The following is a 71,447-nucleotide window of genomic DNA, read 5'->3' on the forward strand; positions in this document are numbered from 1 at the left end:
CAAAAACACATGGCAGAAGAGCAGTGATCAGTGCACGGAGTATTAACTACCTGCCACCATGTTGCCCATATGCTGGCAGCAGATCTATTATTTGATCAGTTTGTTAACATGCAGGAATAAAAGTGTCCCATCCTTGATAACTATCAGATAACACCACATAAATTGAAAAACACATATTTTAGTAATTTACTTTTTTTATATATAAAAATGGGCTGTTAGATTTAATGGACTACAACTCCCATGGCATTCAACAAGCATAAAGATAAGAATCACTGGAGTTGTAGTGCACAACAGTTGCCACTCCAGATGTGTGAAAAGGGTGCAATATATTCTTTATCACTAGATTTTTTTTATAAAGTATTTTGTAAAGTTACCTTCATGAGCTTCTATATGCAATCTATACACATGTACATCTAAATTTATCTGCTACCTTTTTAATTTGTTTTCATGTGCATGGAAATAATGTAAGCTGTTTATAGGGCTAAATATAATTACGGCAAAATTATGACAATTATCCTGGACTTTGGGTCCCCCTTGCTGACAATTGGCCCAGAAATGGAAGGGTTTAGAGAGACAGCTATAGCAAACTGCAGCAGACAGGTGAGGTGTGGGCAGCAGGTGTGTGCCTCCCATGTCAGTAATAAGACTTTCCTAGCAGGGACTTCACACTAAGTCACTTCTTCCTGCTTTAGATCCACTTTCACTTTCGGTGCCGAGGCCGAGCTTTTGCGCTATAGGCTGCTGCGAATTATTCCATCGAGTGGAGGAGGAGGAAGTGCAGTTGCTCGTTAACCGGGGGAGGAGGTATATGCCACGAGCAGCTGCTCTTTACTTATCCCATCGTTGGCTGGAGGATCGCTCCCGGGTGAGTACACCGAGATCCTGCTAGTCACTTGCGGGCAAAAAGACTGCGGCTTGGGTGAAGTTAACTATGTTCTTGGTGTCACAGGAGAATCTCCCGTGGAAAGCATTGCTTTCGTTGTCTTTTCGTTATAAAATGAGTGATGGTTTGAAATCCTATGGAAAGGGTTAATCGAGGGTGGGCACTCTAAGAAGTCATAAAACTAAGAATGATTCAAGATCACAAGGTACAGTGAGCTGGTGGTTGTGAATGTCACATTTAATTTAGTCCTTAAACGAAATCCGGGATAATGGGTGTGGAAATCACAGATGATGAATGGTCATCACACCAAGAAATCACTGGGAACAGCTACCCCAGTACAGCCCATAGTGATGCCCCTATGTCACTGTCATCTGCTACTACCACAACTTTCATAGGGTTATTATATTGTTTCATGTTGAATTAGGAATGAGTTATGAAATATGCAGAGTTTGTTCCCCCTTATGTCCTGTTAATTTGCTTACATTGTCTAGGCTAGATGACTACCGGTTTTCAAGATTCTTTTGCCCAGCAAGCAGTGCTTCCCTCTCACAATAATGATGTATCTTTCTATTTGATCATTAAGCCCATTGCTATATACAGTAACGTAGATAATCATTCACAAAAAAAGGGTTTTAGCTATTTTTTTGCCATGATATTTTGGGTGACTTTCTCTGCTCAAACCCCACACTGAGCTTCATGACAATGCCAATAAAGGACCTTCCTCCATAGACTTTCATTAGTGTGTGAGGTCAGCTGTGTGACTAACAATGAGCCACACAATCTTGTTGTTATTGTTTGTTTTCATCTAATACTAACAATTAAAAAAAATGGTGGGGGTTCACCTTTAAGATGCTGGCGTCAAAGGACAGATACTAGTCACATATGTGGAGGTTTTAGGTCTAGAGTGAAAAGAGGACCACTTTATAATAATAATAATACAGACCTAATGTGGGAAATCTCTCTAACGATGCATTATGTAGGCCGGTGTGCAACTCACCTCCAAGCATCCAGTTTAGTGAATAAATCCCTGTGTCTAAACTAAAAACAACGGGGCCAATCTAATTTTCTGGAGTAGCCACAGAAATGTAGCCTAAGTACGGTAATATAAACAGTGTTAACAACATAATCAAAATTGCTATTAAAACTATTCACAGGGATATCTTCTAGCTATTATGTTGTGCCCCAAAGGAGGACCTTTTTTTAATATCAGGGTATGTCTACGTAAAAGCCAAAATCTGAAGGTTTGCTTATTTTTCTTTTCTTCTTAATTTGTGGAACCAAAGTATAGTCAAAATATTTTGGAACCAATTTTTTGGTCTTTTACTTTAAAGTGCATTAAAGTAAAAAAAAATTGCAATTAGGACGACCACATTGGCTGTGTTTTCCAGGAAACCCAAATTGTTGACATATTTAGGACCAGCACAGGTGCTGCTCCTGCAGCATGAAGAATGTATAAACTCATGGATGGGAACCAATTACCCAGTCATGTATTTCACACAATAAGGTCAACCTTTTACCTGTGCTGGTCAGTAAGCTTTAAAAATGACTTGTGTCCTAAAAAATATGGCTGATGTGGTCACCATAAATGTAAATTAGTTTAGGAACTCCCATCACCTTCAGCTAGATCAAGGTGGTCAAAAGGGGCACAATAGATTTCTTCTATTTCTTCGCCAGGAAGAAAATATGCCATGTTCATTGCCCGACAAGCACTTGTGTCTGGTATTTTGGTAAAAGAATTCTGGCAAGCTACCACCAACTTGTAAATCACATAGACTGGCAAAACAATATGACTTGCTGGCAGCAAGTAACATAAATCTGGCAGGTTGCTTAGTTAATAACTGTATGACTAACTTGTTTGGTCTGGAAAATTGGAATCAAATTAGTATTTCAAACTCCACCCTCTGTTCAGGAAATAGAAATAAAAATATCGGAATGATACACAGCAGGAGATCTTTTACAATAACAGTTATTTTAACAGCTGCATGTAATGGGCTAGTTTAAAGCTGCTGTTCCACTTGGACAAAACAGTAATTGCACTCTTCAGTGTGTTAAGCTCTGAAGGTTTAACCAAGTAAGACACAGCAACTTTTAAGAAGCTTTTTCAGTAGTAATAGCAACAACCTATCAGCGCCTGCTTTTGTGTCACACTTTAATGTTCAAGTGTTCCTAGCAACAGATTACACGGGTAAAGGATTTATACATGAAACACTACTAATAGGAATGATGTTTCCAATCTTGTGTTTAGTATCTGAAACAACACACTTGCAAGCAAACTGGTGGACTGAACATTAGATTGTTTTCTGTATAGCTGATAGCTGGCTAAAAGAATTACCGGATCTAGCTTTTCCATTCGCCTATAGATCTAGAAACCCATAACTATTTCATAGGTGTACACTGCCCAAGCACTCTAAATGTATTACCGAACTCCCCGAACAATCCTCAGACAAATACTATTCTGGGGGTTTACTCGCTCCAACACTGTGTAAAGGAGTTTTTGTGTAACATCTATGGTGCAAATGTCAAACGCTTCAGTAGCGGTATATGAATAAATATGGTGATCACATATATTAAGGTGTGCCTAAGGCCTTGAACTCTCGTGTTACTATGTTTGTTATATATTTTCGCAGTAAAGATATGGTTACTACCTTTCTGATGTATGTTCTGATATCTGGGAGGCTTAATGTTTAAAACTCAAGTATAAGGGGAGGCTGCATGGAATAATGTTGTTAAAGGACGTTAGTGGCAATTTCAGCAGTGAAATTACCAGGAGCTAGTAGTTAGGGGCGTCCCTGCAAAGTTTTATTCTGCCGGGCACAAGGGGGCTGTGAGGACTACATTGTGTCCATATGTGGAACAGTTACTGTGTGTCATACAACTGTAGATTTGTACAGAGGGGAACTAGTATTATTGTGTTGTATTTCAAAGTCAGGTTGGAAGTAGTATATAGAAAGCACCCAGGAATGAATTACTACGTTGGTAGAGTCAAAATACACATTTAGTGAAGATATAACAGATATTACAAAAATGATAAAAAAAAAGCTTACTTATATTAAAAGTAAGGTTTGCCTTTTTCGACAGTGATGAACCGACTATATGGTACGATAACAGTTTTGAGGTGAACAGGTTGACTGCACAAGATTCCACATTTGTCTGGCTGGTGTTCTTTTCAGCATACTGCAGTGTTTACAGCAGGGGTTTTCTTAACCGGGAGTATCCATGCCCCTTGAGGGTATGGGACCGGATGTTGTATATTTGTGATTTGTCGATATATATATATATATATATGAATGAGAAGAAACTGATTTTATTTCACCAGTTCTGGTATGTAAAGTAAAACCAAGCTATTGACATCTTTTAAAGTCATTTAATAGGACTGGTGATTATGATTTCAACAGTCAGACAAAGGGGGTATGGCGACATATTGGGCAATCCATTGGGGGTAAAATGTTAAGAACCCCTGGTCTTTAGCCCTATACTACCCAACCCAAGCAAACACAAATTATGTGTGCTACTCTGCATTTGTAATTTATAATACCAAACATTATGGATTGGGTTTCATTTCCCATCCCGGTCCTGAGATTAATATTGTCCAAAACAATATTTTTTCGGAGGGAAAGCTGAAAATCCACTATTTACTGTCAGGATGGGGTATAACATCACAGCAGTGCTGTTACTGAAAAAAGTGAGCAAAATATATTTTTTTCCTTAAATTTCATGTTTCATTTATCTTACAACATAAAGGAAATCTTTCCCATTCCATACATACCTGATGGGCCAAGTTTATTAAATGGACATGTATGGCAGGAGGCAGCCACTAAATAAATCACTGAGCGGCCTGACTGCCCCTTTAAGTTTGTGCTTTTTAGAAGAGGTCCTTTGTCAGGCTCAGGAATGTCCAGCCAGGAAGTAGATTGCTATCTTTATTAGTTTCTGGGCCATTGACCTACAACATTTTAATGTAACTTGGAAAACACAAATCAAATATAAATATTTTAATCTCCCCACTCGTCCTTTTAATCCACATCACTCAGCAACTGACCAATTGCTTTGGTTACTTTGATAATCCTATGTGATGACCTTTCCTTTTATAAATGTCAGGTTGTTGATGAAGTTAATAAAAACAAATAATTTAAGTGCAGACAAGTATGCTTATGGTTTAATTTGTAGGAAACCCAAAATTATAAAGAGGATTTTTTTTGTTTGGCCATGAGCATGAAATGGGTTACTAGGAACCCTAGGTATATGCTCTTGTAGTTGTGAGTTCTTCGGTTCAGTGACAGAATGCTTTGTCAGTGTTATGTTCTGTGGGCATAATCAGTTTCATGTTGCCCAGCGTTTTATTTATTGTTGGCATGGAGCATCCTGTTTTTTATCTGCTATTGACCAGTGGGAACACCCGTGACTACAACCTGCAACCCAAAGTCCAAGAGGGGCTTACATTTTGGAATCCAAAGCAAGGTGGGAGCTGTTTTGTTTTTGTTGGTGGTAGGGTTGAAGCCGACTGGATGGTAGGAGTCTCCATGCCCTTACTGACTTATCTCTCCCCTCTTCCTCTAACTCTCTTGCTTCTTTCTCTTCTCACTACCTAACACTTTATATTTTAAGACACCCTTTGGGAAAATGGCAAATACCACAAAAATAATAAAAGGTGTTGCTGGAAACTGCAATTTCCCCCTACAGATCAAGGTATGCAAAATTTGTATACCACTACACTCCAGAATGATTCTCCACCTGACTTGGAAAATGATTGTTGTTGTATAACACTGGAGCCTCTTTACACCACTTGCTGTGTTTAGAAACACAATTTTACTAATGTCTTACAGGGGTCAGCCACAGTGTTCAAAGATAGACAATGATAATACCGGTTATGTTTTTTTGCGTACTAGTTTACATGACCTGCTGAAAAACATAGCTGCGTGAGTCTGTGGACTGTAAATAGGGATATATGAGCCTCTGGTGTTGATGGAGTCCATTCATACAGTGAGGGAATTTAATGCATGAGGCATATGACTATAAGACGAGACCAAGGACCAAAAATGGTTTGAGGTTTTTCCAGCAGTAACAAAACACACAGGCTAGATGGGCTGAATGGTTCTTTATTATATTTATTGATTTATAGAGCACCATGTGGAGACATAGTATCTACTTTGATCTACTGGATCACGCCAGTAGGGGGCACCACACTGTGGATCCCTTTATTACCCACTACTCCCCATTAAAGCATTCCAAATCCTATCCCTCCCAATCTCTCTGCTGTCAAAGCTATCCCAGTACCTCTACACTCAACCTGTATATGTGAAACCTACCTGCATTTGCTCTACCACTCCTGTCCTATTCCTATCATTCTCAACCAGCAAACTCAATCAACATGCGCAACCTAACCAATCTTATTCCTATCATCTCCAACCATAAACTCCCTCCCGTCTTTAACTGTGCCCTATGGAATGCCCGCTCGGTATGCAACAAACTCGCTTGTATACATGACCTTTTTCTGTCTCATGCTTTTAACCTCCTAGCTCTTACTGAAACCTGGATCCCCTCCCAAGACACTACTGCTTCTGCTGCACTCTCCTTCGGAGGACTACACTTCAGCCACACTCCTAGGCCTGATGGCAGAAAGGGTGGTGGTGTAGGCATCCTTCTCTCACCTCACTGCACCTTCCAGAATATACCAAGCCCTCCCTCCCTCTCATTCGGTTCCTTTGAAGCTCACACAATCCGTCTTTTCTCTCCACTCTCTCTTCAAATTGCTGTCATATATCGCCCTCCAGGCCCTACCTCGCGGTTCTTTGACCACCTTTCTGCCTGGCTCCCTTTCTTCCTCTCTCCTAATATCCCCTGTCTTATTCTGGGTGACTTTAACATCCCTTTAGATATATCTAACAACTCTGCAAGCTCCAAACTCCTCTCCCTGACATCTTCCTCTGGTCTCTCTCAATGGACTAATTCCCCTACGCACACTGAGGGACACTCACTCGATCTGGTTTTCTCCAGATCATGCTCCCTTTCAGATTTCTCCATTTACCCCTTCCCTCTGTCTGACCACCACCTCCTATCTTTTTCTCCAGTGCTAACCCCTAACAAGACATACTTACAACGCTCACCTCATACTTGTAGGCCATTACCAGAAAATACCATTACCCAACTGTCAGCCTCACTCGAACCTCTCTTACCTTCCATGTTAACCCTTTCCTGCCCAGACACAGCAGCCTCTTTTTACAACAACACACTTGCTTCATCCCTCGACACCATAGCTCCAATTACTACAAGTTACCCCCGACAATTTAAACGCCAACCATGGCATACCAAAACCACACGGTATCTTCAGAAGTGCTGCCGCACAGCTGAGCGCTACTTCAGAAAATCAAAATCCAGCGAAGACTTTACTCATTATAAATTCATGCTTCACACCTACAACTCTGCCCTCTCTCTCGCCAAACAGCTCTACTTCTCCACTCTCATATCCTCTCTTTCTTCCAACCCACGACGCCTTTTTTCTACTTTCAACTCCCTTTTCTGTCCCTCCACACCCACACCACAAACCTCTCTCACTGCCCAAGATCTTGCTACCTACTTCAAAGAGAAGATCGAGACTATTAGAAAAGACCTCTCTTCCTTACAACTCCCTCCTACACCACTCACCACCACCCTCTCTACTCCTACTATACTAACTGCCTTTTCCCCTACAACCAAAGAAGAGATAGCCACTCTTCTTTCTTCCTCTCACCCAACAACCTGTCCCCTTGACCCCATCCCTTCACACCTCACAAAGTCTCTATGTCCATCCCTTGGTCCATCACTTACCCACCTATTCAATCTTTCTCTATCATCTGGATCTGTACCATCTGCCTTCAAGCATGCGCTAATCACACCAATTCTAAAGAATCCTTCCTCAGACCCCGTCTGTTTGACTAACTACCGCCCTATCTCTCTGCTTCCTTTTACCTCTAAGCTGCTTGAACGGATTGTGTACAATCGCCTCACTAACTTCCTCTCCTCTAATTCCCTCCTTGACCCTCTACAGTCTGGTTTCAAACCTCTTCACTCTACTGAAACAGCTCTAACAAAAGTCTCCAATGACTTGCTCTCTGCCAAAGCTAAAGGTCACTACTCTATTCTAATTCTACTGGATCTCTCTGCTGCTTTCGATACTGTTGATCACCACCTTCTTCTTGACTCACTTGCTTCTATGGGCATTCGAGATACAGCTCTCTCCTGGATCTCCTCATATCTGTCTAACCGTTCCTTCTCTGTCAACTTCTCAGGCAACACATCTTCGCCCCTTCCACTTTCGGTTGGTGTCCCCCAAGGTTCAGTCCTTGGCCCTCTGCTGTTCTCTCTTTATACTTCCTCTCTTGGCAAACTAATCAACTCATTTGGCCTCCAGTATCATCTATATGCAGATGATACCCAAATCTACCTGTCTTCTCCTGATCTCTCTCCATCTCTCATGTCCCGGATCACCAGCTGCTTGTCTACTATTTCTTCATGGATGTCACAACACTACCTGAAACTTAATCTTTCTAAAACGGAACTCATTATCTTCCCTCCCTCCATCTCCACTCCACTACCTGAATTCTCTATCACCATTAACAACACAACAATCTCTCCTACTAACCAGGCCCGATGCCTTGGGGTCATCCTTGACTCAAACCTCTCCTTCATCCCTCACATTCAGTCCCTCGCCAGATCCTGCCGCCTGCACCTAAAAAACATCTCTCGTATCCGCCCATTCCTCACCCAAGAATCCACAAAAACTCTGGTTCATTCACTTATCATTTCCCGTCTTGACTACTGCAACACTCTTCTGGTTGGCATTCCACTGTCTCGACTCTCTCCACTACAGTCTATCCTTAATGCCGCTGCTAGGCTCATCTTCCTTGCACGTCGCTCCTCTTCTGCTTCCCCCCTCTGTGAAACCCTCCACTGGCTTCCGATTACCTTTAGAATTAAATTTAAGATCCTAGTACTGACATATAAGGCCATCCACAATACCGCTCCTCCGTACATTTCTGACCTCATTAGCAAATACTCTCCTACTCGATCCCTACGTTCCTCCCATGGGCTAAGGCTCTCCTCCTCACTCATCACCTCTTCCTTTTCCCGTCTACAAGATTTCACTCGAGCTGCCCCATATCTCTGGAATCTGCTCCCAAGGAACCTTCAGAATTCACCCTCCCTCCCGACATTCAAGAAACATCTAAAAACCCACTTCTTCAGAGAAGCATACCATCTTAGCTGCTAGAACATCCTTGTCATTGATACCCCCACAATACCTCTCACCCTTTCTCTATGCCTTATGTTTATCACCCCATTTTCCCTCTAGATTGTAAGCTTGCGAGCAGGGCTCTCTCCACCAAATGTATCGGTTTGTCTTAGTCTGTCAATTCTTGTCTTGTCATATCCCTTGAATTTATGTATTGTATTAAGCGCTGCGTAAACTGTTGGCGCTATATAAATAAAAGATAATAATAATAATAATAATAGTAAATTAGTGAGTAGATGATATCCGGTTTCTCCCTACCTACACTGAAGCTAATGTTACAAAAGCTCAGGTTGTATGAACGCTTACATCCTGATAAAATATAACATTATGAGGCATGGATACTTACAAGGGGCTGACACTGGTTAATTGTTCCGAATAGTGACCACTGACCAGCAAGAGGCCCTATAGATTTAACCATTTTTTCTTTTCCATTCATCTTCCAATACAATTATCCACATTCTGTACAGTTCAGGATTTTTTGCAACAGTAAGAATTTAGCTCTCATAACTCTTAATTACCAACACATTTTGTGATATTTTAAATAAAATATATTTCTATTTTAATTTTAGTGATGTCAAGGGAAAGCTTGGGCTTGGTGTTATCTGGTGTGTTTATTAGTCCTAGTCATGTAGCTGAGAACTATTTTCCAAAAAATGCACATTGGTCCTTCTAAGAGCAAGCTTGTTTAAGGTCCACTGTTCCAAAGCCCTGGCCAGAGTACTGTACAGAACTGTATAATCATTTCACTGACATGGAATAGTCATGAAAGTTTTTGATGGAAGAGACACAGTAGTGGACGGTTAATAATAGTAATAGCATTATCAGAGTCATTATCCTAGATAATTCAGTACTATCAAGTTGGCTCAATGTGTTATTTGCAAATTTTAAAATAGTAACAAAATGCATCTTCAAGCTGGGCATAGAAACCTGTTATTAACAAATTCAAAGTTATTATTGAATCATTTCTGGCACTTCTTTCTTAATAGAAACCAGGGAAAACACCAACAGATGTCTACTTCTGAGGCGTTATTGGCCTTCAGGGCCTGACACTGGTGTTATATAATCTCACAACTATGGCGCTAAATTAGTCCATAGAATAAAGCAAGTGTGCAACAGCATTGTCTGCTGCATTTCTAGGCCCCAGTATGTTGGCTCATGTGACATGACATCAGGTGGCCAAGTGTAATTTGTGTGTCGGCATTGATCCTGTGCGAGTTGAAGTGCTCACCAAACCAGGCACCTAAAAGACAAGATGACCGTGGGGAAGTGTGTGTGTGTTACAAGTATGTTTGTGCGCCTGTCATTTGGCTTAGACTTCTGTGTTTAGACCTGAACTGGGGAATGGGCTGACTTTATGTAAGTCATGCTTTCAAATCGCAGTTCAATAAACCCCACACTTGTGCTAGTTGATTTGAGTGACCATCCTTTAACATCACACACACAAATAACTTTTTAAAAGCACACCAACATGTAGTCATAACAAATGTCAGCAGGTGGAGAACTCATAAATGAAAGATTTTTAGGAATTTACTTAGTTTCTCCATTTGTTTTGGATGCTGTATTTTAATTTCGCATGAAGGGATTTATCACGGGACCAAGTTGTTACGTTTGGAAAGAGGAACTTCTGCTTGCAGAGGCTTTCATGCATGTCACGTCTTCACATTCACAACACGTGCCTGCACCAAAAGCCACTTCCTGATTTTGCTTTCTGATCTTGGTTGAATTTCATAGACACCACCCACCATCATTCAATTTGAAATAATTTCTACAAACTGGAACATCAATGAAACATTATTTATGCAAAACCTTCATTTACCTTTCATATGTAACTCCGGCAATATCGGTCAATTGATTGAGGCCATGCATTCATTTAGTATACTAGGTTTAAATAAGTATATACCGTATTTGCTCGATTATAAGAAAAGGTTTTTTTCAGAGCAAATGCTCTGAAAAATACCCCTCGTCTTATAATCGGGGTCGTCTTATAATCAGACCTCAAAGTCTGACTATGAGACGACTAAGATCCAGATCCCCCGCAGCTGCAGGGGATCTGGATCCTCCTGTCTCAGCCCCCCCGCCCCACTTACCGGTACTTCAGAGTCCCCGGTGTGCAGCTGTCATGTAGCTGGGGCAGCGTGTAGACTCACGCTGCAGCCGGAAGGAGGCGTGGCTAGCAGCGGGGGTTGTCTGCGTGCATCGTGCAGACATTCCCCGGCTGTCAAAGATCGGCACCGGCGCGGGGAACTCTGATCTCTGACAGCCGGGGAATGTCTGCGCGATGCACGCAGACAACCCCCGCTGCTAGCCACGCCTCCTTCCGGCTGCAGCGTGAGTCTACACGCTGCCCCAGCTACATGACAGGAGACTCAGAAGTACCGGTAAGTGGGGAGGGGGGGTGTTAAATGGGGGCATAAGGCATTTCTGCAGGCAGGGTGCTCTGTGAAATGCCTTTTAACCCCCTTAATGCCACTCTTCCCCATAATATGCCTTTTAACCCTCTAAGTGCCAGAGTGGCATATAGGGTTAAAAGGCATATTATGGGGCACAGTGGCATATAGGGTTAAAAGGCATATCATGGGGCACAGTGGCATATAGGGGGTATAAGGCGTTTCTGGGGCAGATGTGCATAACTGGGGGGCAGGTTGGAAAATAGAAGGAAATAAAACCAAAATATTTTTCTCAATCATAGCTTTTATTAAAAAAATTGTTTACATGAATTAACATTTACTGGTAAAACTTTTTTCCTATGGGGTCGTCGGCTTTTTCTTTTTTTCCTAAATTAATATTAAGATTTGGGGGGTCGTCTTATAATCAGGGTCGTCTTATAATCGAGCAAATACAGTATATATAATTTGGTTGGTGTATTGAAACTATTCACATGTTCTTTTCAATACAATAAATCCAATTGGTGATTTAAAACCCTATTTTTAACTTGCTATCAGAAAAACAAATATGAAAGGGACATTGACATCTAAAATGGAAACAGACCCTACATTTAATGGAACATTATTATATAATAGGTCTTGCTATTAAGTATTATTCTAATGATATGTAAGACAGTAAAACTGCCCTCCCTCACAGTTGTATCGGTTAGAAAAGAAAACTAGCCGTATCATTACCTTGTAAAATCTTTACTCTTGCATTTCACATTGTTAAAAAAAAATAAAAAAAATTATTTGGAGCCAAGCCTTACATTTCTGATAACCAAAGCATGGTTGGGTTATACACGCTTATAAATGTAAATGCAAAACTGTCCATTATTAAGAGATTAAAACCTTCCCCTTTATCTTCTTTTACTAGCTAATGTTTTAACGTACACTTAATATAAATGTCACTTTAATCTGTGTTTTAATGGTTGTGGTGGTACTTGTGGGTAAAAGCTAAATCATATCCAAATCCTAGTTCACCTACACCAAAGAGAGAGATTTTTTAATTTATTATTATTATTATCTTTTATTTATATAGCGCCAACAGTTTACGCAGCGCTTAATACAATACATAAATTCAAGGGATGTGACAAGGCAAGAATTGACAGACGTAAGACGTTTACATCACAGAAATGCGTGTGACCTGATCTATTTGCGGTGTCTCCCTTTGTGATTCAAAAGGAGAAGTCATTTCATCATGATTTGCTCACTAGAGCTTATATACAAAAAAGCTACAGAGTGGATTGTTTCTGTTAAAGGCACACTGCAACCCTAATGCTTAGCAAAATGCACATTCAAGTGCCTTTTGGCTTAGATCAAGTGAGTACCTGGAGACAGGTCCCTGAAAACTCAGGTTTTTGGTGGTGGGAGTGGGCTGTGCCTTTTGGTCATCAACCCTCCTTGAAAACTTCAGTAGGTCAACTTTTCATGTGTGCCAAAGACGATTTAGCCCACCCTTGACTTCTGTCAAGAAAGAGCTATATATGTCCCTGCGGGTTGTGCAGACCCCAGAAGATACCATTGTAGCCGTACCTCTTGGAGCACCTGTCTAGTTTCTCTCTGATGAATGGGAAGCACAAGTACCTCAAGTTTCAAGGAGGAAGAGAAAAAAACCCACAATTTAAGATAAATTTATCTTTTACATCCTACCCTTCCTGTTTCTATTGAAGCAGGTGCTGTCTATGAGTGTAGTCATGGAAGGAAAAAATGAGGCAGACGTTAAATTGTGAATTTATATAGTGCCAAATTCTGCTGTGCTGAGTACATTACGTCAAAGATGTAAAAAAGATTCAAAGGGGAATTCCCACCATTTTTTGGTACTACTTTCAGATAAAAATGGTTTTCAAAAATATTATGCAGTTTTCTTTTATAACCTCTACTCTATTGAGGGTAGTTTGTACCAGAAACCTAGATATGTAACTTTAGCTATGATTCCCCTTTTTCATTTTTACTGCACCTATAGAAATTACACATCATTTTTAGATTTTCAGATAGAGCTTTCTTGTGATACCACTTTTAGATGTATACTTCAACATTTAGTATAAATAATAATCATATGAACAAATCACCACATTTGTGTATGAAATACAAAAGTACAAAATACATTAATTTAAGTGTCTCGAGTTTGGAAATTCCTTATTTGTAAGAATTTCTATATCTATGTGGCAATTATAGGGCAAATATTATATTGATGTTTCAAAGTATTTTTTGAAATTATTTTTTTTACAGGTTTGTAACAGTAAACATAAACAAACAAAACAATAAATAAATAATCCACAAAGTGCATATTTCTGGAAAGTAGACAACCGAAGGGTCTTTCACTGAGAATGTTTAGGCTGTTGTTATACACAAAGTTAGCCATTATTATTTTTGCATTGGTTAGCATTATTTGCAGAGGTTATGTGCAAGTACAAAAAAAATCACGAAAACTGTATTTAGCTGCCCCTCCAGATTACAGAAATAATCCTTATGTCACAACCTGGGTGAGGGGGTGGAGAGGAGCTTCGCTTCAGGGGATATGGTGGACTTTGTCTCTACTCCACAATTCATGACAAATGACTGAAAGGACTGTGCACCAAGGCAGGCTGTGGTTATGACACAGACAGGCAGAACAGACTGGAAGCTCACGGAGTAGAAGCAGGATAGCCCCTGGACAGGGCGCTTGGCAGGATGGCCCTCAGACAGGAAACACCAGTTACTAGGAGGTAAAGAAGCAGCCAAACAGCGAGCCAGATCAAGCTGGTCACAACCCCAAGGCATAAATCCAAATGCAAAAGCCCCGTTTGCTATAAGTAGCAGGTATTTAAAGAGCTGGGCTGCACTAGATCAGAGTGAGGCAAGAATTTCAACACTATGTAGACTGGCCACTACAGACTGAAAATGGAAGTACAACCACAACCGGTGTTATCTATACAGGAGCCTGGCAAGCAGGGTGGAACCATTACAACATCGATAGGTTATTATATCATTTTGGAAATCTACAGGGCACAAGACATGACACGCTCATTTCCCTGCACAACAGCACGCAGCATAGGGCAGGGTAGGCACATGTTAGATGATATAATAAACTATAAAAACTAGGGCTGAAACAACTAATCGATAATAATCGATAATGAAAATCGTTGTCAAATGCTCTGAAAAACTCCTCTCCTTATATAATCCGACCTCAAACAGAGATCGGATTATAACACTAGAATCCAGATCCCCCGCAACGCTGCAGGGGACCTGGATTCCCCTCACTGTCGGCCGGTGGCTGTCCGTGCGATGCGCACAGACAACTTCCGCCTCTCCCCTCCACTTCATACACCCCTCTGACTCCTCCCCCTCCCATACATCACTCTGCCTCTCTCCCGACTCCCTGGTGCTTTGTGAACCTCCGTTGCTGACAGGCACTTTCACTGCAGCTTCATAGAAGCCTCCGCGTAAGTGAAGGTGAGTAATGGAGGCTGTCTGTGCGCATCGCATCTGATGTGGTGTATGGGAGGGGGGAGGAGGCAGAGTGGAGTATGGGAGGGGGGAGGAGGCAGAGTGGAGGCAGAGTGGAGTATGGGGGGGAAGGCAGAGTGGAGTATGGGAGGGGGGGGAGGAGGCAGAGTGGAGTATGGGAGGGGGGAGGAGGCAGAGTGGAGTATGGGAGGGGGGAGGAGGCAGAGTGGAGTATGGGAGGGGGAAGGAGGCAGAGTGGAGTATGGGAGGGGGGAGGAGGCAGAGTGGAGTATGGGAGGGGGAGGAGCCAAAGTGGTGTATGGGAGGCAGAGGAGCCAGAGTGGTGTATGGGAGGGGGGACGATAGTTAACATATGAATTAATATTTACTAATAACTTTGCATTAAAACCTAGTTTGAGAAACACTGTGTTTGGGTTCTTGTAGCTTTTATTATTATGTCAGTAAAATAAGAAGGTGAATAGAGAGAGAGAGGCCATTGCAATAAAGAGATGAAAGTGTAAATTGTACGTTTTTTATTACATTATTTTAAATTTTAAAAAATTGCATTTTTTATCCGATTAATCGATTAATCGAAAAAATAATCGGCCAACTAATCGATTATTAAAATAATCGTTAGTTGCAGCCCTAATAAAAACTGTTCAGATAGCCAGGGGACCAGTTGCAATTGTCTCCCAGGCCAATCCAAAGGTTTTCCCAAAGGGCCAGTCTAACCAGAACAGCTGTCCAGGGTGGACCAGCCCTTTGTGAATAATTTGGGACCACCCTGGGGAGGAAGGGATGCAGCAAGGTCATGTTACATAGTAAAAGTGTGGCAAAATCATGCAAGTGTTTGTATGAGCATGAATGTGTAAGTTTGTGTAAAGGTGAATGTGTGTGCCAGAGCACATGTGATTTTCCGGGGGAAGGGGTAGCATGAGGCTGATTGAGGTCACTTGGCTTCATCATCAGCATGACAGAGGGTGATGAGACTGTCATCAGCCCGAAAAAAGAATAAAAAAAAGAAAATGTTTAGAAAATGTGGATGTAGGGATCAGACTGCCAGCAGGCCAGGGTGCCAGCCAGCTGATCTAATGATAGATCAGATGGCAAGATGTTGGCACACTTTTTTATACTTTTGGAAGAACACAGTCATAGTAGACTATCTGCTCCATGCATTGAACTGAGAATGATAATCAGCCCTGGAAATATTTGGACACCTACCCCATATAGTTTATTTCATGGTTGAGCTCACGTGCCCACACTAGAGGCGTAACTAGAAACCATAGAGCCCCTGTGTGAAACATGGACAACGTTGGTAGCTGGCATCAGTGATATATGGAATCAAATACATTAGAAGAGATAAATTATAAAGGGGCCATTTCAACATGTTGGAAAAGAGAAAATGTATTTAAGCGGTGTAGAGAAACTAGTGGAATTAAATAAGCTGTAAAATAAAAATGTATTGAGATGAGGAAATTTGTAGGAGTACCATGTCTATGTCCATGTGGAGTATTTGGTCCTTCAGATATCTGCTCATCACGAAACAGTGGGATCTTGTGGGTGGGTGAGTGAATGTAAGGGGTGCAATCCTGACATGAGCTTTGAAGACATAAGGTAGAAAGATGGATACATTTTCACATTATTATTATTATTGTTTGTTAGATATGTAGATAGGATATTATCTGCCATTATTTCTATCTGCACAAGTGTTTCTTTTGGAAAATGTGTATTCCTGAAAACTGATGTAACAGAATACTTTATGTTTGTAGGTGGTTCTATTGATCAAATGGAGTCTGAATGCACGGTGGCCCATCTGTGATGTGTCCCCTCTGTGATGTGTCTTGCAGAGCCAGTGAATGCGTTGCCATGCTGACTGGTAGGAGCTGCAGCGTTCTATTCTACTGGGTGCAATGTAAAGGTCTTGTCTGTCAAACAGTCCAGGATAACCAATCTATTCACCTGCCAGGCCCAATGTAAAAGAAATAGATGATTAAACTTCATGCAAAAATTACATTTACACTGCGTGCATGTTCTCATTTCCTTATCTAAAGATCATTTGTTGTGTTTCATTAACATTAATCTAAGTAATATTTAACTTCCGCACACATGGACATTATAAAATATAGTTTAAAGGTCCCATTCATCCCAGCTCTATTTTTAGTTGAGATTGAATTCTTCGACAACTTTGCAGTGGAAATAACTTTTCCGTTTCCTTGTAGAAATTGTGATCACAGAACAGCCAGTGTGTGCCTGCATACCCACAAACTTCCCCCTCACCCTGCGATGCCGGGCTCAAAGTCCGTTGCCCCTACATTATCAGTGGTTCGAGCAGCAGGAGGTAAATTTGTCATCTATTAACGAGTATATGTATGGAACCCTGACCTTATGAATAAAATAAACATGTGTTTCCTTTAGTACCAGTGTATTGTAAGAGAGACAGAAGGATAGGAAAACCCCTTCTTAGAAAAAAGAAGTGGAGTTGACTCTGTTAACTTGCTTTACATATCGGGCTTTGTTACATAAGGATACTAAGGAACATTTCTGAATGCTGCAGAAGGAAATGTCTAGATTGTAGATATGCGTAAAAGGTCAGAATTAGGAGGTGGGTACTTTTCATGTAGTCATTTGAAAGTGGCAAGACAACCTTCTTCAAAGAGGTTTTATTTTAGCAACCCCTCTTTGATCCTAACCTCGGTCCAACCCCTCTTTGATCCTAATCTCTAGCCTCCCCTTGTCTTCAGTTGAATAGAGGGTAATAATATTTTGTAAATCTCCTTATGTTCACTAGGGGATACAACCAGAGGATTAATTTTCCATGAGCCTTCATCAATGCGTTCTGTAGTTTGCCAGGCCAGCCCCTCTCACTCTGGCAAATAATGTAGCATGCCTCCAACATACTGAGAGGGTGGTAGATAAGTGGAATGGCCTAGCAGCAGAAATGGTAGAGACTAATACATGTAGGGAAAACACGTATGGAATAGACAAATGGGTATCTAGAAACTAAGATGAGACCAAGGACTGATTAAGGTTAAAGTCCTTACTTCAGGGAAACAGGCAGATCACTATCTTAGATGGTGAATTCTAGTGCTAAATTAAAACACTTACAATGAAAGCCCTTTCTTGCCAAAAAATATAGTCATAAGATTTATCATAAGTCTTCTGCCCTACCCTACATTTCACAGATTTACTGCCCTCACTGCAAATAATTTAGCTGGAGACACCTATAATGGAGAGTCCTTCTGTCTACTCCTGGGCTGTTCGTTATCTTATATGGCCTTATATGAGTGCAGCTCAACCTCAGAACTCGTAGGCATCAAAAACTGTTCACAAATTTTGGATACCCCAGCTTGGGCACAGTCACCTCATTTTGTTTATGTGCTCAACCTGTAAAATTGTCGCCTGTTTGCTTCTCTCAAGTCCTGCAGTTGAGAACCACTGCCTTGTATGGATCTTGCTTTTCTTTGCAATATTTGATGGGATCAGCCTTGCGTGCCTCCCTTGTTGACTAATTATATGTTCATTTTATTGAAGGGTTACACCAGTTATGTCCCACTGGTTTATTTGACGCATTAAGAGGACATGCATATTCAAATAACAATAAGGAAAATATTGCCCCTAATGTATAATAATAAACAGATGATTACCTTCAATAATCTTGAAGATTCTATCCCATGAAAATTAATTTTTTAAATGTAATTATGGCTTCTCTTGTGAATGCATTCTCTGGAGTACCCACACGTGAATACATTACACCCATTGACAGATAATCATTTTCTCCCCAGTCTACCTGTAAGGAAATCCTTGGTGCCAACCAACCAAACCTACACATTGTGGCAAAACAGACCCAACTCTATATCTGCCGAGTAAATGATCAGCATCATCGTATCTTGTTCAGCCGTTGGGTGAAGGTGAAAGTTGTAAAGAGTTTTGCTAAAAGTAAGATATCTAGAGGCAAGCAACCATTGGGTGAAATACTTTTTTTTGTTTAATGATAATTTTCATTTATCATATTCTTAGATATGTGAATACTTATGGTTTTCTCATAGCAACTAATATATTTCATACTACAAGTGATTATATCAAAATAAGCATAAATTTATTTTACAGTTGCTATGTATTGTATAGGTGTTTGTGCCAGTTGAACACTTCACTAAGAAGGTGTTTTTGTACCTGGGAAGCTATCCACTTGCTTCTCACAAATTGCTGTAAAGATATGCAGGTATAAAAATGGTCATTATCGAGAAGCATAGCATGTTAGCCTTGCTATACCAAGGTTAAACACATCTCTCTACTGGGAGATGAAGTTCACTTGTCATGCTAAGGGCACTATACACAATGATCACACGTAAATAAATGTCCATGGGCCTTTTCCATTCTCACATTGACCATGTTTCTGTTTTTCATGATTAGTACCCCCTGGCTGGAAGGGTGACCCCATCATACTCACTGAACCTGTCTCTTCTCATGTGGCATCTCAGCATCCTGTGCAGTTCCAGTGCTGTGCCCTAGGGATTCCTGCTCCTCAATACCAGTGGTACCACAATGGGCAATGCTTGCCACATAGAAAGGGCAGGAAGTTGCTGGTGAGTAAAGTGTTTTATTTTTTCTCATACGTTGGTATTCTCAAGAAGAGTCTCCCAGATAACTAATTTGGATATTTCATGAAAACACTGAAAATATTACAGTACGCATCTAAAGCAATGTGTGTAACTTCTGACAGATCTAATAGTTTGCACGGTGAAATAAAGACCGGTGAATGTTGTGATAACAGATTTGTATACTGTTGCTTTTCCCTATAGTGATGGCTTTAGACGCATTTGTTTCATGTTTTTTCCCTAACGTATCCTGTTGTCACTAGGGTAATGCGTAGTTGTTGTTTTCATGACTGCTGTCCCTTGTGCCCAAAGCATATAATTCCTTAAATTCACATTATTTGCTATATGCAAAGCACTAATACCCAGTAGTTGCACCCTACATAATCACATTAATGCATTTCTACACTCTCAACCTGGCACATTTCCTCAGTTGTTTTATTTGAGTTTTGTATTGCTAAATGAATCTAGTGTAAAAAAAAAAAAAAAAAAAAAAAAGGTCTTGTCTCAGTCTCATACCAGCGGTATGTTCCTAGCAATTGAACCATTCTGTCGGGTTGTATTGAAACAAAAATCACCCTTTATGTATAACCTCCTTTGTTGTTTGCATATGAGCCATTTATTATGAATGGCAATAATAATAATAATAAAACATGTATTTATATTTATGCTTTTAGATAAAGGTGGTGAAGCCTGGACATTGTGGAAGTTACCTGTGCTGTGTGTCCAATGATCAGGGAGAATGTTGGAGTGAACCAGTGGAACTCACTATTGGTCAGTTAGATCAACAGCCACATATATTATGGTATATGTGCATGTGTATATGTGTATATATATGTGTGTGTATATGTGTATATGTGTATGTATATATATATATATATATATATAAAATAAGGTTAACTCTTCCCGAGTTTTGTCTAAAGGCTGTCTTGTACAGCGGGCAATTACTTTCAATGGATCCATGTATAAAGTGGATATAGAGGCAAAGGTGATAATTGTTAACCTTATTTGCAGGCGCACATCAAAACGAATTGGTTGAAAAATAAAAATTAGAGAGGTGCAATAGGTATAGCTCCAATATAGATGTACAGGAAATATAAATACCATAAATTAGATAATTCAAATATTTACTTAGGTAAATGGGCAATTGGTAAACTGGTAAACTTACCTGTCTTTTATGCAGGTTGGAGCTGTACCTGGGGTTACCCAGATGTCAAAGCAAACAGGAAGTGCTCACCCCCTTGGGTCAAAGGGGATTCAAAAGAAATGTAACTTTTACAGCATAATCCCCAATTTAGATACATAAATACATTGTCAGAAAATGACAAACAATTTCAATAAAAGAGCATAATCCAAATAAAAGAACTCCCACAGCATTCTAATACTTATATTGATCAAAATGTTCATTAAATGTTCAAACTCATAACCTTACCTGGGAACTCTCAGGGTTTGGCCCAAAGAACTCCGGGAGATGTGCCGCTTCTCCCGTTCTCAGGGTCAACACCCGAATCCTCTTGGTTGTAGGATCTTGACACACACCACTGCCTGCCCATTTCCCCTTTAAATGGGGGTGTTTCCCTCAATGTCACCGGGAAGGCCCTCTGATGGCAGCAGGAACACCCCCTGACAGAGGCGGGAACACCCACTGACACTGACCCACTGACACTGACATCAGTGGGCAGTCCTGGCCTCGTCCCGCAAGGGTAGGCTCCAGGTAGCCGGAGCCCACAAGTTCCCAGGTATGCTCAAAACCTCCAGCAGAGAGAAGAGGGGAATGTTAAGTTCCTGATTTGATTGTTGTGTATGGAAAATATCCTTTTGTAGAAGGCCATAATAATCGGAAAATAAATGTTTTAAATCTGTTTAAACCATGAAGGAGTTCTAATAAACCTATTAAATGCAAAAAATCTAGTTCAATCATGACTTACCACAAAGAGGGAGAATGTTACGGTGAACTAATGGTACTCACTATAGGTCAGTTAGATCAACAGCCACAAACTGTGGTAAAATGGGATTTATGTATGAAAGTACCTCTGTCCCAAAATTATATAAGAAATGTACCTGGTTTAATCTCCTCGCTTTTCCTCTAGGGGTGCTGAGACTGCAGTGTACAGTGAATCAGAACAATAAAAAACACAAGCCACATAGCCATTGTTTAATTTGGTCTGATGTTAACATAGCCTGACAGGTTACCTCTCATACCATCATACCCACTTGATATGCTTTGTTTTTCAGGAGAAGATGTAATTTTGCAGGCATCACCAAAACCCCTAACAATCACAGGTAAATTCATTCCTTCAATCATTAGGCTTTTACCACCCTTTACAGAGCTGGCACAATCGATATGAGCCATGTGATCGCTTTGTGACTTGGGGAAGACTTGTGTTTTTGAAGAGGACATATTTGGACTAGAGATGCTCTGATATTTTGCAGTGGAGATAAACCTACGTGAAGAAAGCTACGATGATTTGTTTGAAGATTGCCTACTGAACTGCCATCCACAATGTGCATGAGAAATCAAAGCCATAAATTACCAACATCCCTAATATAATTAAGACTGTTCTGGCAATGGGATCTGTCCCTGATTTTTCCAAATACTAAAAACATTGTATGGGCAATAGTCAAATTGGGCATTTCTTACGTGTAAAGGCGAGCAGGGGTCAATTTATTTACCCTAAGTCACTTAAGGTACCACTGGATTTTAACAATTGGTTTTAATGATTTCTTAGTTTGACTGAGGAAAAAACAAATCCCTTCAGCTCTTGCCTTGTCTTCCTACAGTTCTTTACCGTCTGTTTTTAAAGTGCCATTTTCTTCTCGTCTCTGCAGGTAAAGTACCAACAGATGAATACTTTGGTAAGTACCCTCAAGAAAAGAGGAGAATAAGCTAGAAGACAAGAGTGTCTTCACTAGTGTATGTCATATAACGCAATATAAAAATGTATTATCTCAACATTTTCTGTGCTTGCCAAGGTGACTAACCCATAGATGTAGTATGTCCCCTACTCAACATAAACTTGTGATACATAAAATGTTGCCTAGTCAAAGCTACACTATATGGACAGAAACACTCTGGTGTAATGGTTCAGGTGTCCCAACAGTTTTGTCCATATAGTGTAAGTAGTATTAAATTAAGTATGTTCTAGTCACTAGAAACTAGTGAATCCTATCTCTTAACTACTTGAGTGGTAAATACTCAAGGTTAAATATGGACTACTGAAATTTGTTCAGACTTCTAGCCTTAAGAATTAAAGCATTCCATATGTGACTCCTGCTGACTTGTACTCTTATGTTAGTATAAAGTGTTCTTTACCACTGTCCAGGGTGTAAGGTCTAATCACTGAGCTTGACATATTAAAAGACAATAGCAGAACCAGAAAAGTTAAAATAGAGGAAGGTAAGGATGGTGGGAAGTTACAAGCCTCTTGCACAAGTGGCTGGTATATGCTCCTAACCTCTAAGCATTATACTTGGCTGGAAATATATTTTAGTCTTTTTTTTCCTCCTGACAATCCTAAGAGATGATGCTGATCTTAGTCCTGAAATATTTTTTGCTTTTTGGCAGCTGTTGGGAAGGTAGCATTACTGATTGGCAACAATGGTTACCTGAATCATCCAAATCTTCTGGCACCAATGGTGGATGTTTATGAGCTGTCTGTCCTTCTAAGAAAAATAGGATTTTGTGTAGTGTCCCTGGTGGACCTGACTCATGAAGAAATGCTCAGAGCTGTAAATCAGTTTCTGCAGCTCTTGGACAGAGGAGTTTATGGTGAGTTGTTTTTTGTTTGTTTTGTTTTTTTGCAATGTAACTTGCTCATAAGATACTTTGCTCAAAGTTTATTGTTGGTTCCAAGTATAAGACTCACATTTTAAACAAAAAAATACCTACCAAGGTACCATACACACTATATAGACTATGCAGGTCAGTGCTTTATTATACAGCAACAAGTGATTCCTAAGAGTTTTTATGTTGCCACTGATGCAAATATAAACCTCACTTCCAGGAACAGTTTGCATCACTGGCTAATTATACATTGAATCAGAGACAGCTAACTCTGAGTGACACTGGAGTGAAGGTCAAGTGACTGTGTACCATGATTAAAAGGTCTCTGTCACTTAAAGTAAGATTAATAAAAGAACATAAAAACACCATACATTTTTGTTAACATTTGAACACACTATTAGAGTAGTCTTTTAAGATAATTGTAATAAATAAATTGTTCGGGCTTGCCAAAATTATTTCCTGCAATGTCAGGACAAAATGTGGCAGTGATATTGTGTGGGCAGAGTTCCTATTTTGTTATACCAGTGCAGGGCTGCCATCAGAAATGTTGGGGTCCCTTGCAGAACAAATGGACTGGGCCCCCCTTTTCGGATGACCCACACACTACAAGATTTTCTCTTTTACTTATCATTTTGGCACAAACAGACTTTTTGGGGGCGAAGAAGGCACAGACAGGCTGTTTGGGGTCACTGACAAGCTGTATGGTGGCAAAGATGGCACAGACACTCTGTTTAGGGGCACTGTGAAGCTGTTTGGTGACAAGATCGAACATACAAAATATTTGGGGGCAATGGCAAGCTGTTAGCCTCCAAACAGCTTGTCTGTGGCACACGCAAGCTGTTTGGAGACAAAGGTAGCACAGGCAAGCTGTTTGGGGGCATATGGAACAGGCCATCTGTTTGGGGCACATATATGACATAGGCAAGCTGTTTGGGGTCACAGATGGCACACATATTTTTAGGGGGCCGTGACAAGCTGACAAGATGACACATATAAGCTATTTGGGGACAAAGATGACACAAATTGTAATAAATAATTTTCAAAATGCATTCTACCTTATCAGCAGCTTTTTCCACCACCTTGCTGCCACTTACGTCCGCAGGATCCAGTGTCATCGTGCAGTCCTTATCTAGTGTCCTGCAACACCCCTGCCAGACAGGGATCCTATTCCAGCTCCCTCTAATTGGTGGATGCTTTCCATCTTTATCATGAATTTGGCGGAACTGCCTGACATTTTTTTTAAAAGAATAAATGCAGGGAGACATTGTCTCCCAAGGCCAGAATGGGCCCCCAAGGACACCCAGGCCCCTTAAAGTTGCAAGGGTTGTACCCCCCTGATGGGGGGGCCTGTACCAGTGTCATGGGTCTGTCCTGTGACTTCATATTATTCTCTTTGGGATGGGTGTGGCGGTCACACTTAATGGTATGATGGCTGTTAGGGTCTTCCAATATAACCAGGGGATGGAGATATGTAAAATGAAAAAAAAATGAAAAATAGTGCAGTATGTCTTATGGAGCCAAGGTGCATAATAACAGGAAACACTAACACTATATAGAGCTAAATATAGCTCTATTGTAACAACTTCTGATGATATACTTAGGTCACAGGTTTTCAGAGTGGATATGTAGAGACATAACTGATACAATACCTAGTGTACACTGTGGTAATGGGATAGGCTTTAAAGAAATGAAAAAGTAGTTACATTTGTGAGAGCAAATAAAGGTTGCTCAATCCTCATCAGCATGGGTGGTATTTTCTCCACCAAGGAAATGGCTCCAATGAGATAAAAATCAGAATGCCATATTGTGTGTTAAAGAGCTTAACACAGCTTTCTTTATTGATTCTTTATTGATATTTTTAATCATGTTAAGCGTGACATTGAGTGGCTGAACATGGCAGATTGAGTATTGATTAACATTTCCTCTTACTGACTAAACTATGCATTATGAAGGATCAGTCCTGGTATTTTTTTTTTCATGTTAGAAGGCAGAGTTGGACCTGCATTATGGGTAGTTAAATTGCCAAGATTATACAGGGTTAATTGGGGCAGAGTATGTCCTTCATATATAGAAGCTTTAGAAGCCCACACAGAATCCTTACACTAACTATATGGTCACCTTTTGTCACACAGGTTTATTTTATTATGCTGGCCATGGATACGAACACTCTGGAAGAAATTACATGGTCCCAATTGATGCCCCACAACCCTACCGACCTGAGAACTGCATCAGTGTACAAAAAATTCTGCAGAAGATGCAGGACAGAAGGACCGCTTTGAACGTAGTTCTTTTAGACACGTGCAGGAAATGGTATGGGTGCACAGTTATTTGGTAAACAATCACCAGATATGAATGTATGAGAATTATTAAAGTTTTAGTTCATTTTACTGTAGCCCCAAATCGCCCTGAAGTGAAAATTTCGATCTTTTGATATTTGATATTTCAAAGTACCAGCTAGACCATTCTCACAAGACTTCCACAAGTCCCACTGAAAAACAGTAAGTCTTGCAGTAGGAAAAGCTATAATTGTACTCATAAGCTCAGGCCCCACAAAAGAGCTGGAAGATGCACTGGAAATTGTGAATTTGCCAAGCACTTACAGATTTGCAAAAGTCTGCAGCAGACTAAATTAAACACAAACTATACCTTTTTAACTTAAAACGAATAATTATAATTTTGCATTGGGCAGTAGTGGGGAGTTGATTGTTGGTCTGAGTCTACTATCGCATGCCCATCACTGCATTAGCCTCTACCGTTTCTGTCAAACTACTGCTACATGTGAAATTTATTTACAGTATATCTAAGCCTCTGGTAATCTAGTTTTGGATTATGACCTATTGTCCTAGCATTCCTCCCTCTATGAAAGATTCTTCCCTAATGTGTATCGCATATCTTCTCTCTACTCTTCTCTTCTCCAAGCTTTACCTTGCTAATAGTTCTGTTAAATTGGCTACTCCTCAACAGCAGGGTATTTTCTTTTTTTGATTGGATGGAACCTAGGATTGTGCGTGACAATTATATCTGACAATTATATCTGATATACAGAAAAATCAAAAGTAAACACTGCAATGCATTTTGTCTTCTGAATAATTACTGTTTATTGTACACTCTTTCAGGTACAATTCTGACTGTGCACTGTCTAAAGTGAACCCTCTCAAGCCATGGGGAAACACAGTTTATGGATATGCCACGTAAGTTCTTGGTGTTGACTGGTATGTGATGTTTGCTTATCTACCAGCTCCCCATTATCTAGTATTGAATAATTAAATAATTGATCTCTGGAATATGGTATTCATTACCACAGATTTTTGTCAAGTGATTTTTGCCTTCGTAGTTCATGCTTAGGCATTATAGTACCCTAAAATGCTATTGGCATTGTAGCGTGCTGTGCTTGAGAAGTGAGGATACCATTTCTTAGTTTTCAAGACCTTGGCCTAAATTCATCTTATCTGAAAAAGATATGTTGCTTTTTTGTGTGCCAGCTCCATTAATTCATTTAACTCAGGGATAGTAGTTAGCTCTATAGAACAGAATTACTGTAGGTCTGTTTGTTATATGATAACATCTTCTGTGTGGGTAGGAGCGAGAATGCAGAAGCTTATGAAGTTCAGGATGAAGAATTCTGCTCTGGAATCTTCATGACATATCTGAAGAAGCACATAATGGAAGAGAAGAAGGTGACACACATGCTAGAAGAGGTTCTGGAAGGTAAACCACATAAATTAATGTTTTCTGGCTTTTTACGGGAGTATTGACTCCTAGAAATTTTTTATTAAGATCATTGTGTTCATTGTCAAAAACATATAATTTTAGGGCCTTAGATCTGAAGTTTATTTGGAGCACAACACACACACTGTATATAAATGCACTCTTGATTTGTGATTCAATGATCTGTCACCTATGAGCCCAGACATTATTGAGGCAAGTTGTCAGATATCTCCTTTGCAACTAAATCACATTCTGCCTCTTTTTCAGACATCGGGAGAGATCCTCTGGTAACTGGAAAACAAGTGATGGAAATAAGGCACAGTCTGAAAGAACCCCGTGCTTTGACTGACAAAATCTGCACCACTGGATATGAGTGTCTGAACAAGACTGAGTGGGAACAGCACATAGGTGAGGGAGGAGAGAGTGCCCTCTGGTGTTAGATCCAGCAACAGCAGATCTGGCAGTAGGAACCAATTATTGGAGTAAACACCATTTTAACCGCATTGAGCTTTATATTTTTAGCAAGTCGTATTGGTGTTATAGGTGGTGCTGTTTTTCCTTTTCTTATTCATTTGTATTAACTTCAGGAACAATCTGTATCCATTTAAAGTCTTCCCATTGACACACCCAATTATCTTATTTTATCTCCTCTTCTGAATGTGTGAGGGAAATATACTTTTTTATCTTCTATGAATTTCCCATAGTACAGTGTTGTGCGTTTGACACCTGGGCTGATCATTTTTTTAACATCACCCATACAGAGAAATGTAGGAACAGACTTCCTGCTTAATTTCAGGCCAATTAGAAGGAGATCAATAATCTCCCCAACTGGCTCTGCTACTCCCACAACAACAGGTACCCTAGGCAGGCGGCCACCACAGCCCTAGCCTAGGTGCCAAAATGACTGCACCAGTACTTACCATTAGTAGAAGGAATATGTTGTAAACTTCTGGCTGAATAGAATGCAAGGAACTTTGCTGGAGCCTATGATGTAGCCACTTTTAGCAAAGAACATAAAACACATATTTACCAAACTTTTTATACAGAATAGTTTGTCGTGACAATAAAAACAAGAAAATAATACAAATCTGTGACTACCATATCACTGACCCTTTCTTGATTGTGTTCCAGAATTGCCAAAGCAGAAGATAAAGTTCTCATGTGGAGCTGAGGTAGAACTGAAGTACCAAACTGTCTTTTCCAACCTCATCCACACCTTTGCCACACTGACACACAGTCCTCCTCACCTGACTAATATCAGGATCATTCTCTACAAACCTTATGTAAGTTTCTTTCCCAGTTGCCTTAAAGACAAATTACATCAAACATCCAGTTTTTTTGTGTGTAACATTTGTTCCTGAAAGCTTACGTTCAGAAACATTTTAGGTACAGAGCAACAAGAACTGGTGTGGGCATTTAGCAAACAAAAACGCTTTCCGTGGGTGAGGAAAACACAGGAATCTTACTGATTTAACTATACATTATACAGGACCAGCTAAGATGAACGTTCATAATGTATAGTGAAGTCAAGAAGTTGAAACTACGACTTTTTGCAAACTCTAGTGTCAAATCTCTCTTTGTGAATAAGCTCCTCTGTGTATGGAGAGTGGGGGAGATTGTTGGCAAGGGGGAAGAGGGCATGGGTGGTCAGTGTGCACGTCGTTATGTTATGGGAGATTCAGACACAGGATGAGGAGGACAGGCATGGGGTGAATGTTGGCAAGTTATGAGAGAGGCAAATGTTGGGGTGGCAGCCTTATGTAAGTTATGGGAGAGATGGCATGGGGCTGTAAGTTATGGGAGAGGCAAATATTGGGGACCGGGCAGACATTGAGACATTTAAGGAGAGGTGGGAAGAAGATGTTGAGAAGAGGAGGAGGGATGGGAGAGAGAAGGTTAGCGAGAGGGGGGAGAAAGAATGAGGAAAACCGAAAAGGTGAGAGGGAGAGTGAAGGGATAGAAGAGTGGCAATAGGGAGAGAAATATGGGAGAGTTGGCACATACCTTATTGGAGAATAAACTCGGTGTCAAGTCTGGCAGTTTTATTGCTATGAATTTCTCTTGTTCAAATATTAACAATTGTTGTATTTCCCGCAGTGTCTACCATGCTTTAGCTCAGCAGTTAGGTCAAGTTTAAAACTTAGACATTTTTTGTTGCTTTGAAAGAGGCATATAAAGAATTTTAATGAAAATAATTGATCAGATTATTGTTCAGAATGCATGAAGAATTCAAGAAATGTATAATTTACTTTTATTTATACCCTTATTTTCCTCAGGAAATGGCAAAGCTTTGCAGACTTGATAGAGTAGACTCTGTGTTGACCACGGGAAGTGACCTGAAAGAGGCAGACAGCATGATCAGACTTCATGGCCTACAGAAATTTCAGGTAGGACACTCTTCTCACCTATCCTAACGTTGTCACATTCATCAACTTTAAATAATCATGCTTTTAACATATTTTACTATGATATCTATTTGTGGTAGATTTTCCCACTGTCGTTCCATTGTCCTAAGTATATGTATTGTTTTGTTTATGGGCAGAAGGACATCATCATTAAAGTTGACCTGCATTGTACGAACATTGGCACTGGGAACCGCATACAGGAGAGTTGGGACCAAAGGGTCCCCAAGCTATGGATATCAAAGTTGTTTAGCAGGAAAGATGTAGCTTTCCTAGATAGAGACCATGCAGCTGGAGCCACGTATAATGACTATGTACCAGCAAATGGATCCCAGCTCACTACAGATTGTAACAAACACAAGCCAGGAGCGCACCATCCGGAAAATCCAAGTGCACTGCCTTCTAGCATCCAGTCAAAGTCAAACAGTGAACCCGAGGAAAATGATGAAAGTGACATTTTTCTAGTTTCATGAGATGGTTTTCCTATTCACCATGTGGATCAAACAGATGACAGTGTTTTCATCACACAGTCAGTATTATTGTTGAACAGCCACTTACTTACTTCAAATTGGTATTAGTTCCATATTTGTATTGTTCGTGATATTTGTGTGTATGTATATATGTCTATATATTTATACATATATGCACAAAGTACATTATAAGAGTGTCCTTCTCAGCTTGCACCTTGTTTCTTACACTCACTTCTAGTATTACCAATTGAACTTCCTCTCTATGGATTTGTGTTCTCATAAATAAGAGTTTAAGTATAGATCAGGGAATTGAAATATGAAGTTGATTCAGAAATGTAAATATACTGAAAAAAAGATATTTCATGTATGTAGTTAGTCCCTTATACACTGTACTGTTTACCTTTTGGTTGTCTTTAATGCTGGACATTAAAGGGGCTACTGACCCAGGCTTACCTTAGGGGCCCATGAAAGCAGTACTTTGGGACCACTTCACAGCAGCTGTAATCCAGAGGTGGAGGGCTGTGGAGAAGCTGGAACAGACCTTTCCAAACACTTTTTACTTGAGTTCTGATCTGAGTCCAGGGATATGATGCTGAACACATATCCTGTAATGCTTGAGAATGGATGAAAGTGCATTCATAGAGGGGATTCTGATGGATCTTTTTATGCATTTCCACAAAACAATCGGTACATTTTATCAATTAGTTAAAATATGCCTCTTCTAAAGATAGACAAAAACATTTTCATTTTAAATTCATGAACTCAAAGGGGGTATAAAACACAAAGTTCTCATTTCCTATGGTTTCTGTTACACACTAAAATAAGTGAACACACCCTTGTTGGTTAGGGGGCATTTGGACACTCCTAGATTTTAAAATATTTCTGTTTGCATTCATTGGCATCATATTTGAATTGGTTTTGAAAAAAATTACAACCGCAACATTAACGATTAAATCATTCATATGGGTTTGAGCTGGATAACTGGTTTGGCCAGAACATGGAAATCACTACTAGCTGATGACTAACCTCTACAGCTCTTTTTTGTGTGCCTCTTGAGGAACAACATTCCAGTTCTTATCATAAGCTCTTTGGTTCTTTGGATTTCCAGACAGAGACTTATTTTAAGTGCAGTTCAAAAAAAAAAAAGTTCTCAAAGATCAACTTTCTGTTTGTTTGTTTTTTGTGTTTATGTTTTGTTTTTTTTGAGACAGGGCAGGAATCCCTAAACCAGGAGATCAAATAATCCCTTAAGGCTACACATGTATATTTGTGTGTTATATATATACACACACAAAATGTAGAAAACTGATCACATCCTGTCAAAATAAATATACTGCTGCAGGACATATTCAGAAATGTCTATTTATGATTTAGCTATTTGAGAACTTCATGTGACATATCAGATCATGTAGACCTGCATGACCTTCAAGATTTGCTAAATCAGCTTTTCTAAGTCGGTGATCTCTTTTTAGTATTTTGGACTAAAAAGACTCGGTTCCCGTATTTAAACATAAGCACAAAAAGGTCGCTGTTGACGCAATGCAGTTTGAAACTGATTTCATAAATAGTTCTCACAGCTCCACTTTCTTAAGAATTTAATAATCAAAGCTGTATCATCAACAATGTGTCAGTTCAATAAAATGTGTCACTACAGTCTATTTCTTGTCTTTCACTTATTCAAACAAACACTAATTCTCATTGACATTTAGAAGCATACACTTTCAATTAAAATGTTTTTGTGGGTCAACTGAATGTGTAACAGGGATGTTAAAATTTTTCAAAAATAGACAAAACTATGATAACTGTTTAGGGCAGCAAGACCTGACTATATGGTGGAGATGGATAAAAGGATTGTCGAAATGGAGAAAAAGGAGTACTGAGATGGTAGGAGGGGTAGTGAGAAAAGGGGCGAATAAGTCAATATTTAAAGGTACGTCCATAGGGGACTGAAGGGGTTAGAGATTCGGGCTGCTTTGCATCTCAGAAAAGTCGGCAAAAGCTTTAGGGCTCTCCATACAGCTTAAAGTTTCAGGTGGTTCATGGGAAACAGGCTTCCTCAGGAGCCCAGACTCTCTGTACAATCTTGTCCCCTGAAGTGTCTGTTAAGACAGGAGTCCATCAAGGAGATTACCATGGAAGGCATTGCAGGATATTCTCTTCTAGTGTCCACCATTTGAGGGAGTGGAGAACCGAGAGACCTACACAGAGGTAAGGATAGATGTGATCTGTCCCAGTGATATCAGAGGGGGGCTTGATGTCAGCCAAGCCCCAGTGGACCGCAAAATATGAACACTAAAAGTGACATGATGGAGTACACAAGAGGTTACCTTTTGGACCTGGAGGATGAAATCCCAAAGCCTCTGGAATTTGCTCATGGAAAAAAGTCCTCTGGACTGGAGTCCAGGATCATTCCTAGAAACAGACTCTTTCTGCATGGAAAGAGATGGGATTTCTCCAGATTGACAGTCCAACAGTGCTCTTGGGGAAGAGACATGGTCTGATGCAAAAAGCTACAAGTTTTCATCCGAAATTCATGGGTCCTCATTCACTCACACTCTCTCATTCTTGTTCACTCTCTCTGAATGTTTCCCTACCTTCTCTGCCGACAACATCATCTTCTTCCGCATCTTCTCCTTCATATCCTCCCTTCTCTTCTCTATTCTGTCTAAAATTGTTAATCTGCAATCTCCTTTGTTCGTCCGCTTACCTAACCCATAACCCGTCGTGAGCTGCAGTGACGTCTTCCCGGATCAATTGGGGGAGAGGACTTCATTGCACGCGCCACCAAATTGTCCTCAAATTCACCTCAGAAATATGTCCTCTGTCATGCTGTGATTAGGGCCGGCCCAAGGCAAAATGCCGCCTGGGGCGAATTTTAAAATGCCGCCACCCCCCTTATCTACCCTTCCTCTCCCTCCGTCCCTGCCGCCCCCCCCCATTATCTACCCTTCCTCTCCCCCCCCCCCTACTTACCTTTCAGCAGTCCTGCGGCGAGTCTCCCTGTTCGGTCTCCGGCACTCAGCATTACAAGCCGGCACCGAGACCGAACAGGGAGACTCGCCGCAGAGGAGAGAGAGAGGGGCGCCGAGCGGGTACTGACAGCTTGGTAAGCGAAAACCACTCGGCGCCCCTTTCTCTCTTTCGCTTTTTAAAAAAAAAAAAAAGGGCTTGGGGCGGCAAAGTGCCGCCCCTTCAAAAGTACCGCCTGGCACGGTTGCCCCACTTGGCTCCATTGTCGGGCCGGCCCTGGCTGTGACGGACCGACCAGGGACCTCAGGTTGTCCTTCTCGGCCAAGAGCGACTTCTCCCTTCAGGACGATAATCCACCGCAATGCGTAGGCAATATCCCCAAGCAAAGTAAAGGGATATCGCTATCCAGTACCCAAATAACCAGGTGAGACTAGTCTTTAGGTACAACAAAAGGAATCTGTTTATTATGGGACAAGTGTCGCCTTTTATATTTATAGGAAGGGACACCACAGGGGGGATAATACAAAAGGACACAGGCGCCACTAAGTCTGGGAGATAAGGAGCACACATTATCTTTATTAGATTATCTAGTGTGCCATGTGCAAACTATTACAAAATGAGGCAATAAAATACATTTTTATTAATAAAGAGCTTCATGTCACTGGATAACATTAACTGAGGGGCACAATCGGTGAAAATAGCGACGTCCTAGAGTCCAGCAAAGTCCTGGGACCACCGAGTGAATAAACCAGCGGGCCGCACACAAGGCGATAGCCGCAAACAGTCCTAGGTACTGCTGGCCTTCGGAGTTAACTCGGTGGTCGATGTACACAACCCTCCAATAGTCCTCTTGGAGTCAGGGCAACAATAGCGGAGGGTTAGGGTGACTCTAGGAACCGTCACACATGCCATAAAAACACATTATATACACACCATTTTAAAAACCTGTGTGTCAGAGCAGACAGAGCACGCTGACATCAAAAGGGGCTATATCCGTTCTTTATAAACACTCTGGTCACAGAGAGATGTGTGAAAGCTATTAAGGGCTGCATTAAGGAAATTCTGAAGTGATGCATCATTCTTATTGAATTGTTTGATCTGATTTCCTTCTAGGTGAATTGTGACTCATCTTAAAACATTTTCTTACCATTTGAAAAGTTTTTTTGTAAAAACAAATGATACTATTCAAAAGACTTTGTATGTCATGTCTGATCTTCGTAGTAGGTGGGCGTTTTTTTGCAAATAGAGTCATTTTGCAATGTCTGTGGTTTACCTATACCACCTACATTAATTCCCCGATTATATCAACATACTGCTTGATATTGCCCTCAATATAACTCCTTTTTACTATTATTTCGTTGTAAGATCTCATATTTCTCCATGTAGCATCTGCCTATTACCCCTCTAATAGTGGTGTTTTGGGGATTATGGTATAGGTATTATGGTGACAATATGACTTCATATGACTAATGCAGGGGTATACCAATGAGGGGCCACCAAGGAATATTTTTTACCCAGGGAACCATTTGGCCTGATGTCCTGATGGAGCGGAGACATTTTTCTTTCTCTCCATCGCCTCACTCTAATCTGTCTGTGCTGATCACACTGTAGTCAGCAAGCAGGGCTCCATAGCCCTGCATTTCTGATCACAACACATGTGTTGGTTGAATTAATGGTCGAATTCTCCTCAGAAAGAGTTTTCCTTTAGTTAGATCATGCGCATAATCGAGACAAGGCACACAACACACAAAAGTCGAAGCGTTGTCTGATTACATGTTTGAATTACATGGTTTATATATCCTCTTATCTACTTCTAATAGCATGCATCATTATGATTGGTTACTTTTCAAGCAGGTTACGCCTCTTTAAACTGCATAATTAAGAATGGCCTAGACTTGACCCTTTGCACATATATATAGAACAACATAGAGTAGACGTGTTGGCGTGAACTTGTGCATATATCATAGACTAGACATTCCCTGCTTTCTTATGTCTTTGTCAGCAATAATATTTACGATAACATAAGCATTTTTCTAACATTTCCCTCCTGTTTATCAAAATATTATTCAATATCAGACTCTTCATCTTCAGTATCGGTCATTAACACTGATGATTCATCTTTCATGTCAATAACTTTATTAATATGTAGAGTCTCAGATACTCTTAATAATTGATCACATTCTTCTTTGTCGATCAGGGAGTACATAGTCTGATTTACAGCTTTATCAATTGTCTTATTGAAAAGTCCTCGGCAACATGGAATAAAACAGCATCCTCCGAATATCAATACTGCGGCTACTATAGTGATAGTAATTATTCCGGACATTATCATTCCTGACCATCGCCCGAACCATCCTTCTAACCAAGAGGTGAACAAATTATGTATTCCTGCATTCTCGGCAAGTTCATTTGATAAGGATGTTAGTCCTTCGAGGGCTTTGGTGATGCTCCCATCAGGGGCGGTGTTATTTGGTATGAAGGTGCAACATTGGTTCCCGGACATCTTGCACACGCCCCCTTTCTCGGCCAATAGCATGTCCAAGGCCATTCGATTCTGCCAGGCCATAAGGGAGGTCGCATCCAGTTGCTCATGTATTCCTTTAATAGCATCTCGAGTATAGTTCACAAACCGCTGTTGATTATAATAGATGTAGTTTATCCAGTCCACATTTTTTGCTATTGTACTCCACCAGAAAAGGATTGATTCGAAACCTGCAGCAATTTGGTTTCGGACTTTGAACTCATTTGGAACTCCTCGTGGTACTCCAATTTCATCAATATATATATTCGATCATTAAACGATCCTTGTGGTTGTATTGATCTTTTCGGCCTCGAAGTTGGTTCCTTCCGTGAGGTCAACAGATTCAAAGGTACGATGAGTTGTATTATAGCACATTTTCCTTTTGCTCTGGGATCGAAGAAAGGTCTTATTTTCCAGTCTCCGTACAACCACCAAATATCTGCTCTCATCTGGGTTGGCTGTCGTAGTCCTGTGGGAAAAGTCTCAACACATAGTGAATTAGACAACTCTTTATAATCAAAATAGCAGCTATTACCCTGAAGTTCCATACAGGTGTAATTCCCCCCATATATTTGCACTGTTGGAGGTAATCCAGGTCTCTTAACCTTGGGAAACAACAAGTCCAATGTATGACAAGTTTCATTTCCAGGTGGGGTATAAGTCTTATCAAACAGCTTTATTATGCAGTCAAATCCGACTGGATCATTCTCTTCTGTTAATGGAAATGGCACCGTAGCCAACTGCAGACGGGCTTCTGCACAGACTATACAATTCTCTTTGTTTAGACTCTTTACAGTAAATCGAAGCCATTCTAACCAAACGTTATCTCCATGAAATCCTGCTTCCAGGGCAGTTTGATCAATAGAACTCAAATTGGTACCGAATTACCCCTGTCTCAATTTCCTCGATATATCTTTCTTCCTGGATCTGAAACTTTTTCTGCTTGGACCTTTCTGGAAAAGACAAAAAGAAAGTTCCCTGCGGGTCTCTATTGGAAACCCACACACCTATGGTATATAGTCTTTAATTCGTCTTCATAGGTTCCTTTAAAGTAAATAACAATTTATTACAATTATCAAAGGTTGTACATTCGGATCGTAATCTTTTTACAGATAATCTTGTTTTTATTCGCTCTTGCCCCGGGTATCATATCCCCAATCTCGACTAGCTGTTGTCCACATAGCATAATCCCAACCAAGACATGATATTATACTTCGTTTTCCAGGGGGCTTTTCGGGCATCCAGCATATATATACATCGGCCTTAGCGTAGTTTCTTGCTTGCCCAATATTTTTACAATGAATCAATTTACACAGATCAATGACAATGGAACTATCTGGATTTTGTGCTTTGGTATCTTCCCATCTGGTCACCTTCTTGTTCTCATTCCACTTAGCATTAGCATTAGAATAAGGAATTATTGTAAAAGCATCAGTCACTACCCAATAAACTATAAGCAGGCACCACCCCTTCATCCTACCTGGCCGTCAACTCAGGGTTCGGGGAATGGATTTCTTCACTGGCTTGAGACGAGTCCAACCTATCGTCTGGACCCCCCTTTGTACCCAGACTTAATGAGTGACTACCAGCAAGTGGTGTTACCCTCTTACAGTGCGACTGATGTATCCAACAACTCCTCTCAGCTATCTTACACTCCGTGGGGTGGTTAGTAGTACTTGGTACGGTCCTTCCCACCTCGGTGATGACCAATTCTTTTGTTTGATTATCTTTACTAATACCCAATCTCCAACGCTCAATTTCTCAGGAATTGGCTCTTGTGCTTCTGGAAGAAAATTAACAGTTTGTATTGATCTGGTATTCAACATTTTTGCCATATATTCTTCTAGGGTTAATTCTTTTTCATTACTTGCCTCTTTTACCTTTATCTGCAGCAAACTATAGGGTCTCCCGTACATTACTTCAAATGGGGTGAGACCCTGCTTGTTGGGTGTAATACGCATACTCAGTTTTACCATAGGTAGGCAAGAAACCCAATTCTTCCCGGTTTCTGCCATGGTCTTTTTAAATTTATTCTTTATTGTTCCATTGTTTCTTTCTACCAACCCTGCTGACTGAGGATGATAGGCGCAATGATTCTTTAGTATACCAAATACTTGTGCAAATCTGGAGATTAGTTGATTGACAAAATGAGGCTCATTGTCACTATAATATATTCTTTCTGGTATTCCATATCTAGGAATGATTTCTTTTATCATGACCTTAGCTACTGTATCTGCATGGGATGTTGGGAATATTTCTACCCATTTAGTTAATGCATCAACAATAACTAGGCAATATCTCATATTTTCGCATTTGTTTAGTTCAATATAATCCATGCAAATATGTTGAAACGGATACTCGGGGTTGGGGAACTTCCCAATAGCAGGTTTGAGATTTCCCTGTGGATTATATCGAGCACAGATAAGACAATTAGCACCCAAAATTTTGGAACACCTTATCTATGATGGCTACCATCCCTCCTGTTGAGACATGGCTCAGCCCATGACTCAATAAGGCTGCATAGCGAAATAATGATTTCGGCAATATTGTTGTTTGTTAATATAAAACATTTTGTTAAATAGAGTGGATTGTTTAGACCCCCAATATCGTTTTTCAGACATAGGGGCAGCCTGCTGCATATCATACATAACCTGGTGATCAATTTGTATCTTGTTAGTGATTATGGCAAACATCTCTTGAGCAATTCTTTTTGCTTCAATATCTGCACGGTTATTGCCTAATGCTACAGGATCTTTGCTGTTGGTATGGGCTGCACACTTTATTACAGCTACTTCTTTTGGTAGATTTATAACCGTTAATAGTTCTTCAATCAGGGCTTTATGATTTATCGGTTTCCCTGTGGAGGTAATCATACCTCTATTTTTCCATTGTTGTGCAAACACGCAGGGCCGGCCGAAGACTTAACGCCGCCTGGGGCGAAGTTTAAAATGCCGCCCCCCGCCGACGCCGGGGGGGGCGGCATTATCTACCCCCCCCGGTACTTACCCTTAAACAGTCCTGCGGCGAGTCTCCCTGTGCTGCCACGGTGCCGGCTTGTAATGCTGAGCGCCGGAAATTCGCGTCACTTCCGGCGCTCTGCATTACAAGCCGGCACCGAGACCGAACAGGGAAACTCGCCGCAGAGGAGAGAGAGAGGGGCGCCGAGCGGGTAAGCGAAAATCACTCGGTGCCCCTCTCTCTCTCCTCCGCTTCAAAAAAACAAAAAAAAAACGCTTGGGGCGGCAAAGTGCCGCCTGGGGCAATTGCCCCAGTCGGCCCCATTGTAGGGCCGGCCCTGCAAACACGTATAGTAGAAAATACATATTGGCTGTCGGTATAGATATTTACCCGTTTGTCTACTGCCCACTTGCATGCCTCTATGAGAGACGTTAACTCAGCCGCCTGGGCTAATAAATGATTCGATAATTTACCTGCCTTGTTTACTTCAGCATTGTATTCAATGTTTCCTTTATCCCTTTTCCACGAGTGACTAATCTCACATCACAACACCATATCTCCCACAGACTGATTTTTTTGCTGTTTACACAGAGACAAATGTGGTGCTGTGCCCTGAAAAAGTGTGGTCATTCGGGGTGTTGATATACAAGATAATGCCCCTTGTCCTTTGTCTGTCCAGTAAAAATATTCTGTCTGTATTACGGTATTTCGTTCGTCTTTTAGATGTGACTCATAATACTCGTCTCCTCCGGCTATTCTCTTAACATATATTGTACAATGAAAATCATTTGAATGCTGAACTTGGAAATTTTCACAGATCTCAAATGTCTTATGTACAAGTTCTAAAGTCTGTATTATATTTCCCTTATTTTCAGTAAAATCTATGTATAAAGCATAGTAGTAATGGTCATACCGTCCTTGATAGTTATTTCTTCTTTCCCCCACTGTAACATCAAGCTTGTCTCCCACGGGTGCAATATGCACTCCCAACTCTCTAATCACGATTTACGGGACATACCTCAGATAATATTACACTGGCAGCAATTATTTTTCCAGACTCTGGATGTTGTATTTGGAGGGGAACAGATAAGCTTTCGGTATGTGTCCTCCCATTTACTCCCTTTATGTGAATTTTACCAGTCCCTTTCTGTATGCCCGTGCAGGTGGGATGATTCAATAGGGTTCACGAAGCCCCTGAATCAACCAAAAATGTTACATGTATTTCAGGCAAGTTTGACAATAACAACACATCATGAATATTACTGAGATCCAATGTCTCTTTTTTCCTGTATTGGTCATTGCTCTGGGGAGTTCTGCTTTCTCCTGTCTGGTTCGGGACACTCTTTTGCCCAATGACCTTCCTTTCCACAATTATAACATCCTTGTGACCATCTATCACCACTACCTCTTCTACCTCGGTACGACCTCGAAATCTCTCTCTCCCTCTTTCGTTATTCCCTGTCAACATTCCTTCATACTCCTCTCCCGCTAACATTACTCTCACTTTCTTTTTCTCCCTTTCTTTGTGCCACTTTTCAGAATGCTTAGCATCAGTAGCGTACCTAGCGGGGGGCAGGGGGGGGGGCGGTCCGCACCGGGTGCCGCTCATCAGGGGGGTGCCAACTTGCCGGCACCCAGCACCCCTCCAGAGACGGACAGTAATGTCCGCCGCTGGAGGAGCAGGCTCGCAAGGGAGCGGTATCGGAGGTCTTTAGCAGACCTCCGGCTCCCTTGAGTGATTTTAAGCCGGGTTCAACCCTTGAACCCGGCTTAAAACCACTCAAGGGAGCCGGAGGTCTGTTAAAGACCTCCGATATCGCTCCCTTGTGATCCGCGCGGCAACAGCTGCTGTGCGCCGGGATTTGTTGTCAGATCCCGGCGCACAACACTGAAGCCGCGCCCACCGACCCGGAAGAAGACAGAAGAACTGAAGAAGAACGAAGAGGAGGAAAAGGAGCTGTAAGGAGAAAAGAGGAAAGGTAGGAAAGCATTCAGTGAGTGAGAGTTGATTGGTATATGTGTGGATTGGTGTGTGTGTGGATTGGTGTGTGTGTGGATTGGTGTGTGTGTGTGGATTTGTGTGTGTGTGTGTGGATTGGTGTGTGTGTGTGTGTGTGTGTGTGTGGATTGGTGTGTGTGTGTGTGGATTGGTGTGTGTGGATTGGTGTGTGTGTGTGTGTGTGGATTGGTGTGTGTGTGTGTGTGGATTGGTGTGTGTGCGGATTGGTAAGTGTGTGAGAGTGATGGGTGTTATGCTGTACCATTTCCAACGTATTTTTCATTATATAATTATGCTCTAGTACATCATAACTCCCATCACCCTATACTGTTCCATACAGTGGCAGAGCTGGGAGACAGAGGCCTTCCACCCCCACCGCAGGACTCCTGAAAGGTAAGTGAACTTCAAAGTGGGAGAGGGTAGATAGTTAGGAGGGGGTAGATAGGGAGAAGGGAATGAGACGGGGGGTAGATAGGGAGAAGGGAGTGAGAAGGGGTAGGTAGGACAAAAGGGAGTGAGAAGGGGTAGATAGGGCAATCATACTCCTATCATGCCAAGTCTGCGAGTACATCCTGGAATCTGGGTATGCCAGGGCATGATAGAAATGTGATTACTGTTAACAATCATATATATATATATATATATATATATTAATATTGTTTTTAATTGTTTTGTCCTATTTTGGTGTGTTACTTACTTGAAATAAAAGTGTTAGATTTTTTTTTATGGTGTGGGGGGTCATATTCGGTTTCGGCCAGGTAAATGCTGCATTTTCGGTTTCAGTCCAGAATTCGTTTCGGTGCATCCCTACTACTAATGAAGTGGTAGGCCTACACCACATCAATGTTTGGCTTAGTATATAGTGATAGGAGTTATGCTGCACTATTGTCAATGTCTGGCTCAATGTATAGTGATAGGGATTACGCTGTACCACCATCAATGTGTGCCTCAGTATATAGTGATAGGTGTTATGTTGTACCACCGTCATTGTCTGCCTCAGTATATAGTGATAAGTGTTATGCTGTACCACCGTCAATGTCTGCCTCAGTATATAATGATAACAGTAAGTGTTATGCTGTACCACCTTCAGTGTCTGCGCCGGTATATAACGGTAGAAGCTATGCAGTTTTAAAGTGTGTGTTTGGGGGGGTGCCACATACAGGATCTGCCCCAGGTGCCAAATACTCTAGGTACGCCCCTGCTTAGCATATTCCAACACATCATTCAACGACGCAGTACGGAGGTTAACCATGTGTTTACTGACATACGCATTTATCTCTTTACGTGCTCATAAGCAGAATTTGGATCTGGATCGGGAGGTGGGGTTAAACCACTATAGATATCAAAGACCTTTTTCAGTCGATAAAAATATTGATCCCCATCCTTCTGCATACATCTATTTATGTCTGTTCAATTTGTTCTACAAGCCAATCTGTTTGTGCAAACAGTTACAAAGACATTTAATCTATTATTTAAATAAACACTGTCTCATGGGAGTGGTTGTCTTGGATTTAGATTATCGTACCCATTCCGGTTCAGTTCTACTGAACTCCAATCTGATTTTAAAACTGTTTGATACACTCTATTTCTTCACCATTACCATTTAATTGATAACTGTTATAGAGCCCCTGTATATCAGCCTCAAACTGTTGAGGATCCTCTTTTTACATGTTCAGTAGCTTTTTAAATATTTTTTTCTGTTCATATTCTATGCACCTACATGGTTAACGGATGTATCTGACTGTGACCACTCCATAAGGCGGTGCGTTACTTATATTGTTACTTTAAGCATATTAATTGGAACATAAAATAAATCAAGAAGATATATTATAAAAAAAACAGACAGGTATACAGGATATCTTATTATACTTAAAAACAAGATACGTGTGTCACGTACCGGGCAGGGAGATCCTCCGGTTCTCCTAGCCGGCAACCGCAGCCACAGCGAGGTAGGGGGAGACCCCCCGCTTCGGCCCGGCAGCCGCAGCTGCCGCGAAGAAGAGGGAGACCCCCCGCTTCGGACCAGCAGCAGCAGCCGCTGCGAAGAAGGGGGAGACCCCCCGCCTCAGCACGGCAGCCACTGCCGCTACTGGGGAGAGGACTCCCTGCCTCCACACAGCAGCCGCAACCGCTGCGAAGAAGGGGGAGACCCCCCTCCTCTGCACAACAGCCGCAGCCGCCGCGAAGAAGGGGGAGACCCCCCGCCTCTGCACAGCAGACGCAGCCGCTGCGAAGAAGAGGGAGACCTCCCGCCTCTGCACAGCAGACGCAGCCGCTGCCACGGCAAGGAAGTCTTACCTCCGTCACGCTGCGTTCCCAGCAGCTTCAGGACAGGTCCTGTTCTGGTGTCCGGACACGCTCTTCTTCACGCCACCTAGTGGCACCAGCAGTTGCTACATCGACCTATATGGGGAGATTACGAAATCGCCAAACACAAGATGGCCGCGCAGGAAGTGATGTAACGGCACTTTGAATATTTGGCGGGAAAGATCCAATTAGTGCCTAAACTCCTGTGCCTATTTAAGAGACTTCCTGACTCAGAGACTTTGCCTTCTGATGGTCGTGCCTATCTTGATAGTGCCTATCTCAGTACGCGTTCCTGTTGTTTCTCTGTTATTGACCCCGGCTATTCCACGACATCTCTGCTCTCTGGTATCCTGACCTCGGCTATTCCCACGACGTTCCTGCTCTCCGGTATCCTGACCTCGGCTCTCTGGACCATCCTTTACCAGTCCTACCTGACTTCGGTGTCTCCTTGTACGTTGGGTCGTGACAACGTGCTAATTATAAATTCTAGCATTTAAAGTATTAACCCTTATTTAAATTAATTCTGAAAGAAGCATCAGAATAAAATCATTAGAATAAAAAGGCTTTTCTAATGTCAACTCTACATATAATTTATGATCGATCACAGATAACAGACAAGACATACATTTAACAGATTCTGGAACCAGCTGGAAACATGGTATAGAATTTGGAATGTTATATTTTAGTCACAACGTAGTTTCTTCTAAATCCACACGTTCACCGAGTGGTCCAACCACTCCGAGTCTAGACTCTGCCGGGATGGTCCAACCATCCGAAACCTGAGGGATCCGCCCTCTATTTTTAAGTGCACTATACCTGAACAATGTGGCTAAACATTTTCTGGATTGAGTTTATACATAAACTGCTTATCTCCCTTTTAGGGGTTTTTTCTTCCACCAGGGAACATTTTTATCCTTCTTTCCCTTACTGTGGAATATCCCCATGATATAATTTCACCGCAAGACAGAAAACAAGGAAAATCTTTTGGTATTTATAAGATACCACGTCTGGACAGAGTTAAACAGAGATTTCTCGGTATTTATAAGATACCATGTCTGGACAGAGTGAAACAGAGAGCTCTTGGTATTTATAAGATACCGTACATAGACAGTAAAGGCAGGAAAATCACTCTCGCAGCGAAGTTGTTCACTTGCAATCCCAGCACTTGATCAGAGAGCTTCTCACAAATGTCGGGGGGCGTATTAACAAAAACCTTATTAACTGTTTGTTCGCCGTAAAGGACTCCTGAACAGTCATTCACACAGATAGATTCATTCAGACAAGATTTGTGACATGGGTTGGTATAGCTGTCACTGGACCATAAGAGCTCTTCTCTTTAAGGTCTTGTGATACTCATTCACAATAATACAAGCCGCAACCAAGATCAACAGTATTGTCACAATCACAAACAACAATTCGTTATCACAAAAATAATGACTAACTACCTGTGCACATTTCTCCTGATCAGTCTCATATTACTCCAAGTAATATTTCTCATTATCGAATGCATACGCAGTTATTTATTTCAGTAGTCCCTGACAGACTTTGACCTCTTATAATATTTCCCAGAAATATTTTCCTACTCACATTTCTGAAGAGAAGACCGTAATAAATTTTCGGGAGGACGCTGCCGGTTTCAGGGACGATGTCGAAAAAGTGCCTCTGGTTAACAGCAATCTTAGCTGGAGCACTTATATTACTCCAGATGCAGATTCTTGAGGTGCAGTTCCTCAGGACCGTCGTCCCTGTCTCCGGTCAGGACCTCCTCACACAGGGCACCAAAATGTTGGTTGAATTAATGGTCGAATTCTCCTCAGAAAGAGTTTTCCTTTATTTAGATCATGCGCATAATCGAGACAAGGCACACAACACACAAAAGTCGAAGCGTTGTCTGATTACATGTTTGAATTACATGGTTTATATAACCTCTTATCTACTTCTAATAGCATGCATCATTATGATTGGTTACTTTTCAAGCAGGTTACGCCTCTTTAAACTGCATAATTAAGAATGGCCTAGACTTGACCCTTTGCACATATATATAGAACAACATAGAGTAGACGTGTTGGCGTGAACTTGTGCATATATCATAGACTAGACATTCCCTGCTTTCTTATGTCTTTGTCGGCAATAATATTTACGATAACGTAAGCATTTTTCTAACAACATGTGATCAACCAGCATGGAGAGAAATCAGATCTCTGCAGGTTCTGGAAAGATCAGTGTTATTCACTTTACCTGTCAGTGGTCATAATGTTATGGCTGATCGGTGTGTGATACTCATAATTAAGAAAGGGTATAATATGCATAATGCCCCCCTTAAAAAAGAGCAATTATTATTTAACTGCTTTTAACAGTAAAGACATTAATTGCTATGTTTTGGCGGCAAGAAAATACACCTACTTGGAATACTATAATTAAACAAATGCAATTCCTATATAAAATGGAGCAAAGTATGGCACAGAATAACAGACATGACATTTTTTTTTTAACAACCATGGGCTGTATGGCTAAAAGTTAATGGTTACTATATTAAAACAGAGCCCTTGACACACTGATAATATGCCCGAGCTTTAGAGACTAGGGAGGTTCACTATATGAACTGATAAACAAAAATGTAGGTATTTTCCTAAAAGAATAGCCTTATAAATGTTTGAGACTGAATGTAGGCACCGGGGAATTACTTTTTGTTCCAAAAATGGCCCTGAATTTTAGGACAAATTGAATGGTTGGGAGTGAAATTCGTTGCCAGAGAACAAATGGGCCAAAAACGAACCAAAAAATTTGTCCAAATTGTTTTTGGCCCATTTGCACATCTACTATGTAGTATTTATATTGTAGAAGCCATCAAAGTGTCCTGTTTGGTACCCACACAGAATGTGTGGCTTCAAATTAAAATACTGTGATCTTGTCCCGATTCATGTAAATATGTAGGCCATCATGTAAAAGGTTTCAGCACACACACCCGCACACACACACGAGTTCCCGTCGTTAAACCATAGGTAGTGAAGGCATGTGCTGCATATCAGCTTCCCGATAATTTGGGGAGCTCATATTTGGATAAATATTTGTCCAGTACTATCTCACACAATACCTTTATGGGTTCCTTATCTTATAGCTGTCTTAGCTCCACACCTCCTGCCATTTCTCTGCCCCCCTCCCCCACACCACGAGTCCTCTGACACAGATCTCTCTACCACATATCTCTAGGGGAAGCTGCAAGATAGCCAGATATGTCAGGAATACATCAGTCCTTAAGTGTGCATCTGACTAGAGTTGGAATCATGACCTCAGAACAGTCACACCAGAGAGATGAGAGCAACACAGACGTGTGATTCTTTCAATGTCTTGTTGGCATTTCAAATACAATATAGTGACATTTTACTAGAGTCTTGTCTAAAACCATAAGTCTGATACGAACAAATATTAGGGTTGCAACTAACGATCATTTTCCTAATCGATTGGTTGGCCGATTATTTTTTCAATTAATTGATTAATCGGATAAAAAAATAAATGTAAATTTCTCATTTATTTAAAAATGTAATAAACAAACAGCAGAATAAAAAAAAAAAAACTTTGCATAAAAATGCATTCCTTGTTTTTACTTCCCAACCTGCCCCCCCCCCCCGTTATGCACATTTGAGCCCAGGCTTGCCACACTGCCTCCCAGAAATGCCACATAGCCCCAGATATGCCACTCTGTCCTCCCGAGATATGCCATATACCCCCGGATATCCCATAGTGCCCTCATAGATTCACAGACTCGTTCACAGCATGCTGACACAATACTTTTATAAATAAATACAGGATTAATCTTCACTGCCCCCAGGATTTAGATTCCCTTTAGTTTGCCCCCCTTTACATCTAACTGCACCTTAAGTTAAACCTCAGTCCTCAGCATTAAATTAACCCTAAAGACCCCATTTGCCAGAACTGCCCTAAATTAACCCTAAAGACCCCATTAACCATAATGGCCCTAAATTAACCCTAAAGACCCCATTAACTATAAAGACCCCATCAACCATAACTGCCCCTAAATTAAACCCTAAAGATACATAAACTATAACTGCTCATAAATTAACCCTAAACACCCCATTAACCATAACTGCTCCTAAATTAACCCCCACCTCCCCTAACTTTCAGCAGCACAAATATTAATTTTATACTTACTGTTAGATGAGTTGCTGAGCAGTGTGGACGCTATAAGGAAAGGGGCGGGGCCAATTGTCAGAGTGACTGCAGGGAGGGACTGTAAGTAGTAACTGCTGTAAGTGACATTGAATGAACCGGATTATAAAATGAGGGGTATTTTTCAGGGCATTTGATAAAATCAATTCAACTAATTGATAATGAAATCCGTTGGCCACAATTTTTATCGATTATTATCGATAAGTTGTTGCAGCCCTAACAAATATTCTTTAAAATTTGCCATTAATCTTTTACTTACCAAAAAACATAGCATAAAAGAATCTGCCGGTGCATTTAAATGAACTATAATGTAATGTACCTACTAAATAATTTTATGTAATGGGGGCAAGTAAATTATTTCTAGAATTGCATAACTAACCTTGCCATATAAATGGGCTTTTCAATAGGCATATACAGTGAAGCACAAAGTACTTTCATATGCATTCATTGTTCAAGGGGAAATCTGGAAAGATGTATGGTCTATAAATTAACAGTATTTTGCATGGTGTATAATTACAGCACTTTAATTATCTTTATATGCTAGATACAATTTTAAAGAGACTACCAGTGTAACAATGTCTAAATGGTTAAATTGCAATATTAATTGTCTGTATCATACCACAATGGCTCAATATAACTAATAATAAGATGACAATATGTATCTAGTTAGGATAGTGCTCTGTCATTCCCTGGGACGGATATGCTCTTTTGTGATGAATAACAGCTTTTACCTTTAACATGGAACTATCAGTAAACCATCCTGGTGTGTGTGTCTGGGTGTCGGTGTGACAAAGCCTGTCCTGGTGTGTGTGTGTGTCTGGTTTTCGGTGTGACAGAGCCTGTCCTGGTGTGTGTGTGTCTGGGTGTCGGTGTGACAGAGCCTGTCCTGGTGTGTGTGTCTGGGTGTCGGTGTGACAGAGACTGTCCTGGTGTGTGTGTGTCTGTGTGACAGAGCCTGTCCTGGTGTGTGTGTCTGGGTGTCGGTGTGACAGAGCCTGCCCTGGTGTGTGTGTTTGGTTGTCGGTGTGACAGAGCCTGTCCTGGTGTGTGTGTCTGGGTGTCGGTGTGACAGAGCCTGTGTTGGTGTGTGTGTTTGGTCATCTGCTTCCTGGCACTTAACTTACAGTAGGAATTATTTAATTTATATTTATCCAGAGATAAAATGCCCTCTTTAAGTTGTAGTGACTTCAGGGGACAAAACATTCAAGGCCCTGAAATGATTTAGTGGAAAAGTTATTTATTGTGTTATAATATTTATTTCAAGGATTAGTCGCACTCAATTGTGACTTCAGGCTTCCCACGTTGAATGATATTATTTTAGGCCAATAACAAAAGTTTAATTCCATAGCACATTACTTTTGGAAATTATGAATGCCCCCCCAGTTTGACTGTGGTATCTTGTGTGCCCCCCCTATATATTGTTTCTAGAGTCGCCACTGTTTATATTTAAGCATTACTATCTGTTTGTAGCAATTATAGGGCAAATATTAGAAGGCATACAAATTATTTTTTTCCCATTATTTTCAGTTAGTCTGTAAATCGCAATGTGGGTTACCGGCCAGCAGGGGGGTAAGGGGCTCAACCTGTGCCAACAATCTTGGGACCAAAGAGGAGGGCGGCTGTAGCTGCATTTTTTTAAGAAGGCATATTAAAGTACTCACGGAGTAAATGCATTAGTCTCTTATTGTACTTGGTCTTGTCTTATATAACACATACACGCACTACTAATTACATTTTACACAAGCATGCTTTTCTGCACAGTATTTTTTTCCATTATTTTCAGTTAGTCTGTAACGGTAATCGCAAATAAAACAATAAATTACCCACAAATTTCCCCATATTTCTGGAAATTAAACAACCTGGGGGTCTTTCACAGAGAGCTTGCAAAGTATAACCATTTGGCCTTGGATAGCATATTTCAGCATATACCTTTTTGTCAACCAGCATCTGTTTGCTCAGCAATGCCGACGTAAGACTGGCCAATGCACGCTCACGGACAGTGGGAAAGCTTAACCTGACAGCGATCTGTTGAATGATTATGAATAAAGACATATTTGGCTGTTTTGGTATTTTATATTTTATTATGGTGCCCCTAAGGTCGTTAAAAACGTACAAATACCAAGCATCCCCTGCTTGTGGGGTGACCCGTTATCGCTCAGGCCCCTTTAAACCCCCACCTGCCATGTCTCCCAATCATTAGAGTGATAAAAAGGTTTTGTACCGTGTTAGCCGTTGAGAAAACAGGAGAAAAGTATAGTTCAAATGATACCATTTATTGGCTAACAGAGTTTAATTGCGAGCTTTCGAGACCAAGTTGTTAGGTCCCTTCCTCAGATGTTAATGCCTGAGGAAGAGACCTAACAACTTGGTCTCGAAAGCTTGCAATTAAACTCTCAGTTAGCCAATCAATAGTATAATTTTAACTATACTTTTCTCCTCCAATCATTATAAAGGGCACACGGAAAACCTAACCGGATTTCAGACGTGATAACTCTGCTAGGTGCTGCATCCACTGTGTGACCCCAGTGCTTGGTCCCTGTAAGAGTCCATGGCACCCAGGACAGTATATCTTATTATCTTTCATCCTTTGAAGACGCCCTGCTTGGATGCTCTGCATGTTCCACTGACTTTATGATGGAGTCTGGCCAGGGTTCCAGATAACACTAATGGGAGGATTTGACTTAAGAAATTCTCTGGTATTTGACCAAAACGCAATGAATTTAGGCATCTTTCTTATTTTGTACTTGCACTATTTGTGCATTTTTTTTTTAATCCTGCTGGGTTTGAGGGTAGCAGAGGGATTTCTAGTGGTAAGGGTACAGGGATTTTTTCCTTCTTTCTTTATTTTTATGAACTCCTCCCTGTGCAACATTGATAGATGCAGGTTTGGAGGATTTTCCCCCTCAATAACATAAGTAACGGTGGGTAAAGGTGATGGAAAACCCTTCCACTTAAAATTAAGGGTAGTAGAAGTATTATTAAACACTCATCTACAGACACCAGACAAGCCAGAAGGCTTGTTTTTGGCACTAAATCACGAAGCAGGGCCTTATCGCGATCTGGGTTATAGACCAGCAGGGGGGGGTAAGGGGGCTCAACCTGTGCCAACAATCTTGGGACCATAGAGTAGGAGGACTGCTGTAGCTGCATATAAGAATGCATATTAAAGTACTCACAGACAATGTTCCATCTAATTTTTCTTAGGTGGTGTGCGCAGAAAATTTCTCTTGTGCAAAAATTGTCCCAGAGCCAAAATTTTGTGCGCACAATATCCGCGCCGCATAAAGTATCAAAAGTATCAAAAGAAAATATATATATTTTTTTATTGGGAAAAACTGTTGTGCGCACAACTTTTGGACATGTGCGCTCTCTAAAAATGCTATGTGCGCGCGCACAAGCGCACAGCTTAGAGGGAACACTGCTCACGGAGTAAATGCATTATTCTCTTAATGTACTCGGTCTTGTTATATTTAGGATCGCCATATGCCTGAAGCCAGGTGTCAATGCCCAAAGAACCAAAAACAAAATTCACATTACATCTTTTTAAAGTTACTACCTTTGGCATGGTTTCTTCTACAGCTAGAAAGCTACTATAATATATATATATATATATATACACACACACACTACTAATTAAATTTTACACAAGCATGGTTGTCTGCACTGTGGCCATTGGGTGCCTTTGCCAATACTTTCCCTTGCATTTTATGTTTTATACACGGGTATAATGCGTGGAAAAGTGTCTTGCAGGATTTGCTCCAAACGCGCGGCCACTTTCCCTGGGCTTTAGGGTAATAAGCCGGGTTACCGCACAGCCCAGCGCGTTTTATCACAGCCCTTCGTGAGATGTTTTAGTTGCCATTCCGTGTGGCCCCCCTCGCCACCGCGGCCGCTCCTTTTTCTCGTGTCCCTCCAACGTCCTGCGCTCGCTGCGGCTCCACCAGCCGGTATGGGAGCCACGGGCTTCTTCTCCCCCACCCCCTGCTCCCGGGAGACCAGTCGCCAACCCAGTGCATCCTCACCCCGATCGAGACCCGCCTTCCACCCGGGCCTCGACCTACTCTAGCTTCCTTCAGCCCTGGCACCACTCTCTCCTGTCTAGCTGCTCAGAAAGCCCCTCCTCTCCTCGGCTCAGACCTCATATCTCCTCCTTTTCTAGGCAGTGCCCCTCCTCTTCCCCAGGCCCAGTCCTTCTCCGCCATGTTAGTTTTTCCCGGTCAGGGCCTACTGATCAGGCCGATTTTCTGGTTTACACATTGGCTCCGGGCGCAGCTGCCCCTTCGGGGCCCCGGCCTGTGACCGGTGGACAGGCCAAGGTTGGGTGAGTAGGCAGGCAGGCAGGGCGGGCGCACAATATACACCGCAAGATGGGGTGGGGGGTCTTTTTACTGCCAGGAATATGGGGGAGGTGAAGGAGATGTACACAATCCATACATACCAGGCTGTGTGTATATGCCTGCATACTGGGAGACGACAGCGTGTATACGCAGTAATGGTTGCACATGGCCGTGCCACTAGCGCTTTATCATAATGCTGTTCTCCCCGGTCCATTTACCTGAATGGGAGTTTCTCCTGTTATATAGTTTGCTGTTAAAGACAAGGAGCCCCTTTGAATTCATGTGCATGTAGGGGCAAGGGGCGTGCATTCACCTTTAGTTTATTCGTATTTTTAGTGATCATCAATTACACATGAGCTATGCACTTTATCATTTAGGGTGCTTGGTACATATGGTTCGAGCGTATACATGGATGTCACATAGTAGTGTCTCTTTAGGTGTTAATATACAGATGTGTGTTATGACCTGTGATGAGCAGGCAAGGCTCGTCTGTACCGTGTACGCATTACCAGGTTGATGGGTTTAGGTCAGATTAAAATATTATCGTGCTTTATTATGCGTTCAAATATAAGGTACCGTGTAAATAAGATCAGCACGGGTTTATCTAGAAGATCTGCCTATTAAAAAGTCATGTCCCTCAGGCACCAGGCAGTCTTTATCACTTTGGTCGCTCCCCTGTGCCACTCTTATGCCAGCGGCACCACCGGCACTGCCAGGTTTTTGGGTTTTTTTTTTATTTATTTACCCGTTGTAGTGAAAGTGAGCTTCCATTCTTGGAAGCACTTTGTGTGCATGTAAAAAAAAAAACAAACACTGTCTAATATGTGAGGTTTAGGAAGCAGACCCCGTGCTAGAGAGACCCTTGCTCAAAGTTTGCTCTTACTTTTATTGTAATCATCGCTTTCCCGTTTTCAACAATTAGTAACTTAACAGGGGAGAGGTGCCATAGTGCGGTGAATACAAGATGTTTAGGTGGCTTCTGTGGTATACCCATAACATGTGATACATTGTATTTTAACCTGAAAATAGAAATTGATTTGTTTGCTAAAATGTCATAAATATTCAAGGAAAGTGAACGTTCCATCAAAGTGGATTATTTTACAGAAATATGCTGTGCTTCGTGTTCGGTTGGCATACAACCTGTTTCCATATAAAATCTTTAAGAGGTCACTCCACGATCAATCCGGTGTAGCGGGTGCAGTGAGGCACCCGGCGGAGTCCCATAATGCATCCTACCTTGCCTCGCTGGGTGACATACATCACCCTCTTCACAGCCTACCCACAATGCATTGTGTGCCGGATTCACGATGGCAGAAGATAGGCAGCGGCGTGGCCGGTGAGAGGGGCAGTAGTGTATGTGAATGTGTATGCATCGATTTTATCTAATCAGTGGGGTGAAAAGGGGTTGTGGTGCTGGTGCTCCAGAGCTTCTCCTAAAGGTAGGTGATTTTATTAGTTTTTTTTTTAAGCAGGTGGAAGAATGCATATTAAAATACTTTAATATGCGTTATTTGTTGGTGAAGCTGCATAGGACACTTACTGTCCCTTTTTATGATACGATACGTGTGCACGGTTCGTGTAGTTTGCCACCCATGCAGCCTCATCAAGAGTGCATGCTCAAGTACCTTATGCAAAACCCTCACAAAGCCAGTGCTTAAGCTGGCTAGCGGTGAGTGTATCACGTGGGCACAGCTAAGAGAAGTTGGGTGCAGAATTCCCTCCATGCATTTTCCAGGGTAGGGCTATTTAAAGGGACTACTCCACTATCACATGCATTACAGTGCATATGGTGGCTGGAGTGTCCCTTTAAAAGGTCAGTACAAAGACAAATGGCCACACTTCTATAGTGTCATGTGATAAATGTGATATTGTGGCAGAATTAGTGTCCAATATACAGTGTAGCTTTTGAAACATTTTGATTAGACCCTGCATTTCTTTTGTTTGCAGTTACCCGAGGCAGCCCTTGGTGCAACCGGCATTTACCCTCCCCAGGCCGGAAGTCTCTTCATTTATGAATGGATGCCTCGCATTCTCAATGAATGTGATGTTGCAGTCATTTGTTATGAGTGCCACTCATCAGCAGCCTCAGAAAAAAAAAAATATCCAGCAGCAGGCTGGCACCTGAGGAAGCCACAATTTTTTTGAATGGATACCTTGTGTTCTCATCAGTTGTGAGTGCTGCTGATCGGTCAGAGACTGATCAGGAGCCTGGGAAAAAGTTTTAAAATATTTCTAAGAAAAAGGTAATAAAGTAAACCAAAAAAATCAAAGTTAGAAAAGGCGTGCAAGGTGGTATACTGGAAAAAATGCTTGATCGCTGATGATAGTGAAGGAAGTTGTGGCCCCCAAAAGTGTTTGCACAAGAAATGCAAAAGGCTGGCATACTTGTGACAATGCTTTGTAGCTAAACTTTGTTTGTATAGTGTTTTATTATTTAACCCTTTGCCCTACTTTGTCCTATTCTGTGTGCTGTTTCACAGAAAAATGTCATGTAGTGTGGCCTGTACATTTAAAAAAAATATATACAATAAGCTATGCATGTGGGATATTTCTGTAATCTGGAGATGCAGTGGAATACGTTTTGGTGGGTTTTCTGCAGTTGTTTGTGTCCAAATGGCCCTGGTTTAATACCTTGTCTTGGCTTGGGGACCATTATAACAGTAAAGTATTAGAAATAATGTGGTGTTTTTTCTTTTTTAATGTATTATTCATGCTAAATGTTCTGTTAGGGTATACAAAGAAAGCTCTATCTGTCCTTGAAAAAAACACTACAAAAACTCAAAGAAGGAGAATCGCTTCTAAGGAAGCATGGTAAAATTGTCTCAGATTTTTGGGGATGAAACACCCTTAGAAGAGGGTAAAATTGTTAAAGGGACACAGCTGTTTTATGCATTTAAGGGGAACTCCCACCCAAAAATGTATTACTAATATCCCATTGCATCAGTTTTCACAAAATCTTATGCAATGTCCCCCTTTTCTTTTTTTTTTTTCTTTTTTTTTGTAAGAAAGATTATGGTTTTACATAGTTTTTAATTACATAGTATTTAGCCTTTTGTATGTGTTCTGGTGCTGTTATCCTACTTTGTCTTTTTGACAGATATCCTTACTACGGACCATACTGCCTTGTGGTAAACAAAAGAATGTCTCAGTCTTAATCCCTCAGGCGCAAACTAACGAAAGTCTGCAGAGGAATGTACCTTATTTGATAAAAAGTGCTTCATTAGCATTTGCATAAAGAATCAGCTCGGTGTCATGTTTGGGCAGAGGAGGTCACCTGACTGACAGCAATGGCAGCTTCTGAGTCTGCAGGCAAACTTCAATGCTGAAGATGGCTGGATCTCTTTAATATCTTTCCTGCTGTTTTTAAGGAGTTAATCATGTCAATATTTTACATTAGTATAGAAAAACCATTGAAGTCCCCCCAGCCTCTTTTTGCCCTGCAGAGTGTATGTGAGAGTCTCGGCATTGCTAATGCTTCCCCTTTGCTGCCCATGGCACCTGATCCTGTCTAGCAGTACGGTGTTCCAGCAACGCGTTAGAAAGCCCTGGGGTCGTTCCCCAATCTAGCTTCTTGGGATGAATGCTTTGGTACCATGCCTATTTCTTACATTGGTGCAGTTGTTGTAGCTGGCTGATGATAGGGTATACCTGAAGGATATTAAGGAACAGCATTTCTAACCTAAATAGTAATTGGTCCATAAAAAAGGTTAATATAAAAGTCTAGAAGGGTTCCTTTTACCATCTTGTAGCGTGTCTACTTTCATAATCTCTAGTTGCTCAATCCCAGGTAGAAAAGACAGAAGGGTGACTGTGTGAACCTGGCATGGATGTCTTTATGCTGGCTGGTTAAAAGGCACTGACTCTGGGAACATGCTAACAAATACAAACAGTGACAGAAACAAAAACAGAATGATGCATTCGTGGGGGTGATCACAAAGTACCGTGGGTATCTGTTCACATGTATGTGTTCTAATGGCAGTTTGTGGCAGTTATAACAGAAAATATTTTTCATATAGCTGCTGACGACCAGTGAACAATATAAATGACCACTTTGGCCGTCGCTAAAAGTAAGTGATTACTTGGATAGATTATGAACTGGCAGGTTAGAAGCAGGTAAAGAAATGGTTAATGTGAATGAGTAAAGCAAAATCACTGACAGCTGGCCTTGAAGGAACATTACAGGGAATAAGAGCCAAAATGGGGTAGTTCCAGATCTGAGCTAGACCTTCAGATAGCTGTATTGCAAAAGCCAAGGGAGCTGTGAAGAAGGGGCTGTACTGTACCATTCGTTATTGATCTGAGAATGTAATTTGTAATCTGTAATTTTCTTTAGCTATTCTTGTAAATAAAAAGCTATGATCCTGCTGCGGGTTTGTTTCAGGGACTCTGCTCAGCTGACTTGCTGGTTTTTGAACAACTCGGTGATTAAAGTGTTTCCAAGATAATATTTAGGCTGCAAACAAATATCCTGGAGTTTAGCACTGTCTGTCCCCTCATAGTTTAGGGCCAACTGGAAACCATCCCATAGCTCCGCTGCCAGGCAGTAAGAGAACAGTAGAAGCAACCTCTCATCCTTACGACCTCGGTATTGCCGTCTAGGTGGCTTTCGTGCATGCGCACACACAGTAGTGTTTGGGAAATGAAACGGCACATTTAAGTATCTCAAGTCATTGGGAATGCTACATTGTTTGTCATACGAATCTTGTGCTTTTTCTTCTGAATTGAAGCCTTGGTATACCCACATGCTAGTGGCAGTACCAGGTTGCCTTGTACGTGTAAGAATTTGAACCTGTAATGCAACACATGGAACTTAGTCTGATTGAAATTACAATAATCATCCCTGGATTAGACATCATCATCCTAATGATATTTGATTTTGAACTTTCTTTAATTACGCTAGAAGTTTTTTGGTTACTGTTAAGTATGTTTTATGTGGACTGGCTTGCTATGTGGGAATAATGACGAAGTTGCATGTACAGTATCTCACAAAAGTAAGTACACCCCTCACATTTTTGTAAATATTTTATTATATCTTTTCATGTGACACTGCAGAAATGACACTCTGCTACAATGTAATACTTACAAAATAATACTTAACACATACAAAAAGAATCAAGAGTCAGGGAACTGATGCTGTTCCTTTAAACGATACTGCTGGTTTCTGCTTTTACATACTATTCGTATAGACATATATAGGGGCATGTTGGGCTGTACTTAGGCATTGAATTTTAGGCAGAAAGGGGCATCATAAAAGTGAACTTTTTAATATGTTATATATATTTGATTTTATGCGAGTGAAATTACATTTTGTTGAGAAAGATGGCTTCCATTTCTGACCATGATGTTTCTCGAAAACCTCTGTTTGGTTTACCTTGCCCAATAAGGGTTAAATTTGAAGTTATGTTTGGTGGTTGTGAATATAATACCGACACAGCTTAAACTTTCCTTTGCCTATATGCTTTTCAAGTGTATATTGCGGTGTTTACAGTTGGCACACAGAGAGTGGGGTTGGGGTAAGATTTCCAGACTCAGTTCCATGTGATGCCATACACAGAGGATGAGATGCTCCCCAAGCCTGTCATAGCCTGTCCTATAGTGCGTCCCTGCTTTGGAGTCTCTTAAATTGTAGCTCCCTTGTGCCGTTACAGAGGAAGAATTTCCATCTTTATTTCATTCTGATCCTGCCCAGAAGGGCAGCCACTTTTTTTAAGACACAGAGATTGTCTTAAATGGCTGCTTTCTAGATTCTGTGTGTGGTTGGTCTGGCCAGGGTTATTTAGAAGTAGGGCTGAAACAACGAATCGATAAAATCGATAATAATCGATAACGGAAATCGTTGTCGACGATTTCCGTTATCGATTAATCGAGTGATCGATTCGTTGTTGGAGCACTCGGCTCCTTTTACTTACCTCCGCGAGCGTTCCCCGCTTCCGCTGCACTCTCCGCCTTCTTTTAGTTGCGTGTGGCTCCGTTCGCACAGAGCGGTTCGCTCTGTGCGAGTGGCTCCGTTCGCACAGAGCGGTTCGCTCTGTGCGAGTGGCTCCATTCGCACAGAGCGGTTCGCGGGGGTGGGGGTGGGGTTTCAGGGGATGCAGGGCAGAGTGGGGGTGGGGGGGCAGGCCAGGGTAGGAGACTGAGTGCAGGGCAGAGTGGGGGTGGGGATGCAGGGCAGGGTGTGAGTGTGGGGGCAGGGCAGGAGACTGGGTGCAGGGCAGAGTGGGGGTGGGGGTGCAGGGCGGGGTGGGGGTGCAGGGCAGAGTTGGAGACTGGGTGCAGGGTGTCAGTGTGGGTGCAGGGCAGAGTGGGTGCAGGGTGTGAGTGTGGGGGCAGGGCAGAATGTGGGGGCAGGGCTGGGTGCAGGGCAGAGTTGGAGACTGGGTGCAGGGGCACAGTGCAAAGTGCTGGGTGCAAAGTGCCAGGGCTGGGTGCAAAGTGCCAGGGCTGGGTGCAAAGTTCTGGGTGCAAAGTGCTGGGTGCACAGTGCCAGGGCTGGGGCAAAGTGCCGGGTGCAAAGTTCTGGGTGCAAAGTGCCAGGGCTGGGTGCAAAGTGCCAGGGGTGGGGCAAAGTGCTGGGTGCAAAGTGCCAGGGCTGGGTGCAAAGTGCTGGGTGCAAAGTGCCAGGGCTGGGGCAAAGTTTCTTGAACAGTAATAGTCCACCTCTTTTCAGAATGTTTGGGGTTATTTTGTTTCATAAATATTGTGTTTGGGTTTTTGTACTTTGAAAATATTGTTTTTTTATTACATCATAACAAAATAAAAATGTTAATGTCAATTTTAAGTTGTTTTTTAACATTCAGTTCATTAAATTTTAAATAAACAAAAAATTTGCATATTGTTTTTTTTTATCCGATTAATCGAAAAAATAATCGGCCAACTAATCGATTATTAAAATAATCGTTAGTTGCAGCCCTATTTAGAAGTGCTTCTAAGTGTCTGTTCCTCTGCCACTTTGAGTGTCTACACTTCCTTTATTCATGGTGGATCACTGTTTTGTAGTTCTGTAGTGTACAAACAAATGTAGCGAGAGTCGGTGAATGGTGGGAAACCATGTAACTTAAACCTTGTTTTAATGTTTATTCTTAGATTGTGTGCAGACTCTATGCAGAGTGGAGCCATGCATTAGGACTGCCAGGTAAACATTTTTATACCGTTTTGTAGCTGCTCCATGTTAACGCCACCATTTTCCTAGAAAATATTGTATGCAAAAATTTAACCCGAGCTGCTTTGTGCCTAGACAAAAAAACCCAGCAAAACAGAACTGGTTAGTCATTTTGTTAAGCCGAGCCCTAGTGTAGCATCGGTTATTGCTGTCGTTGCAGCCTTTTCCTTTTCATAGACACTGCAGGCAAAAACTCATTAAAGAAAGCTTGCACAGTATTTCCCATCAGTTGTAAAGAACTCATGTTGAGTTTATTTTAATTTTTTTTTTTTTTTTATATATACAGACATTGTTACACCACCAGTCATGGGGGACATGAAGACTCCAGACTTTGATGATCTCCTGGCTGCTTTTGATATTCCTGATGCAACCAGCCTAGACCCCAAAGAAGCTATCCAGTCTACAAGTGATGAACCAGAAAACCACCTCAAACCACCAGGAATGTGCTTGGATGAAAACCTGTCCTTAAGTCAGCCTGTGCCAGCTCCTGATGTTCCTGCAGTTAGTGTTATTGTGAAAAACACCAGCCGCCAGGAATCTTTTGAAGCGACTGAGAAAGAGGGGAACCACATGGGATCAACTCTGCTACAAAATGGCTTCCGTAGTCCAGAGGTGGGACCTGAGCCCCATACTGTTGGGCAAGGATACGTCAAGTTTGAACCAGGTTTCATTAATGGGGACAATTCAAGAGGTTATGTTGACAAACTTGAGTCTCATAAGCCAGAACCCTTGCCAACTTTTAACCAGTTTAGTCCCATATCCAGCCCTGAACCTGAGGACACTTCGAAAGATAATGGAGTCTTGAGCAAGCAAAAAGTATCAGAGAGTCCATATTTCCCACAGCCCACTATGTATGTTCCTGTGGAGTCCTGTGTTGTGGATTCAATAAGGAAACCTGCAGAGACTGAGCTAAGCATGTTTGATGAATACTGTAAGAAAGAGCAGAAACCAGACTGTAAGGAATTGGAAAAAGAGAGATCTGCTGAGCAAAGAAGAGAAACAGAGAAGGCCAACAGTTTGCTTGGAGAATCTATGTCCTTTAAAGAGGAGAACGATATTTCTGAAGAAAAGGTATTTTCAGAGTCTACTGTATGTTCCTCTGCTGTGCCTCCTCGGCAGCGTATCAAGCCAGCGAATTCTAAGCTATCATCTTGTGTGGCTGCTTTGGTGGCACTGCAGGCCAAAAAGGTTGCCATGGTCCCCAAAGAAGAACCCTCAAGTGTTACTAAAGAAGCAGTTGTTCCATTAAAAGACAGTGTTAAAGGTAGTCCCAAAATGCCCAAGTCCCCTAAAAGTCCCAGAAGCCCACTAGAGGTGGTTAAGAAAATTATGAAACCACCTGACAGCCCTATGAGCATCTGCAGTGACACAAGCAGCAAAGGCTCACCTTCAGTCTGTGCTGGATCTCCTCCTGCAATTCCTAAAGTGCGTATAAAGACCATAAAGACCTCATCTGGAGAGATCAAAAGAACTGTAACCAGAATTTTGCCTGAGGTTGAAACAGATGATATGGTAAAATCTCCAGATGATTTTCAGGCTGAGAACTCTTCTAGTGAGGACTTAAAAGGTTTTGTTCCCTCGGAAGACACAACTGACTTTGAAAAGGAAAAAGTGAAGAATCCAGGGAAAACTGCAGCCCCTACAAGCAGCCAGGGACCAGGTGTGACCTCTTCCCAAGTCGTTAATGCCAAAGCTGATAAGAAAAAGGGAGCAACAACATCAAATCTTAACCCTGGTAGTGGATCGGCTAAGACCTCAAACTCTTCACAAAACAAAAAACAAGCTCCACCTACAACCAAGACAACTTCCAACCCTACCACTCAGCTTCCCAAGGCAGTCCACCTTGCCAGTCTCAACTTGGTTCCAAATAGTATTACTACCCCTGTTGCTGCCAAAGCAACATCAGCAAGGCAGACACAAGGGCAGGTGGCGCCTATGACTGTACCATTGGTACACCAAGTTAAAATATCTGCACCAGTCATTGTCGAGGCATTTAATAAACTTTTGCATAGCACCAATCCTGTACCAACATACACCCCAAATCTGAACCCACCTCCTGAATGTGATATCCACCTTCCAGCAACTGGCTTTACTTGCCTTGAGTGTGGTGATTCATTTGCATTGGAAAAGAGCCTTGCTCAGCACCATAGCAGGCGCAGTATATATATAGAGGTTATGTGCAGTCAGTGTTCCAAGACTGTTCAGTTCTACAACAAATGCAGCTTGCTGAGCCATGCCAGGGAGCACAAGAGCAAGGGATTGATCATGCAGTGCTCCCAACTAATGATGAAACCCATTTCTTCTGAACAAATGTTGGCACCATCTCCAGTGGCTCCAGCACTTGCTGCTCAGCCTTTACCTGCCACTCAACGGACAGTATCTTCAACAGTACCCTCAGGTGTTGGGTCTGGGACTTCTTCTTATGCCTCACCAGCCATGCCTCTTTATGCAGACCCATATGGACTGATACGCCATGGGTTCAAGTGTTTAGAATGTGGCAAGCAGGTGGATGATTACACTTGTCTAGCAGGACACTATCAAAGGGTTGCTGAAGATAAAGATGGACTGGTGAGTTGGCTGACTCTTCACTCTAGTTAATGTATAGTTAGTGCTTTTATGGTATTCGCTTACTTGTGGTTCTCCACACGGGTTACTAATATGAAAGCAGAATACTTTTGGCAAATATAAAGGATATGTAAGCAGACCTATCACTCATTAATACTTCATATGTTTAGGAATGTATAGAGGCTGCATATACTAAAGCTAGCAATTAAACATCTCTATAGCTATGTTTTTTCTGTGGGAGATGCCATAACTAAAATGAGCCTAAAATCTAACTTTTCCATCTCATGTGCACACCTGACCATCACACCTTAAATGTGCTTGTTGGGCATCCCATTCCAAAATCTTGTGCATTAATATGCAGTTAACCCCCTCTTGTGGCTATAACAGCTTCTGGGAAGCTGTTCCACAAGATTTTGGAGTGTGTCTGTGGGAATCTGTGTCTATTCAGCCTAAAGACCATTTGTGAAGTCAGGCACTGGTGTTGGATGGCTTGCAATCAGTGCTCCAATTCATCCCAATGGTTAATGGGGTTAACATCAGGGCTCTGTGCAGGCCACTCCAGTTCCTCTACGCCAAACTGATTAGTCCTTGTGTTTATGGACATTGCTTGGTGCACAGGGGCAGAGTAAATGCTGGAACAGGAAAGGGTCCTCCCCAAATGTTTGCCACAAGGGTGGAAGCATACAGATGTCTAAAATGTCTTTGTATGCTAGAGCATTAATATGCTGGAACTCACTGGTTCGCTTAGTTCTCTGGAACTAATGGGCCTAGATCAAACCTTGAAAAACAGCCCAAGACCGTTAACACTCCAGCAAGCTTTGCACTAGGCACTATACATTCTGATAGGTAGGGTTCTGAAATCTGCCAAACCCAGATTTTTTCATCATACTTCCAGATAGTGAAGCATGATTCATCACCCCCGAGAACATGTTTTTACTGCTTCACAGTCCAGTTGCTTTACACCACTAATGTCTATGTAGTGATATTCAGCTTGTGTGCAGCTGCTTGGCCATGGAAGTTGATTTTGCTTCTAGAGGCATTTTAGAACTCTCTAGTAAGTGATGCTACAGTGGACAGGTGATTTTGTTAGGTTTCTCCTAGATGCTTTAACCTTACAATAGCACTTACATTGGACCAGGGCAAATATAGTACGGCAGAAATTTCATTTTTGATGAGCTCTTCAGTACAACCCATTCTACTGCCGACATTTTTCTATGGATGTGGCTGCTTATGTGCTTGATTTTATACACCTGTTGGCAATGGGTATGGCTGAAACCTCTAAACTCAATGATTAATGAAGTTATTCACATATACGCTATATGACCAAATGTCCTATTTCTAGTTCTTATATGAATAAGTCCTACATTTCCAACACGGCCACCATGTAGATACATTCCAAAAGCAGGCTTGCAACCAAATATTCATTCAAAACCGTTGATGCAGGTTCTGAGGGACCTTTAAATACCTGGTATTCTAAAAGTAGGTACTGTAAAGATTAAGGATTCTTACTGAATGGTAAAGATGCTGTAGAGCTAGATAAAATGAGTCTGCACTAGGCTAAAGTCTAAACTAGCATGGATAGTGAAAGAATATGGAACTCTGCATTAAAGAGGTCAGTAGCCCCTCGAATGTATTATGCCATCTTTGACAATGCATTAGGCATGCTATATGATTCTGTTGAGAGGGAGTGCTTGACTCTAAGCTAAATCTTGCTCTTTTACTTTAAAACACATGCACCAGTGAACTAAATTAGGGCTGAAACAACGAATCGATAAAATCGATAATAATCGATAACGGAAATCGTTGTCGACGATTTCCGTTATCGATTAATGAAGTGATCGATTAGTTGTTGGAGAACTCGGCTCGTTTTACCTCCTCCGCGAGCGTTCTTTGAGCTACGTGACGCGCTTCAATGTTGGTCTGCCGTTCGAATAAAGTTTTTTTCAACTTCTTGAAGCTTGGAAGTGGAACGAGTCCATAGCTGAGGTAAGTGATTCTCTATGTGTGAATGTCTGTATGAGAGTGTCAGAGTGGGAGACTGGGTGCAGGGCTGGGTGTGAGTGGGGATACAGGGCACAGTGTGAGTGTGGGTGCAGGGCAGAGTGGGGGTTCAGGGCAGAGTGGGAGACTGGGTGCAGGGCAGCGTGCAGAGCCGAGTGGGAGACTGGGTGCAGGGCAGGGTGTGAGTGGGGGTGCAGGGTGGGGGTGGAGGGCAGAGTGTGGGTGCAGGGCAGAGTGGGAGACTGGGTGCAGGGTGCAAAGTGAGTGGTTTAGGTATTAAAACTAGTTTGATAAATATTGTGTTTGGGTTCTCGTAACAAAATAAGAATGTTAATGTTAAGTTTAAGTTGTTTTTTAACATCCAGTTCATTAAAGTTTAAATAAACGAAAAGTTTGCATATTGTTGGTTTTTTTATCCAATTAATCGAAAAAATTATCGGCCAACTAATCGATTATTAAAATAATCGTTAGTTGCAGCCCTAAACTAAATACTATTTGCACATCTGATCTATAGAAATACATTTAACATCACTGCCCCTTTCAGGAATTGGTGAAACAATTTTTGCTTTTATTAATTCAATCAAATGCTGATGGCATTACATTGACCTCACTATACATTATGAAGGTCCAACCCCAGAGGAGCTTACCTGAATTCTGCAGAGTCTCTTTACACATTGAACAATGCGGTTCCATCTCGGTCCTCTTTGGAGAAACTTGCCAGTGTTGGCCCATTCATAATAACACAGGGAGGTTAAAGAAGCCAATGCAGTGCAGAATATGATTCACAGAAATGGAAGTTTAAAAGGGAGGTAGAAGAGATATTGAAACTTTGTAGAGATGTGGAATAATGTCACTTAAAATACTGTGTTGCTCTGTATATTGGTCACCTTACATCTAGTAGGATCATCAAATAGCTACTTAGAAATTGCTCCAAACGTTTTATGAGAGCCTAGAAGACTCATTTCCACTTAGTTCATATTTGGTATTTGATGTTAGGTAACGGGAAGGAGTCCACGTATATACTGGCACACAATAATTTTTAATGTTTTTCTCTATATAGATGTGCATTATGGCAATTCGTGGTGCTTTTAACTTAAACTTGGTTATTATTTCTTCTTGTTTACCTGCCTGCCTTGTCTCTTTAATATTGTTGTCATTGTTTTATTGCCTGCCTGCCTATTCCAAACCCCTTTATGGTATTTTTCTGCATAACCTCTGCTGTTATGTTTTGTGCACTTTCTGCTTGTTTGTTACCAATCATTTCTGTTTTGCCTCCCGCTACTGTCATGTCTAAGCTAGTGTTGAATTTGTTTTGCTGAAAACATATACTCTGTATTCTTGTCTAACCCATTTTCTCGCAACCCCTGCAGACCTGCCAGGTGTGCCAGATGATGCTCCCTAATAAGTGCAGTTACGGGGCTCACCAGCGCACTCATACACACAAGTCTCCGTATTGCTGTCCAGAGTGTGGGGTGCTCTGTCGATCAGCCTATTTCCAGACCCACGTCAAAGAAAACTGTCTGCACTACACACGCAAGGTGGCATTTCGGTGAGTATAGCTTCTCAGAATGCTGTACATATATATTATAAAATGTGTGTGGGGAGACAGATGATGTACACCCTGAGCCTCACACTGGCTTTTGCAAGTGATAGTGTAATCATATTTCTTTTTAAGTGTTTGGTTTGATAAATGAGTGCTTACACAATCTCTGGCAATCTACATTTATTGTGTTCATGTTTGTGTACATTTATACAGTAAACACCACCTTGTTTATGCAGATGTGGATGGCCTTCTACAATCTGAATGCAATGATTCCATAAATGAGGAGAAGCTTCATGTATATATTGTGCGTGTGTGCAGTTGTACCATTTTTGGTCAAATTTGAGACTTCTGTGAAGGCATGACCCAGCTTAAATGTGCTTCATATACACACAGCTATATACTGTTTTTTTTGTTAGCCAGGCTGGCTATGTATAAGAGATTTGATTGGTTTTTTTATCTATTTTTCAACAGGTGCATTCATTGTGGGTTGGTGTTTATGTCTCTTGGGTTGCTCAAAGGTCACATTCAGGACAAGCATTGTGAGGTCTTCCACAAGTGTTCTTTTTGCCCGATGGCCTTCAAGAGCACAGAAAACACGGCTGCTCACATCACTGCCCAGCATCCCACTGCCACTCATACGAATGCACAGTAAGTGTCTCCCGTGTCACACAATTCACTCCCTTAATCTGATTTTCTAGAGCCTAGTCGCGAAGTTCCTGGCCCTCTTTGTACCCCTTTTTGAACGTATAAGATTCACGATGTTAGGCATGTTGGGCTCATTTGTTTATTAGGGATTTATGATTTTTGATGTGTTGCTGGTGACACACGGTCATGAGAAATAAAATGCTGTTTTTTTGAAGGCTTTTTTTTTTTTTTTTGCTAATCCATTAGTTTTTGGGTTGTAAGCATGTTTTATTTTACAGGATAATCTATAAGTGTTCTTGTGAGACAGTCTTCAATAAGAAGAGGCTTCTGCACCAGCACTTCTATCAGAACACCAATACCCTGCTAGTGAATGTGTTTAAGTGTCCTGAGTGCCAGCTGGCTTACATGCAGAAACAGCTGCTAATTCAGCATCTCAAGGTAAGACCTTGCATTGATGTATCTTTTATAATGTATGTCCATAACCAAGGTCGGAGTATCCTGTAAGATTGCTAATAAAATACTTTATACACTGCTACCCTAAACAGAGCGTTCATGGCCTTCCTAAAATTCCTGATGAAGCTGCAGGCGTCCAGAAGAAGTCTGATACTGCAAGAGAGAAAAACGACTCTACATCCGTGAAGGCAGGATCCAAGGGTGATGGAGCGTCCTCCTCCAAGAAGGACACTGACTCTTCACAGTCTCAGCAGAAACTGAAGCTTTCAGGCTGGACCTGTGGAGAATGCTCAGAGTGGATTCTAGACCGGGAGACCTATGTGTTCCACATGAAGAAGAGTCATGGCAAAGTAAGGTTTAAAGGGGAAGTCCTACCATAATGTGACAGGATGGATACATGTACGCAAGTGTGTGCTTCAATTGTTTTTGTCTAGTGCACATTGTGCAAGGGTGATGAGGAGAAAGGTGAGATGGTGCAAAGAGGTTGGTTTTCAGGAGAGACGGTGCAAGGGGGAGAAAGGAAAGCTGTTGCAAAGAGGTTGGTATTGAGAAAGAGGCGAGATGGCACAAGGGGGAGGGAGTGTTGAGAAAGAGGACAAAGGGTTGGATATTGAGAGAGAAAATCTCCTCTGTCGTTACCTCTCCCACTTCTTGTCTCTCACTCACCCCCAGTTTGCACCATCTGTCCCCTTTCTTCCCCCCTTTGCATGTCAGAGAAAGGGGGAAGATATGAAGAAAATGCTGAGAGGTAGGGAGAAAATGGAGAGATAAGTAGAAAGATATAGCGGAGATGATGAAAAAGAAGAGAGACTGGGAAAAGAGGAGAGATGATAAATATTTATTTATGTACAGGTATATTAAATGGATGGGTGCAATGTGTTTGGCTTCTCAGATTGAACCTGTGCGCTGCTGCTACTACCCTTTTCTTCCCTAAAATATGATAAAAGAAGGATTAAACATAATGCTGCCTATTCTTCAAATTGCTCCATTTATTACCCAATAGAATCATGTAGATATGTCTTGCTAAAATAAACTACTAAAATATCTAGTTTGGAATTACCCTGTTTTCTGCATTAATTGTTCATAAAATGTGATCTGATCTACATCTAAGTTACACGTATAGACAAACACAATGTGCATAAGCTATTAACACACAATGATAATATTTCATGTCTTTATTGCACACACTCATTAAACACTCAGTGTTGGTGGAAAAAGTGACCGCTTGGATTTAATAACTGGTCGCACCTCCTTTTGGCAGCATTAACCTCAAACAGGCGGATAATGCTGCTGGAGATTAGACCTACACAAACTAACTTCTGACTCCGATTAGGTTTAGTTGAAGTGATGAGCCTAGGGGTCTACATACATTTTTTCCACCCCACACATTACTGTATTATCCCTGTGTTTTGAATATATCATTTTGTGTGTTTGATCATTATTGTAACTTAGATGAAGATCATATATTTCATATTTAAAGGAAAACAATCACATTTGCTTCATTGTTTTTTGGTGCTTTGCACAAAAATGTTGGCAGTTTAAGCGTTTCCTTTATAGTGCCGACCACACACTGTTACGCTGCTCTTTGCGTGACCTATCGCTGACTTTATTTTCTGTGTATCTGCTTTCGTTCGCAGTGTATGAAGCGATATCCATGCAGACAGTGCGAGCGTTCCTTTAACTCATGCACCAGCTTAAGAAGACACGTACGGAACAATCACGACACAAAAAAAGACTACACATGCTGGTATGAGTACTAAGGCATACTACATGGCCGGGCAATCTGATTAATATAAAGCCAGAAAAAATATCTTTGCTATTAATCTCCAAACAATTATATATTTAACGGCTTGGTGGTATTTTAAGTTATTTTCAAAAGATTTCACGCAGGCCCATTGTGTGAAAGGTCGTTTGGTCTCTTAAACCACTTCCTACTTCTGGATTTCTGGAAATTGGTTTTCATGTATGTACTGGTAAATAGTATGTTCTGCTTACAAGACAGATGTAATACAAATAGAAGTAAAACTTTTTTTACTTTTTAAACTTTACACAGAGCAAAGGGAATAATCACTGTAGAAATTTAGATTTAGGGCACCAATCTGGAAGAGAAATTTACTACCTTTTGGGTTTTAGTCCTTTGCTTCCTCTAATGAATGTTGAACAGGAATTGTACTCTCCCTCTGTTCTCCCACAGAAGGATTGATCACTAAACCATTCAGTTGAGGTGAAATAACCGTTAATGGTGTACTACCAAGGTCCTTAGCTGGGGCTGCACAATGTATAGGTAAAGAGATAGTTGGCTGTCCTTGACCCCCCCCCCCCCGTAAAGTATTAAGTGGGTACTTTAATATGCATTCTTCCAAAACTAAAATAAAGCACTTACCAGCTGCCCTCCGTCTCAATTGTCTGTGGATTGGCTGCTTGAAGCTAAAATAAACGGCGGCCCTTTCCACGCATGCACATGGCAATCCGAACAGACCTTAGCCTTTCCCTAGCCAGCAGTGGAGCTGACTGGAGGGGGGTATATTATGAGCAGGGAGATGTTAGGTTGGACACATATTCTGCAGGGTGTTTAGCGGGGGGGGCGATTGCATGTGGGGAAATTCTTCAGAATCCCCCCCATGCATTTGCAAAACAGATGACATGAAAACTTAAAAGTGCCACCCAACTATCATATTTGATAAAGTGCATATGAAAGCGTTTCCCCTAATAGGATGAAATGACACAAACATATCTACCTTTACTCTTTAGCCCGATTTGCAGGATAAACTTGTCGGGGTTGGCTTTGGTGTATTGTTGGAATTTCATTGAGTAAGCCAGATATTTTTTTTCTTCTTGATTCTAGTAGTGTGGCATGGTCCGTGAGGTTTTCTGCATGGCTAAAATATGATTCTGTCTAAAGCCCGGTTCCTGGCTCCACCTTTGTGCAAGCCATCTCTAACCACTTCTCTCGTTTCGTTCTACGTACAGCTACTGCACAGAGAAGCCGAAGTTTGCCAAGCCGTCTTTGCTGGCCAATCACATCATCCTAATGCATGGCATTAAAAACCCTGAACTCACCCAAGTGACAAAGGGTGCTTTGGTGCCCTCCAACACATCGGCACAGAGCAGTGATAAGGAGCAGGTACTGCTTTTCACCTATTCACATGCACTATGTGTCTAATAATTATTATTTTTTTAATTATAATCTCTATTCTATACCTTCCATCTAGATCACAGGCGTGAAGAGGACTGCTACAGAGGCTCTTGAGGATTCCCAGGGAAAGAAACTAAAAACTCTGTATAAATGTGCAAAGTGTAGCTTTACTGCAAACAACAACACAGAATTCTTAGAGCACATACCTCAGCACAAGACTGACAACTCCACTTACCAGTGTGTGCACTGCGGTTTGTGTTATACCTCCCAAATCTCTCTAAACCGGCACCTCTTCATCGTGCACAAGGTGAAGGAGGAGGAAGACGAGGAAGAGGAGACTGATCAGAGACAAGTAAACCCTGCTCCAGAAGCCCCCCAGCCTTCAAGCATAAAGCAGGACCATGGAGGTTCATGGGAGTGTGTCCGGTGCAATTTAACTTTTGACCTTGAGAGTGCACACGCTGCCCACCTCCGGACTCATGATGATATCCCATCTAGCTGTGTAAAGCAGGAATCCCAGTAGCCTGACGCCTAATAGACTTGGATGATAAGATCAGCTTTGGAAACAAATGTTTAAAGACTAAAAAAAGAGAGTTTAAAATATTTTTACTGAGAGATTGGGATGGGTATTGATTTAAATTAAAAAAGAAAAAATGTGTAAAAAAAAAAATACTAAGGTACTGTGTTTATATGGACTGTTATTCTTTTAGGAACCTCCACACAACTATCCTTTATATTGATAGGCAAGGCCAATCAATATGAAAGGGGGTTTCGCAGAGATTTAAAACAAAAAAAGGGGGAATATATACCTAAGTTATACATCTCAACAATTATTTTAAATAACAGAACATCTGTCTCCCCATGCCCACAGTATTCCTTTCTGTCAATTTGTGTGGTTACTGCCTGTTTCATAGATGGGTAACTCTTTGGAGATCAAATGGTCGAGAACCCTGGTTTATGTGTGTTTCTTTTCTTCCTGGACAGATTCTGCGAGTTAAATGATGCTTTTGGTAGTGTTTTAGCTAATATGTGCCAGTTATGTTTCAGTGTTGTTGAACCCTCTTTTGTATCCAAGAATGGTGTTTCTGCTTCTCTTAGGGAAGTTTGTTTTACATTGCATCCCTCAATAAGTGGATGGAATATTTTCAGATCCATAGTATGCTGTAGTCCACATGTTATTGGCCAATAGTTGATCACGTAAAACCAGCCATTTACTATGAGACTGGGAACACAGGAACAACCAACTGCTTAAAAAACCTAAATTACCTTAAAGTCAGTCCTCACAGCTGTCTAGATGTGTGTCTGGCATGAGCTTGCTACATAAACGGAGTCTGAACTTATGAAAGCTACATCCGAAAAAATCCTAAAAATCCAATAATTGAAGTATCTAGGTCTGCCTTCACTCTTTAGTCATTAGAGGGAAAGTGATGTTTCCCGACATGCATACACCTGGGAAGTATTGTTTTTATGAAGACATATCACATTATCTTTAATGTGTGACTGGCCCTCTATTCATTAAAGTGTCTCCGTGTCTCGTTAAGGGCTGTTTAGAAGACCAGGCCTCAACTGTTTTGTCACTGCACGTGTACATCGGTTAACTGAATCCATTTTTTGAGTAGATTAGCATCCTTATACTAAAAATTAGAGATACATGCAACTTTTCTCTATTTGCCTTTTTTGAGATCAGCCGCAAATGACCAACATGTTCTGTTCATGATTCTATTGGTGAAAAACTTTAGGAAAGAGCATTTACAATAATCTTCTGTTCTGACTTTTGAAGAAACAGTTTATACCGCTCCCCCAGTGTTCAGCGGAATTGTTGGTGGCTCACACACGGTCTATTATGTCACGCTCCCTTACGGCTTCCTTTGTAGGCGTAGACAAAGAAGTCTTCGGAAGATTTCTTGGGAGTACATTAAACCTTCACCGAATAGGAGGTCTTTTAGTAATATATCCAGACGCGTGGAAGTTAGTCTTGTGCATGTTAACAGGTTGGTTGTAATGTCTTGGTCTATGGTGATCTATCAGTCCACATCAACCACTTCTCACTCACTAATAATATCTGTGAATACGTGACAAGGCTCCTTGTGTTTATTGTAACACTTCCAGGCTATAAATGTTCAAACAACGTGAAAAATGTAGCCCAACCAATTATTTTTTTTTGACCCACCCAAATTTCTAAGTAAAAATACGTACTTTTTAAATTGTGCGTAGGGGATGTCGTTTTAGTATTTTTAGAGTAGTTCAGTAGTGATAATTTCCAAACGTGCCATGTATGTTTAAAATAACTAAAGTTATTAAACTGCATTTAAAGCAGTTAAGGTTGGACAATATTAAGTAGCCTGGCTTAGGGGGAAAAAATATAATTGTTTAGTTTGCGACCATTTGAAAGTTTCATTTGCTTTGTTTAGGGTTATACACATTCATTTCATATGGAGGAAGGGGAAACAAAGCAGTACCGTGGTATTTCTTATGTTCCCAGGAGTTTGCGGTATTTCTTGCTGGTGGCACTACAGAAACCTGTTCATATGCATCTGTGTTATATGCTTCCACGTCAATCAGCAGCATTAGGCAAGGTACCAACAGAACGGGGGGGGGGGTCCCCTTTATCTGTCTCCATGATTAGCTTTAGCTTTTTATACACATAAATAAGGATAACAATGCCTCATCTCGATTAAGTTAACATAAATGTGACATTACTCCAACTG

At 41.3% G+C, this 71,447-nt stretch overlaps 2 protein-coding genes across 2 annotated transcripts; both read left to right on the top strand.

Moving 5' to 3' along the window:
* The first annotated feature begins 1,151 nt into the window (after positions 1 to 1,151).
* Positions 1,152 to 29,960, top strand: LOC149298658 (mucosa-associated lymphoid tissue lymphoma translocation protein 1-like). The gene is made up of 13 exons (XM_089487026.1): positions 1,152 to 1,218; positions 17,221 to 17,339; positions 18,784 to 18,937; positions 21,829 to 21,876; positions 22,423 to 22,449; positions 23,159 to 23,362; positions 25,510 to 25,687; positions 26,494 to 26,568; positions 26,958 to 27,085; positions 27,353 to 27,493; positions 28,217 to 28,368; positions 29,362 to 29,472; positions 29,628 to 29,960. The coding sequence occupies exons 1-13, from the start codon at positions 1,152 to 1,154 to the stop codon at positions 29,958 to 29,960; spliced, it is 1,737 nt and encodes a 578-aa protein (XP_089343152.1).
* Positions 29,961 to 58,702: 28,742 nt separating this feature from the next.
* LOC149298659 (zinc finger protein 592-like) lies at positions 58,703 to 69,262 on the top strand. Its single transcript, XM_089487027.1, has 8 exons — positions 58,703 to 60,964; positions 64,333 to 64,511; positions 64,977 to 65,153; positions 65,429 to 65,588; positions 65,696 to 65,953; positions 67,241 to 67,350; positions 68,574 to 68,727; positions 68,816 to 69,262. The coding sequence occupies exons 1-8, from the start codon at positions 58,703 to 58,705 to the stop codon at positions 69,260 to 69,262; spliced, it is 3,747 nt and encodes a 1,248-aa protein (XP_089343153.1).
* Positions 69,263 to 71,447: the final 2,185 nt, after the last annotated feature.

The sequence above is a fragment of the Sceloporus occidentalis genome, unplaced genomic scaffold (assembly GCF_023333645.1).
Source record: "Sceloporus occidentalis isolate IW3139 unplaced genomic scaffold, rSceOcc1.0.p SCAF_31, whole genome shotgun sequence".
Taxonomy (NCBI): domain Eukaryota; kingdom Metazoa; phylum Chordata; class Lepidosauria; order Squamata; family Phrynosomatidae; genus Sceloporus; species Sceloporus occidentalis.

Excerpts from the sequence above, each read along its gene's own strand:
- LOC149298659 (XM_089487027.1), top strand. The coding sequence starts at position 58,703 with ATGGGGGACATGAAGACTCCAGACTTTGATGATCTCCTGGCTGCTTTT. Across the intron at positions 60,965-64,332 it reads CTGAAGATAAAGATGGACTG|ACCTGCCAGGTGTGCCAGAT; the intron begins GTGAGTTGGCTG and ends CAACCCCTGCAG. Across the intron at positions 65,954-67,240 it reads TGAAGAAGAGTCATGGCAAA|TGTATGAAGCGATATCCATG; the intron begins GTAAGGTTTAAA and ends TTTCGTTCGCAG.
- LOC149298658 (XM_089487026.1), top strand. The coding sequence starts at position 1,152 with ATGGGTGTGGAAATCACAGATGATGAATGGTCATCACACCAAGAAATC. Across the intron at positions 1,219-17,220 it reads CACTGGGAACAGCTACCCCA|AAATTGTGATCACAGAACAG; the intron begins GTACAGCCCATA and ends GTTTCCTTGTAG. Across the intron at positions 21,877-22,422 it reads AAAACCCCTAACAATCACAG|GTAAAGTACCAACAGATGAA; the intron begins GTAAATTCATTC and ends TCGTCTCTGCAG.